This window comes from Canis lupus, chromosome 10, assembly GCF_003254725.2.
Source record: "Canis lupus dingo isolate Sandy chromosome 10, ASM325472v2, whole genome shotgun sequence".
Lineage (NCBI taxonomy): Eukaryota > Metazoa > Chordata > Mammalia > Carnivora > Canidae > Canis > Canis lupus.
In genome coordinates this window covers 39,615,876-39,687,964 of record NC_064252.1, presented here as the reverse complement: position 1 = coordinate 39,687,964, position 72,089 = coordinate 39,615,876, and the positions used below count along the sequence as shown (strand labels likewise).

At 39.9% G+C, this 72,089-nt stretch overlaps 1 long non-coding RNA gene across 1 annotated transcript; it reads right to left on the bottom strand.

Annotated features, from left to right (window-relative positions):
* Positions 1–34,164: 34,164 nt before the first annotated feature.
* On the bottom strand, positions 34,165–61,556 carry LOC112669834 (uncharacterized). The gene is made up of 3 exons (XR_003142594.3): positions 61,461–61,556; positions 52,986–53,264; positions 34,165–36,696 (listed from the first exon to the last, which is right to left on the bottom strand). It is a non-coding gene; the product is annotated as an uncharacterized LOC112669834 (long non-coding RNA).
* Positions 61,557–72,089: the final 10,533 nt, after the last annotated feature.

Sequence of the window (72,089 nt, the reverse complement as noted above, 5' to 3'; positions counted from 1 at the left end):
AATTCCCTGAAAACTTACTATTTTAGTGTTTTAGAGATAGTAATTGAGCAAACAGAGATATTAAATAACCTCTACCCTCCAAATGTTTCACCCATAATCTCTCCATCTTAGGTGAAGGAAATTCAACTCTTTCCATTGTTCAGGAAAAAAATGTACAATTCTTACTTGCTCTATTTATTTTCCAGTGCAGGAATTATCTTATTATATTATTATTATATTATTATTATATTATTATATTATTTACATATTTGTCATTTATTGTCTGTGTCCCCCCAGTAGAATGTCATCACTACAAAGGCTAAGTTTGGGTCCCTTTCTTCACTGAGCTATCTTGAAAACTATTGCTGGAATATAGGAAGTGCCTACTATTTGTTAAATCTAAATAACTTACTGTCATCTTACTACCTCTATTCCCTTTCCCTCAATTTCCTCTAGAACCCACACCAATCATGGCACAACCTTCTCTGGGTTCTCCTAGCTTGTTAGTTACAACTTCTTGGACATCTTTGCCAATTCGTTTTCTTCCTTCCACTTAGAAGCAGCTCATGGGATCATTTCTTATGCCTCCTCCCTCTTTTCTTCTCATTCCCTGAGTGACATCATCCAGTCTAAAGGTTGAAAACACTAACTCTATGCCGTAAACCTTCAAATTTATACCTTCAGGTCAGACCCTACTCTTCATACTCAGAATTGTATCAAATACTCATTTTCACTTGGTTCTCTGATAGACATCTCAATTTTAATATGCTCCAAGTTGAAGTCTACCTGTTTCCTAAGATAAGCATATCCTGTACTCCCCATCTTAGTTAATGGCAACTCATACTTCCAATTGCCCAATGTCTCTCCTTTTCTCACAATACCCGTCTGTTGGTTATGTCTTCAAAATATGCTTTCTATCTGATCATCTCCAGCACCACCACCTTGAACCAAGCCTCCTTTCTCTGTAGCCTGAATTATCGCTTTTTCAACTGGCTTCAAATTATTTTCCAACCTGCAACAAGGTGATCCTTGTAAAGCATAAAGTCATACTTAATATCTCCACTTTAGATCCCTCCAATGTCTTCCAGTCCTGATCAATGTTACATGCAATGTTGCTACCACCATCCATGAGGCTTCAAGTGCACACCAGTACCCACAGTTCTCCGTGCCTATCACTCCCCTCCTCTTTCTAGTTATACCATCCTCCTAGCTGTTCCTTAGGTATGCTCCCACCTCAGGGCCCTGGTATATGCTGTTCTATTTGAGATGCCTTTCTACCACATATATTCAGGTCTTACTTCCCCACTTTTTTCAAGTCTCTACTCAAAAATTGCCCTCCGTGAGACATCTTCCCTGATAACTCAATATAAAAACAGCATCCAGCCCTCTCCATCCCCTTTTATTATTTGATAGTTTTCATATTTTTACATGACATAATTCTGTCATATTTATTCATTTACATCTGTCAATGTACAATATAACCCCTTGAAAGCTAGAGATTTTTCCATATGATGCTCAGAAAAGTGCCTACATATGCGCAAAGAGCTTTTAATAAGTTAACGCTATTTTTCTGAAACCACTTTTATCAAAACAAAGTTTATTCCTTCCTGGAAAATAATAGCTCTATCAAAAATAGCATGTTATCCCTACCTCACACCATATTTGTAAATTTACTCAAAAGGAATCAAAGACTAAAAAGGAAGAGCTAAACCTATAAAACTTATAAAAGAAAACATAGTAGTAAATCTCTGTGACCTTGCATTTGGCAATGGTTTCTAATATATCACACCAAAAATTACAAGGAACCAAATAAAAAACAGATAACTTGGACTTCATGAAAATTAAAAACTTTTGTGTTTCAAAGGATATCATCAAGATGGTAAAAAGACAACACACTGAAAGGGAGAAAATATTTGCCAACCATTTATTCAACAAGAGCCATATCTAGAATATATATATAAATAACAAATAATACTTTTATGTAGATGACAAAAAGACAAAAACCTTAATTTAAAAATAGGCAATGATCTGAGTAGACACTTGTCAAAAAATATATGTAAATGACCACTAAGCACATGAAAAGATGCTCAACATCATTAGTCATCAAGGGAATTCAAGTCAAAACTACAACCAGATACCACTTCACGCTCATTAGCATAACTAAAATGAAAAACAACAACAGATAATAACATATATTGGAACAAATGTGGAGAAACTGAAACCTTCATACACCATGGATGAGAATAAAATATGATGCAAGAATTTTGAACAACACTCCAGCAGCTCTTCAAAAGACTAAACAAATAATTACCATTTACTGGTAACTCCAATCCAAGGTATATACCCAATAGAAATGGGAACTTATGTCCACACAAAATCTTGTGCCTGAATATTCATAGCAGCTTTATTCATAATCACCAAGAAGTGGAAACCACACAGTGCCCATCAACTAATGAATGGATAAATAAAAATCTATTTAAAAGAATATCATTCACCAACAAAAAGTATCAATACACACTACAACAGGAATAAACCGTAAAAACATTATGTTAAGTTAAAAAAGCCAGTCACAAATTATTACATACTGCATAATTTAATTTTATGAAATATCTAGGATGGATAATTCTACCCATAGAGACAGAAGTGGATTACTGGTTGTCTAGGCCTGGGGTTGGGGGAGATGAGAGAATTGGGGGTGATAGCTATAGGATAGAGTTTCTTTTTGGGTTGATGAAAATTGATTTTGATGATGGTTGCACAACATTATGACTATCTAAATATCTGTATTATGTATCAGTTTTCTTGCCTGTCTTCCTCAGAGTGTGAGCTTCATGAGAATAGTTATTTTGTCCACTTCACTACTGTTTCCATAGAGCCTAGAATGGTGTCAAACATACACTAGATACTCAACAAATACCTGTGGAATATACTCTAGTGATAGCATCATTAAAAAAGATGAGCAAGTGAAGATTGTTAGCAGGGCACATAACAGGTGCCTGACATATGTAACATGGCAGGAGCAGAATTTGGCTTTTTCTTGAACAGCACAAATATTTTAGATTGAATAATCACATTTATTGGAAAAGATAATTTTAAGAGATTTCTTTGATAACCAAGAGTTTACTGCATTATTAAAATGTTTTAATGAAGTGTCCTCTCATAGAAATTGTTTCATCTAAACACACTGGAGTCTCATCTTAATTTTAACTTTGCTAATTAAGTTATACAAAAAGGATATGCGGAAAGGATTTCAATGAAGACCAACAGCAGCTTCTGCTGGGTATACAATATACATTTGATTCTTCTGACACTTTTTAATGACTTTGTAGATAACCAGCCAAATCAGACTGATTATATAATCCAGTGTTAATAATTATCTTCCTGAATTTATAGTCAATTTTCTAAGGAATCTAACTATCAGAGAAACATCTGTTTGTCCCTCTTCTGTGATTTGTGTCTTGCTTTTAATTTCACTACTAAAACTAAAATGCCATTTAAACTACTTTTTAATTCAAAATTCAAAATTCCACAATGCTCATGCAATAGAGTATTGGACTCTCTCTTACCTAATGTAATGCTAAGGCTATTTATAGATGCTGCAGTATCTGAAAGCTATAAAAAGGGTTATTCCCAGGCAGCAGCTGCCTAAAAAAAAAAAAAAAAACTAAAATAGCTGGTAAAGTTTAGGAATTGATCACAAGGTCAAAATGCAAATATATATTTACCATCTAAAGTATCCTACAGGGCAGCCCCAGTGGCCCAGCGGTTTAGCGCCGCCTGCAGCCCAGGGCGTGATCCCGGAGATCCTGGATCGAGTCCCACGTCGGGCTCTCTGCATGGAGCCTGCTTCTCCCTCTGCCTGTGTCTCTGCCTCTCTCTCTCTCTCTCTCTGTGACTATCATGAATAAATAAAAATTAAAAAAAAAAAAGGAATTTCTCAGTAATCTCCAAACTCAAGTCACTTGAATTCCATTTACTTAATTTATAGCAAATATTTGCACTGTCCCATTTTGTCCCAGACAAGAGTAAATTTCTTCCTATTCCTTCAAGAAAGGTACTTTAAAATATATATATGGGTGCCTGGGTGTCTCAGTTGGTTAAACTTCTGACTCGATTTCAGCTCAGGTCATGATCTCAGGATCATGGGATCAAGCCCCAAGTAAGGCTCCCTGCTCAGTATGGAGTCAGCTTAAGATTCTCTCTCTCTCCCTCTCCCTCTGCATCTCCCCCAACTCATGTACTCTCTCTTTCTCTCTCACAAATAAACAAATAAAATCTTTGAAAAAAATACATGTCTAATTATCACACAAAAGAGAAGCTATATTAAACTATATCTAATTGTCACTAACAAATAGGTCATTAATTGTTGGAAGACATAGAGACTTTTATTAAAAAATACTTCACATATGTGACATGGCGTTTTCAAAAGCACACATTTTTCTTTATTAAATGTACAGTAATGGAGAGTGACACAGAAACACTCTCATGGCTAAGCAGTAATATAAAACTGACTATTTCAAATGAAATGGCTCTATGGAAAGCAAGCTGTGTTTTGGGTTTCTCCTCTCCCTCTAGGGCTGTATAGTAAAGGAAATATTTTTACCTGGGCTTCGGGAAATGGTGGTCTGACCAGTGGCCTCTGGGGTGCCTGCAGATGCATGAATCGTATTTACATGTTGGTGATGGCATCTCCACTATATCCAGTGGACAAACTCTCCTCCAACTCACACTCTCCAAAGATGCCTGGGATTCTTCTGGAAGTATCTGGACAGAAACTCAAGGAAGAAGGAAGAAGCATAAAATAGACTTAAAGGAGAACTCTAATTCCAATCACTGAGTGTTTATAAATTCCAGGAATGGAAGAAATAGGATGCAAAGAGGCCATGGAGTTATTCCCCAACTTGACCAAAAATCCACACAAGGCCGAACAAGAACTACCTTCTATTTTTTAAACTTTTGCAAGCAAGTATGTCTTTCAAATATTAATAATCATTCCCTGTCTGGTGCACATCTGCTGTGATGCTTCAGATTGAATTTGATGCTTCTTTAAATTTGAAAGGACTTACAAAGTCACCCCCATGTATCTTTCCATTTGGGTTTAATACTATTTGACAACCAAACCCTGTTCCTTTTGGTTGAAGCCCAGAACCTCCTGAGGTCCCATGAAGGGCTTCAGTTCACATCCTTTTTACAACACTGGAAAAATTTCTCTAACCTTCTTCTAAAAGATTTACACCCACATTCCAGATTTTAAAATGAAGCCTTTTTTTTTTTTTTTTTTTTTGTGAGAGAGAGAAGACTCCCCGTGAGGTTGAGGAGGGACAGAGGGAGAGAGAGACAGAATCTGACGCAGTCTCAGCACCACTCCATACAGGATCTCACCATCCTAAGACCCTGACCCCAAACCAAGAGTCCAATGCCCATCTGACTGAGCCACCCAGGTGCCCCAAAATGAAGCCATTTTTTAACCAGGTCTTGGTTTCCTTTTCCATCCTGGGCAAGATAAAAGCATTGAGTCTGGTCTCTGTCTCAGTGTTTCTGCAAGGAGGATGGTAACTTTGGTGGGGCAACCTCCATACCACAAGGCTTCCTGGCCTTCCAGTGGAGGCCCCTCTCCCAAGCCAAGACCCTTACTCCTGAGCAGCCTCACTCCTTGCATCTCTGCGGCCATGCACCTTGCAGTTAATTGCCTTGTCTTCTCACATAATGACTTGCCTCTTCCACCTCAGCGAGTACTTTTATGTATTTTGTTCATTTTTCATTTCCCTTGTACATGCTTTTCATCACTTTCTCTACTGTGCCTACAACTAGGCGAGAAAAAACTGCAGCAAGAATAAAAAATAAAATTGGAAACAGAATCACTTCTTCTTTCAACTCATAGAAATTAAACATGAAAATAGCAGGGATTTCAGAAGGAAAAAAAAAAAAAAACTCTCATAAAATGCCCTGACGTTAGGGGTGTGCTCTAGGGAGGGTGGGATGTGATGTTATTCCAAATTCTAAAAATACATGTATGCTGACCTGGGCAGAGTGCTTCCTTATTCATCAAAATCATGCATTATCATTCCTTAACCAGAACAATGAATTTGGCCATGAACTTTTTTTTTTTTTTTGCTTGGTATTAATGTTGCTATACCAACATTTAAAGTTATGAGATCTACTTCCATTCCTTATTTTTGATACTTCAGTGTGATTTTGTTTCATTTAAACAGAATACAGCTATACTTTTTTAAAAATTTCACTATGCTAGTGCCAATCTTGTAATAAAGGTGTTTAATCTACAAACATTTCCTACAATTATGGATATATTTGGGACTGGCTTCACTGCAATTTTTTTTCATTATACCTTTTTTCCCTTTATTTCCAATCCTGATTTCTGATTGTTTGATGAACTTTTCTATACTTCTTTTCTCCATTTACCTTGGGAAATTAACTAAAAATGTTTATCACAAGATCTTATGGTTACCCGGTGCCTCTGCTCTGCTTCTGAAAAGCACAAGGGCTCACATTATGCCCTGAGCAATACCCTTCACTCCTCAATCCTCTCTGTCCATCTTTCTGTTTCACTTTCTCTCTGTATCACCACCCTCTCTGTCTTATTGTTGGTGTTGAACAGTTCTTGTTTTATTCTTAAGAACAAAAGAAAAAGAGTGTGTGTATTTTGTTACATTCAAATGTGGTATCAGTTTGGGTTTTTTTTAAGATTTTATTTATTTATTCATGAAAGACACAGAGAGAGAGACAGAGACATAGGCAGAGGGAGAAGCAGGCTCCCTGTGGAGAGCCCGATGCAGAACTCAATCTCAGGACCCTGGATCACAACCTGAGCCAAAGGCAGATGCTCAACCACTGAGTCACCCAGGTGCCCCATGTTATCAGTTTTACTATTCCTTTTCTATTCCACTCTATATTTCTTTTTCTCCTCACTGAAATACTTCATCAGGAATTCTTTCAGTGTGGCCTGGAAGTAGCAAACTCTGTCTTCATATTTCTGAAATTTTTTAAAAGAAAAAATATTATTTAATGAATAATAAGTTAGTTGGGTATAGAAGTTAAGGTGGATGGCCCTAAATATATTTATCCATTGTCTTCCGGTATGATTTACTACACGTGAGATGTCTGCCATCAAAGACTTTTGTATAACCTATCTTTTCTTTCTGGTGGGCTCTTTTATATTATGCTGTCACACTATGAAATATCTAAATGTGGATTTCTTTTTACTCTTTTTTCTGTTTTTGATTCTTTATTTGAAAGGAATTTTTAATATAAGAACCTATATCTTGAATCGATGTTGGGAAATTTTCAGCAATTACTTCATCCACTATTACTTCTCCATTATTTCTTTCTATTAGAGTCTTATTAGACCTATGTCATGGCTCTTTGACTTACCTGCTTTAAGTGTTTAAGTTTACAATTTTATACAGTATTTCTTCATGAAATATTTTATGCAGATACAGTTGACATAAACATTGTATTAGGTTTAGGTGTACAATATAATGACTTTGTATATGTGTGTATTGTGAAATGATCACCACGATAAGTCTAGTTGCCATCTGTCTCCTCACATAGTTATAAACTTTTTTCTTATGATGAGGACTTTTAAGATCTACTCCCTTAGCCATTTTCACATATGCAATACAGTATGATTAACTATAGTCATTGTGCTGTACTTTCACCTCCAGCACTAACTTCTCATAACTAGAACTTTGTAACTTTGGGTATATAGCTTTGTATCTTTTAAAAATATATATATAGAAAGAATATCTATTTATCCATATACAAATATAAAGATAGATAAGAAAGAGACAGACAGGCATATTCTAGGTGAAGTCTTCAGTACTCTCTCTGATTTTTCTAATTCCAGTGTGATTGTATCCAGTCTAGAATTCACCTGGTCATTTTTGTATTTTATATGAATTACTATTTTTTTTATTTCCAAGATTTCCCACTTGTTATTTTATGCTCCAGTCTTTTGTCATTTGTTATTCTTGTTACAGGTGCTGTTCCTTCATTTATCTCACTGATGATTCCTAAGCATATTTAAAGTCATTTTCCAAATTTTCTATTATTTTGATTTTGTCTATAGTGCATTCTTGACATTTTGGCTCTCTTTCTCAGCATTGGAAGTCTTCAACACCCTTTGAAATTTTGCTCTGCAGGCTCATTTGTGAAACGTTTCATTTTGTTGGGCACATTTATCTCTCTTTCTGTGCTTTTCCCTGTGTGGACCCCTTTGTAGTCACTCTTCCACATCCCAAGAGTCTTGACTCCAGAACCAGTGGTGACGGGGTCACAGCAGTTTCTTGCTTTGCAGGGATGCCGACAACACACATTCAAGGAACAATTTGCTCAATTCCTGATGACAAAACGGTATCTATGTCATCCTCCTTTCTGTACACACAGGTTCACACAGGTTCACACAGGATATAGTCCCTGATCATACCGGTGGCAGGGACAGGTTTCTCCCATCTTTCACCAACCTGGGAGCTCTGCTCTAGACCTGTTTTAAAACAATAATCCCAATGTCCTGCCTCTGAATTCTTTGAAGTATCTTTGGGCCCTATTACTCCCAGTAGCAAAATTCTGTCCAACCCCACATACTTTCAGACCTGAAGCCCAACAGGTATCCCCATTGGCTCAACACTTTGCATTTACTTTTCTTTGCTGGCCTACTGAGAGAACATGATCTTGTTATTGAGCAGTTTTCTCTTTTAGTAGCTTTTCCTCTTGCTCTGGAGTTGGTCTTCTTGGGACCACATCTCAGCCTGACCACATGCCACCTGCACACATTTGAGCATATCACTCAATCTGTCTCATTTTCCTCATCTATACAATGGAAATATTTATCACTGGGAAGAATAATGATATGACATACACAAAGCACTAAGACTCAATGTGTAGTCATTGTATGTTAGTCATGATGTTGAGAAAACAATTAGGCCATAATTTTGATAAAGTATAATATTGCGTATTTTTAAAGAACATTTTGTGAAAAGAAAGCACAAAAGAAGACACTTTCTAGTGAAAATACTATCAATTACCTGATATTTATTCTTTCATAATTTTTCTAATGCATTATAAATATGTAATTTTTATAGAATTGTATCATTCTATGCATACTTTTTATATAATCTGATTGTGTTGCTTAGCAATATATTATATGAGCTTATTCCTGCGTGAATAATATTCTATAATAAAACTAAAATAATATTCTATAATAAGACTAACATATCAATAACACTGTACTGGATATTTTTGGTCATACAAATCAGAACATTTCAGGCAATATTTTTTTGAAAAGTGGCATAACAGGATCTGTTCCAAGACTTATGAAACATACTGACAAATTATCTTGCAAAAAACTTTTCACTTTATATCTCAATCCAAATGTAGGAGTATCATATATATTTTTAATGTAGACAGATTTAATTGGCACTAGCTACTTATAACATTTTAGAGCAATATCAAGCCTACTTTTCTGTCCAGTGAATCTATGTTGAGCTATCTTGTTCTACTGACAACTTACTTTTCAGTTTCAGCACTAAGTCTGATGTGTTCCTCTGCTTCTAAAATTTCTATGTTGAAATCCTAACTTCAAATCATCATAATTTTATTTATAGAAGTATTAAAATGCGTTAGTGAATTCTGTCTGAATATTATAATCTTCGCTCTGTAAAAATGTGAAACTGATTTTCAGAAGAAGTTGAACCATGTATTTTAATTTAATTCCCCCCTTTTTTTCTTCAGAGAACATATTTTTTTTTAAGATGTCACACTTTTGAAATTTGAGATTTGTTTTATGGTCTAACAGATGACCAACCTTGTTGAACATTCTACACATGCCTGAAAAGACTGTGTATTCTGCAGTTGTTGAGAGCTGTGTTCTATAAATGTCAATTAGATCAAGGTTGTTGATGGCATTATTCCTATCTTTTATATATACCTTTACTGATTTTTCTAGTTCTAGAAAATGACTGATTGCAGTAGAAGGGAGTATTACATCTGCCAATATGATTGTAATGATTTATATTTCCTTTTAGTTCTGAGAGCTTTTATTCTGAGGCTCTATTTTTGCGACATCATGATTATTATGTGTACATTATTAAGTGTATTAATAATCATGTACATAGTAATAATTCAGGACATAATATAATTATGTCATCCAGATGTACTGACCCTTTCATTGTGGTTCAAATGTCTCTTTACCTCTGCAAACATTCCTTTTCTTAAAGTCGAGTTTGGTTTTAACGTACACATGCCAGATTCTTACAATTAACATTTGCACAATATGCCTTTTTCTATTCTTTTAGCTTTAAATTCATTTGTGTCTTTGCATTTTAAGTGTGTCTCTTGTAGACAACATACAGTAGGGTATTGCTTTTTTATTTTAGCAAACCCTACAATCTCTCCCTTTTAATTGTAGTATTTTATTCATTTATACTTAATGTAGTCATAGATATGGTTGTTTTTAGGTTTGTGATTTTGCTCTTTGTTGATATTTATCTCATTTGGTTTCTCTCTCCTTTCCTGTCTTCTTTTAAAATAACTGAATATTTCTAGTATTTCATTTTAATCCTTCTCCTGGATTTTTAATCTATGTTCCTTTGCATTTTTAGTGGATAATCTAGGAATTTCAATGTGTCTCTTTAAGTTAAAAAGTTCACCCTGAGTTAATACTGTACTATTTTGAATAAAATATAAGAACCTTGCAAAAGTATCATGTCATTTACCTCCCTTTGCTATTGCTATCATATCAATTATTTCAACAACCACTATAAAGCCCTCCGCCAAGTTAGGACTATTGCTTTGAATAGACCTATATCTCACATAAAATTAAGAGAAGAAAATAAATCTACATATATAATCTCCTATGTTTCCCACCTACTTGTGGTTTTTAGTGGTCCTCCTTCCTTCTGGTTTTCCCCTTTGGCCTGAGGAATGTCCTGGAGCTTTCCTTGCAATGTACTTCTGCTGGTAATAAATTCTCTCAACTTCTTTAACTCAAAACGTTTTATTTCATCTTCCATTTTGAAGGATAAGTTCACTGATCATAGAATTTTGACTGACATGTTTTTTTTTCTTTCATCATTTTAAAGATATGGTTCATTTGTATTGAGTTTGCTTTGTTTGAGTTTTGGCCTTCATTTTTTCTGATGAGAAGTCAGTAATTATTTTTATCATTTCTTCCTTTATGTTATATGTTGTTCTTCTCCATCTGATTCCATCATTTTCTCTTGATCTTTGTTTTTTACCTTCTTTGCCTCCAATATGTCTGGGTTTGACTTTCTTTCTATCTTTGGGATTCACTGAGATTCTTTGGTGTTGCACCAAATTTGGGAAGATTTTGGCCATTATTTTTTAAAATATATTTTCTGTTCATTCTGTTTGCCCTTTCCTCTGAGACTCCAATGACACCTGTTAGAATACTTAATATGGTCCCACAGACCTCTCAGGCTGTGATCATTTTCTTTCAGTCATGTTTTTCTCTATTTTTTGGTTGGATAATTTCTATTGATGGATCTTCAAGGTCACCAACTTTTCCTTTACTCTTATTCAACCAGCCCTTAAACCCATCCTGTGATTTATTTTCTCTGTAACTATACTTTACAATTCCACGATTTCCATTTAGTTACTCTGCAAAGTTTCTATTTCTCTATCAGTATTCCATACATCTTAATTTATTATGTGTGTATTTGCCTTTATGCCCTCAGTTACTTATAATAGCTATTTTAAAGCCTTTGTCTGCTAATTATAACATTGAATTACTTCAAGGTGACTTTCCATTGACTGACTTTGTTTTTCCTGATGTGGGTCATATCTTCTTGTCTCATTGCACATATAGTGATTTTTAAAATTTTGATACTGGACGTTAAAAATAGTATGTTATTGAGGCTCTGGATTCCGTAATGATCCTCTAAAGAATGACTTTTGCAATAGCAGGCTGTTAATCTAGCTGGACTCAGGCTGTAAACTATCTCCCATGTGGTACTCAGCAGCTAAAATCTCTGCTTAATTATTTCAGTTTCCACTGATGCTTTACTGTTGTATTCACAAGGCTTCCCACTATATGTTGTTTGCTAGGAATCTAAGGATCTAGAAAAAGTTTTTATACAAATTTGGAATTCACCTCCTTTGTAGCTCTCACCCACAAGGATTTATCCTCTAACTTTTTGGCTGCTTGACCAGCCGCCAAACCGTCTCCTGAAATCTCAAGCCAACAAGGCAATCAGAACCATATTCCAATAAGGGAATGTCCTCAAAAAGATCACAAACTTCCAATCTCACCTGTTGTAATCCACCTTTCAAAGTCAGACCCCTCTCCACTAGTCTCTGCCTGCTTTGTGTCTCTCAAAGAGAACTGCAAATTGTTTGGATTTTCCGTATGTGTTTACTTTTTGTCCTGATCTTACATTGTTATGCCTAGAAGGGTTAAACCTACCGAACCATTTCATGATTCCAAAAAGCTGTAAATTACACCATGTATTTTAAATAGTTTATTTCTACAAACAAGGGATATGTCTGTATAATTTAAGTAATCCACAATTTTAAAATTCTACCATTTCTGAATATCAGAAACATCAATAAATCTTGAGATCAATGAAAATAAAAGAAAAAGCAAAAAGCAAAAATAAACTCTGAGGAGTTAACACTAGGAAAAATCAAGAATGTGTTTCCTCTTGCTGCCTAGAGGTATAGGAATATAGCAATGCCTAAGTAGTAATAAATAGCAAAAAAAAATTTATTTTCATTCTGAAGGGAAAGAATTACTTCATAATTTAAGTAGGATGTGAAATTTCTCCAATCTTTAAATTAAAAATCTAGGAATGCCTGAGTGGCTCAGTTTAGCTCCTGCCTTTGGCCCAAGGTGTGGTCCTGGAGTCCTGGGATCGAGTCCCACATCAGGCTCCCTACATGGAACCTGCTTTCCCCGCCCCCCTCTCTCTTCAATGAATAAATAAATAAAATCTGAAAGAAGAAATTAAAACTCTAGTGCAGCTTTGGCCAATAGAACCATGGAAATGTTTTATCTATGTCTTGTATGATAGCCAAAAGACAAAGGTAGCTGTTGGGCACTTAAATGCTACTAAAAAATGGAATTTTATATTATACTCAATTTTAAATAACCGAAATTCAAATACTCACATGTGGCCCACGTCTGCTGCGCTGAGCTGGATAGGTAAGAGTGCAAATGAAACAGACAGGAGATTATAATCAAGAGTGGGTAAAAGCCATTTTCGATAAGAAAATAGAAATGATTTTAATGTGGCTTAATAAATCAAAGAAATAAAGAATCCAGCAATTTTATAGTATAAAAATATGTGATCATTCCTCACTATACTATTTTCTCCTAAGACATTACATAGCATTTATACTGCTGCTGTTTCTAAACTATATGTTTAGGACCAAGGAGCAAATGACCAAAAAGAAAAATGAGAAAACGAATTTATTAATAAATCTAACATTTTATCATGTACATTATGTAATAATTATGGCGCCCAAGCCAAGTTGAAACTCACCTGTAGTACTTCTTTATAATAAATATGTATGTAAAATAGAGTCACAGCTTACATGGAGGTGAGGGTTTCAGCTACAGTAAAAAGCACCCTTGGGAAAAAAAATTCTTTTATGTCCACCATAAAATGAAGCATAGTACTGACTTACAGAAAATTCAATCCAGACTATTTTTTCTCCCAGACTGGAATAGATCATTGTTCCCGAGACTGAACAATGGACGGTACGATGGTCTAGTATTTAGATACAATGCTGTGTGGATAGCATTTCCTATTTCTGGGTTCCCAGAACCCCACTCAGAGAGGAGAGGTATCTTGCTCCGAGATACAGGGACTGTGGCCATTTAAACAGCTGACACGCCTCTCATTGTACTGTTACCCCGTGGCAATACTCAAGTGAAACAGGAGACCAGGGACATTGCCCCAAATTATTACAATTCTCTCTCCTGCTCTCTCTCTCTCTCTCTCTCTTTCTCTCTCTCTCCTTCCCTATGTTCATCGTGATACTGCTCAGAAATTTATGTACTTGAATTTGAGCAAGGTAAGTATGCTGACGTGAAACTCTATTGCAATGTATTTGGGGAAATTATCAGTAAAACTTGATAGAAACCAAAGTTTTTTTACCCTAAATGTTTATGTTTCAGTTACCCAGAAAATTAAAATTGCCTCCCCCTCTAACCATACTAGATAATTAAGGCTTTAGACTATTCTTGGACTCACAGGGAAAACAGAGTAAAAATGTTAGATCATCTCTGAGCACAAACGATTACCATCCAGAAGGACTGACCAATTGAAGGCACATCGTAATTAAACTATCAACACAAATTGTCTGCCGTGCTTCTGGTCTTAGAGCACAATTAATCTGACATGTTCCCCCTCTGTGTACATGTCCATTCTAGTGCCTATTGGAATTATCAGAGTTATGCAGTTACTTCCATGCTGCAGCAGAAATAAATAGAAGGCTTGATTACCATTACTCATCTGTTTAGGGAAGTCTTTATATTTAATAAAATAGTTCCAAATATGTTAGGAGGATAGAATGCAAACTTTATCTATAATTTCATTATGTTTAACCCATTCTAAATAGCAGCGTGTGGTATTTATTTCTAAAAGGCTATCGCATGAATGCTTCCCTCTCCTTGACCGACTTTTTCAATTTTTCCTTACGGAACTAACAGTGATAACACTAACAGCACCAAATGTACCAAGTACTGTACACGACATATAAAGTCATGACCTTGGCCTTCAGCAAAACACCGTTACTCTTCATGCATGAGTCCTTTTGCATCTTAAATTGAACCCTCTACCAAAAGTACTTCCTTACATTGACTAGAATGGGTTGGTTGACTATATTATTTGATAAGAAGAGTTGCGTTTTTATTTGAGGATGGGATGATTTTTCACTTTGAATTATTGCTTGGTTTTCTTCCCATACAATTCCATTTTGAGCCACTTGTGCATGCAAATTGCCTTATTTATTACCCAAAGACCAGAGTCCTATCGTTTGTGTGTTTTCTCTTTTCCTTCAATGTTATGTGACTTATCCCCATAAACTGATTTTCTGACTTTCGACTCTCCTTTGTTTCTGCCTATTAGTCATTTTGCTTTTCTATCTCTCTAGCATTAGATTGCCATCGCACCACATTTGAAACATGTTGCTTTCATTTCTCCTGTTATCTTCCATAGTCTGAGATCCTATGCATTTAGAAAATTGCTTTCTATTGTTGACCTGCCTTTTTTCCACAAGTCATCTGTGATAGGACTGATTCACCCCTGCAGTCAGGATAAACTGAGTAACTGGAGAAGTTTTTTCTGGAATCAGAACTGTTCCTCACCCATCCTCTCCAGAGAGTTTTCCTGCTCTGGAGAAATGTCTGGTTTCCTTCCCAGTTTGTTCAGACCATCAGGTGGCCCCCACTCTTTGCATGCAGACTGAGCCTGTAGACGGGGATGCAGAAGTTCCATGTTAGTAAGGACCATGCAGTGGTTTTTAAATAACACTGGATGTTTTTGCAACATCAAGTGTATCTTGATTTTAAAGTCTTTTTTTTTAAGAATTCAAAAGATGTGTTGATGTATTATTTTACATATCTCCCACTTCTCTCTTTAAGGAGAGAACAAGGGTGATATGTACATGTAAATAACGTAAATAATGTCCCATTGCAACTGAAAAATTCACCATCATTTCCCTTCCACGTTCTTTCTCTGATGAAGTCATCTTGCAAGATAGCTTTTGCTAAAATGAGCCACCAAAATTTGTTAATTGATCCCATGGATATACTTTTGAACACCCACCAGAAGCCAGGCCATGGAGGTAAAACAGCACATGAACACTGCATAAGTTATTCACAGGCATGCCATGGACAGAAGGGCACAAGGAAAGCACTGGAGTCAAACACCCTCCATCAGTGCCTCACAGTAAGCATCAAAAGGCCAGACTGCAAGCCTGGGGTGGGGTCCAGATAATATATCTTAGAGGAGTCCAGTGACCTACACTCGCTTCCTAAGCAGTCAAATCGATGAAGATTCTGGCACCTTTATAAGAAAATCAGAAGAGAATCCCTCATCCTCCAAACTCACAAAGAGCAATGTTTAAGGATCTTTTGTCTGTACCACCAAAATGCAATGAAAACTCATACTTACATTATCCGAGTTGGTTTTTCTGAGAATTATAGCTCAACTAAATGACTTACTATCTCTCTAGTTCCTGATAATTTACTTAGCCTCCCAGAATTGGTTTCCCCATAGAATTGCTGTAAAGATTAAATGAGATAGTGCTTATGACATATGCAGGCTAAGGACCTGATAAATGAGTACTGTTCCTGCAAATGGTACTGGGAATAAAAATAACAGGCTCACTTGTACTGCATCAGCAAAAGGATCATGTACCGGGGACCCAGAAGTTGAAAAGTGCAAAATGACAATGGGCTTCTTATACCTTGTCACAAACAAGCCAGGAGCACTTGGTGCTTTGCCTGGCAGGGCAGAGAGTTAAATTATGAAACTGGGATGGGATCCAGAAGGTGAGGCTAGAGATGGAGGAGGAGGAGCAGAAGGCAGATTTTGGCAAAGAAAGCACAATGCAAAGCTGGGGTGAGCAGCAGCCAGAGCTCCTTAGAGGGGAGAACATCCTGACCGGCCAACGATCTCTCTGCTTCTATCCTGTTCCCCAAGAGCTTGTCACCAATGCATGAGTTCCAGGCCAACACACGGCCAGTGGAGCTCAGGCCCTCTTCCTTTGTTGTTTGGGCCAACTGAAGAGCACTGGACTTTTACTGCGGGGAGACTCCTTATGGTAGAGGCTAGGAGGACTGGTGGAGTCTCCTATCCAGGTACCAAGACTATAGCAAAGACATTGTTTAAAGGTGAGTAAATGATTGTAGCTGTTTCCATAGTTCCCATGTTGAGGTCCTCTCAGAATCCCCATGGCTGTCAGGTTACTCGGGTAACAGTACTCAGGAAGGACCCCATAGGATTATGCACACTGAGCAAGCAGGGACCATGCAGGAGAGCTGCATTAAACCAGTCCCCTCTGGTCCTGCCATCCGTCCGTTCTCCGCAGGGCTGGGTCTGGCCAAGATCATGTGGGTTCATCTGCATTTTCCCATCATAACCCTATGTTTCTATTAAAGCTCGAAGTCACTTTTACTAAGGTAACAATAGGAAAAGCAATTGTTCAGAGCCAAGAAAACAAGTCAAGAGGAGAGCAAATGTAAGTAAGACTTAAATGTAAGTCATATTTAGATATGTTAAGTCAAGTCATGTGCCAGCAAGACATTTCTTATTGTTCCTTAATTAAGCAAATACGCAGGGAGGCCATAAGATAGGCTATCTTGTGCTCTACTTTTACTTAGATGAAGAAAAAGCTCTTAGGCGCCAAGTTTCCCTAGTCAAGAAGTGTCATGTCAATGAAGTTAACTGTGAAGAACAAAGTATTTTAACTTCAAATTGTCATTCAAGAAAGAATTTTGAGTACTCCTTTAAAAAAATTGGCAGTTGTCATTTAATATATGATGTGATCTAAAAGCATATTATTTTTTAATGTTACCTAGGAGATTTCATCAGCTTCATGACATTCTTAATCTTTGGTATAATTGTCTAAATTGATAGAACATCTTTTATTAAACTGATAGAGGCACATCCTGCCCTTTTATAAGTCAAGTAAACAGGTGTGATTATTCAGGGCTCTGACTTCTCACTTCTTTTGTTTCCCCCCCCCCTTTTTCCCAACCCTTCTAAAACTTTCTAATAATGATAAAAGTGACACTGTGTTATAAGATAAGAAGCACCTAAATTATCTTCTCCCTGACCTTTACAGTTTCCAGAACAAGTACTTTCTGTTAGCAACATGGTTCAAGCTTTTTCTTACAAAGGATGCCTGGCATTGCGCCGTAAGAGAAACATTTATTGTTCCTGATAAGGAAAGTTATTAAGCTCTCATCTTTGCTCAGAAAAGCATTTCACCAAAATAAAGTTGGGGTGTATTTTCGAACTCCCGAGGAAAAATCTGAAAGAGATGGGGAAAAAAATCCCCTAAGTTACATTTCTTCAGATACTCAATGAGTTTCAGAACTTTGCGTTGTCGCAACAAGTGAGATAAGCTTCAAGGATAGCTCTTGGCAGCCCTTCCACATGAGCAGCACATAGACACCACTGAGGTTTAATGCTTTAAAAGTTAAGTTTGGTAAAAGGGATGTTTGGGAAAATGTGATCAGAAAACCGACACAGTTAAAAGTCATATAATATGTTAACCGGACTTCAACCTCTAAAGCCGGCTGCCTCTGAGATTGAGCAGTTCAGGTTCTGCTGTCATCTTCTGAACTGGAATCTGCGTGTTTTCATTAAAAGCCTTTTCTGGAACAGTGTTTGTTCAGAAAGGCAGGGCGCGTTCAAAGAGTCCTCCGCTAGTGGTCAGCTGCCTTCATCCTTTTTTTTTCCTGGGGCTTCAAAACAAACAAGCGTGATCTATGGATCCTTGCAGGTTGCACGGTCTGGGACAATACAACCCTGTGGTCGTTAATTCTTAGGGACTGACTGGCCGTGAAGGCAAAGTCATAATAATAATAAAAAAAAAAAACCTCCTCCCTCTTACCAAAAAAGTGGGGGGGTCGCTTCTGGCCTGTTCGGGACTAGCTGGGGGTCCAGTGGAGAGCCAGGGAAAAGGCACCAAGTGTGTCGGAGCCCTATAAAAGGAAGCGTACATTGACAAATAATAAGATTCATTAAAGAAAATAATAGAAGAGGCAGTAACAGTCATTAAGTCTAGAATTCATAACTTCAGAGTCCCCGTTCACAATCAGCTTTGTGGTATGCCACCGTCTTTAATAGCCTCGCAGCTTTTTAAAATTCTTTTCTTCAAAGATGATTGGCTTTGAATGCTAGAATCTGCAAGTACACAGAAAAGACCGGCTTTACTGACCATTTCTTTGTGTTTGGGGTATATATTTCTGTATGGCATAATATTTCCACTTGCACTGGTTTCCTGGCATGAAAATGTTTATTGCGCTCATTAGCTAAGAGGGTATCGGCACTGGTCCAATGAACACAGATCTGCCTTCTGATTTCAGCCATTAAATTGCAATGGGATTCACAGGCTTAACATTGTGGGTGTGAGGATAATAAAATGGAACTCCATCTTTAGCCCAGTTACCATGGATGCAGTTAAAGGTCACGGTGCCAGCTGCTAACTAGTTGCCTTTTGAGCTGTGCTTCTCCCCTCCTTGCTCTGTGTTTTCTGAGCACTTCCGCTCCTGCAGGTCTGCCATGGAATACCTTCACCTGCTTTGGTGACACACTAACCTCTTCTTTAAAAAAAAGACAGGCTCCCTCTTTTCAAGACAATGGTTGCCATGGATCTCCTCTATTTATGTATTATAGATACGATATGGAATCAGAAGGTAAAGGCCTTAATAAAAATACAAATTGCTGTTGCTCCGGCATCCTGAATTACTTTCTCATTTTCTGCACAGCGCTCTACATTCCCAACCCCACCCCGCCCCTCCCCAGCCCCAAAAAGTAGAGAAAATTCCCATCTTCGTTCAAACTGGTAATGGGTTCAGGCACTGATGCATTCACAACGTGAAACATCAACTTCTTCTTCATTCGGCCCAAAGTCCTAGGACTTAATTCCCTGTACTGCATGAGGTGTCAGGGTAATTACCGCTGATCAGCCCTGTTTCCCCGCGCGCTGCCCAGCCTCGCGGGCCCCCTGTTTATTGATGCACCACCACAGCATCGCAGCGCTTTCATTCAGCCAAGCTTCTTAATCGAAAGGGTTTGGACAATGTCGGATTTTCAAAGAGAAGAAGTGGGGGAAAAAAATTAAAAGTAGCCAAGCAAAATAAAGTGCATGGTAAGAAACCTGAATGCTCTACAAAATATTTCCTGATGTCAACACTTCATTTCAATAGATTTTAAGACTCCCATTCATTCCCCAAAGAAGGTACTCTGAGCCTTTCCTTGGGCAACCTAACTCTACAATCACATTTTGAAATATTTGGGGAACGTGTCGCTTAAAACACACACACACACACACACACACACACACACACACTTTGGGAAAGTTTATTGTTTTTTGTTCCATATAGATATGTCTCAACTATGTGGAGCTATATAAGCCAGAATACAAAGAAACTTACCCCCTCCCCCAAAAATGTTGTGCCCCTCTGTTTTAAACATACATTTATATAACTTGTCATTTCATAAAAATAAATTAAGTATTATATGAGCCAAATGTTTCAATTCCACACAAGAGTGGTTTCTGGGACTCTTGGCAGAAAGCCACTATATTCATTTTTATTTCAAACACAATGTGAAGTCTTTAATTTTAATATACTTTGTAACTATAATGGTTATAAGGCATATACTGTATTAATTCATCCTCATCTTCTTCTGGTCCTAGTCGGATTTCACCGAGGAACAGAAAGATTTCATTGATTCCATGGATCTTCCTTAGTTTGAAGTATGGTGGAAGGAGGCGGGGCGCGGGGTGCAGGGGGGTGGGGGGGAGAAGTCAGCGCTGGGCACTCAGTGCCCTAAATGTTGCCCCTGGCTTCGGCTTATCATCCCCGGTCCCCGAGTTCAGGTGATGGCCGGGTAGAGAGGCCAGATGAGCAGTGGGAGGGGAGTGAGTGGAAGGCCCATCTGCGGCCTGGGCCTCTTCCCAGCTCCGAAGTCAGGGCACGTCCCCCAGGGTCACCTCTCAGCACCCCCCTCCCCAGGGCGGAAAGGGGAGGAGTATCCTCGATAAGTCCAGCCGATGGGAGCGGTTCTGTAAGTGCCCCATGTGGGGGCAGCGCGGTCGGGGCCAGAGTCCCCACAGCCCCCTTACCCTCTGGGGGGGCCACTAGCCAGCAGTCAGAGGACCAGCCCTGGCAGGAGCACTGGGCCATCCCGGCCCCTTTTAATCCGAGGTTGGCTGCCAGGAAAAAAAAGGAGAGGCTGATGCCCGCCCGGGAAGAGGCACCAGAGTGGCCAGGGGGACAGGAACACGTATGCAAATCTATTAATCCCCGGGGACGGTCCAGGTTTCCGAGCGACCTCAGCCGCAGAGTGGTATTTCTTCATTAAAGGGCCGGTGGAGGGGGCGGCAGCGACAAGTCCCTTTCCTCCCCGCCGGTGACCGGTGACCGTCTTCCCAGGGACACCAGGACAGCGCGTCTGCAGCGCTCGGGGAGACTCGAGCTCTCCTCTTCCTCCGCCACACTTCTCTAATCAGAGAATTTCTTCCTGTGCCTTGTTTACTGTTGATATTTTCTGGCTGATTGGAGAGGAATGACATTTTGACAATTTACTGTAGCAGTAAGCACTGTACAAACAAAAGGTGCTGATGAAAACTGGAACCCATTATTATGTAAATGACGGCTGAGTAACACAGAATCTGTCTCCAGTCACCATCATTGAGACCAGTTTTACTCAATGATAATAATTTTCATGATTGCAGACTTCAGAGTGATCAGAAATATGCTTTAGCTGTTGCATTTATCTACTGCTGGTACTTGACCCTTAATTAAATTCTGAAACTTTTTTATATAATAAAGTAAAATACAGCTGACACTTCCGTTCAAACAAAGAGCCTCAAACACAGAGCTACCAAATAAGATAAAGGTATTTCAGGCTTACCTCGCCGTATTTATAGTAAACATGGATTGCACAGGGTATTTTGAAAGCGAGCTTAAAGTTTAAAATGCAGATGTGTGTTTTCAACTAATTTCAATTCTGTACTTGGGCGCTGCTCTTCTTAAACGAAGCTAAATCTCTGCAAGCTCATCTTGGACACGTCATAATAAAAAAATCTGTTTGAAAGACATGTAAATGCGCTCTGAAAATAAGTTCCGTGGATTCTTTAAATCATCCGTCTTAATATCTAGACTATTCAAAGCGAGTCTTCAAAACTATGCCACTTATTAAGATCCACACAGCTTGGGGAGCCGGCATTGCGTTTTGTAAAGGAGTATTTTCTTCATAAATTTGTTCTTGTCTTAAAAGGAGAAAGCCAAGGCAAATTTTAAAGCAGCATTTTGGCTTCAATGAAAAATTGATTGGCTAAAACAGATGTCAAAGTGAAAATACAAAGAGCCAGGCATTATGCAGGTATCAGCTGTTTTTTTTTTTTTTTTTTTTTTCTTTTTTTTTTTGAATGGCTGACAGGAGAAGACACTTTGGCTAATGTGTTCTTATTCTCTTGAAATCCTGCTAATGCTCCAGAGCATTTATTTACCTTGGAGTTCCCTTACTCTTTCAGGGTTGTTGGGAGGGTGGGGGAGGATCTTCATTTTCTGAATATGTTAATAAGTAAAAGTCAGCTTCAAGGGGGCAATTGTATGAGCCTGTTTTTAATATTTCCTTAGATAGAACCCTTTCTAGCCAGGCGGCTCCCAGAGCCAATGAGCTAAGAAGGTAATTACTTAAGTGGATTTCACGAAGAGTAGAAAGATGATTGTGCCACATTAAATAACAATTGTGTTCTTAATGATGTGTTGGGCCATAATGCAAACATCCCTCCACCATCTCTGGCCCGGGCTCCAGTGTACCTTTCTAATGATTCCCGGGGCTTCTGTCCCCTTGCCACGACTCCGGGCTTTCAGAGCCTATGTAAACACCGAGTGAGCTGGTATATTTTTTTAGACTGCAGTGCCTGCAGCTGCGTGGTCATTGATAAATTGGCTATGAATTGCTGAAATACTTCATATGAATATAAACATTGTTGTAGCTTTGTAGCTTGGAAAAAGGAAGAAAGAAATGAACTTGACAGGGGAGACTGCGTGTCCAGAGCACAACCTTCCAGAGGGTTCGCTCTCTGTAAAGGCCCCGTTTACAGGAAAACCAGCATGATAGTCCCCAAAAAGTGTGAGGGGGACGGGAATGCAGTTTAAGAAACTGAAGAAAGTGTGGTTTTGAGTTTAGGCATTTCTGTGCTATAGCAGCAGGAAATAATATTGCAGCATATTAGGTTTGCTTCCTTTGGAATACAGAGTGTTCTGAGCATCTGTATCCACCCCACTTTGTGTAGAGACACCAAAGAAAGGCCACCTTAATAAATATATCCAATAGCTGAATTAGGATTCACACGAGATGCTACCTAGCCCTAGAGGAAAAATTTTCACAGTGATGCAAACTTGAGAAAGAGAGAGAGAGAGAGAGAGAGAGAAACATGAAAAGGATAATTAGCCCATGGCTATAAATTTTCTTGACTGCTCTTGGATGCTATTATAATGACTATTTCCCCTATAGCCCATAATAGTATCTCTTTGCAGATATGCACATTGAATCTTTACAAGATCATTTATTTCCTGATGTTAAAATTAATAAATCTGATTTCAAATGATATGATTCAAACAAAAGGCACAAAATGCAATAAACAATTCAAGCGTGGAGAAAGTACTTTGCACTAAATCCTCTTTGACTGGCAATGTACCCATTTCGTAGACCGAAGAAATAAGATCCTCAAGGCCAGGAAATCTGAAACTCCGAATATATTGTGAGGGTTGAAGTGAGCAAATCTCTTCCCTCTTACCATTTGTGTTTGTTGTTCGTTTTATTCAAGGAACGAAGACATGTGAATGAGAACAGATTATTGAAATGGATACAGGAAAACTTTGATCTATAGCTCATGTTGAAGGACCCTTTAATTGTTCCTAGAGCAGACTTTAGAAGTAACTAGCACAAATTCAAATTCTGTGGTCATGAATGAAACACCTGTGATGTGCCAAGCATCTCACTTTGCAGATATAAGATCACTGCCCCTGAGCATGAGAAGAGAGAAGGCCACCGTTACAGGGTCCTGTGTAGGGATCCACCAGGCATTGCCTGCCTGTGCCCAGCTGTCTGTGACAAAGAATATCAGACCCCACAAGAAGCTGCATAAGTCCCTCACTTTCTCAGAGCCTGGATCTACCCAGGTCAGACTGACTCCAAAGCAAGACTTGTTTACAGCATGATATGATCCAATGAGTGAGACAGACCAGTCAATGCTGAAGTCCAGTTACAATAATAGAGCCTTGACCAAGCTCTGCAGGCAGCTGGAGAAGAAAACAATTCAACAAGATGAATGGTAACAGAGCCCACCATGCATCTCCAACATCCTTTCCCAAACCAAATATGAAGCGTTCTATAAGCTTAGGTGAGCTGTATAAGCTGCTTATCAAGCTGTTCACACTGGGCACCTAGGAGTCTAGTTATCCAGCAAGTGTTTCTGGCTGAACTCTAAACAGTTCAGTATTTTATGCCCATTTTACAGACAAGAGAAATAAAATGCATAAAATTATTTGCCTGAAGCTGTAAGTGGTCTATATAGCTGGAAATGGGAGAAAGGCCATAGATAATCCCATTGGTGGTTGTGGGTATCCTACCTTCCTATCCCGCCTTCCCTCATCACCACATTGGATTCTGAAGTAGACTTCCTGTGGTTTGTCTGCTGCAATCATTTCAGAGACATTCTCAGCAGGGAGGAGCTAAGTGTGATACATAATACACAAATTGCCCTGGAATACCTCAGATCCCCTTTTTCTTAAAGGGGAACTCCATCCAAATAATAGTAACTAATTATTTAAAGCTTTTTATGGGCCACACTCTTCCAAGGGTTTGATATATATTAACTTCTCAAAATGACCTTACAAGTTAGGTATTATTATATTCATACCCGTTTTACAGATGAGGAAACAAGCCATCAGGATGAGTGTGTAGCATGAGGCCATGTAGCTGGAGAGAAGAGGGTCAAGAGCCGACCCAGGATGGCTTTCCTGAGCCTAGACCACTAAATCACACTGCTTCCAGCAAAAGCAATGAAGGCCGGTCAGAGTGAACCATTTCAGACCATGGGCAGCATGGAGGTTACAAACGTCGATTAGAAAAACTCTATTCTGAATGGGCAGAAGTATATACTCCTTGTAATACATCCTATCTGGGTACTTTTATTTTCTTATGATGTGTATATAGAATTCAAGCTAATGTCCACAAAATTTACCTCCTACCCTCAGACTGAAATACAATAAAATACAGACCTGATTCCAGTGACATCTACACTTGTACATATTTATAATGTGTTTCTGTATAATAGCTAAATTCATCATCTAACATTTTGATGCCAATGAGCCAATTCATATGAAAGGCCTTTGCAAAAAAATTCATTCTCAAAGCACTTCAGGAAGAGATATGAAAGTAATGATAAAATATCAGAGGAAGATATAAAATGATTTGGGGTGAAGTTATAAATGATAGTGTTCGCTCAAAATATTTGAGATTAGCAAACTTTTCCATCCTGAGGTGATTTCTTAATTTCTCCTAAAGTGCTACCCAGTTTTCTTAGTCAGTGTTGGGGGCTGGCCCAGTGTCCCTTGCAGTTTCCAGGGCAAGCGACCATGTTCTTTCTCCTTCTCCGCCAAAGAGGAAGCATGGCCTTTTTCCTCTTTCCCACAAAGCCCCTCAGACCAAGAGATACTGTGAAGATCATCCCTTGCCGTCAGGAGCTGGCTGGTCACTAGCTCCTCTGTGCCCTCGGTCCCTTACAGTGGTATACAGAACTTTCCTGATAAAAGCACAGCATCCAAATGATGCTGTCTGTTCACATATGACTGAGGGTTGTTATATACACATATATATTTTAATACATATTTAATGAGGTGCCACTATGTACCCAACATTGTGCACTCATTGGCTCTCCCTGGAACATGCATGGAGATTGCAGTGCAGCCCTCTTTCTGAATACAGAGTGAGAGACCCTCACTGGCCTGAGGCTCCCTTAAGGCTTATATGACGATGCACCTGCTCAAGATGCAAACAGGGGCCCTGAACTACATCTAAGCCATTTTCCTTTCTTACACAATGGTGTTCTCTATTTGGGTTCCCAGAAGCAGGCCCATAGATGGAGCTTATGGGGTGTGTGTGTGTGTGTGTGTGTGTGTGTGTGTGTGTGTTGGGGTGGGAGGGTCTAAAGGGACCAGCAGGTGGGAAGGAAGGGAATATAGCTGGACTAGGCAAATGGAGAGGCTGGGCTGCCTTGAAGTGTCCACAAACTCCCAGCTGACCTTGGGGAGCTCCGAAGCTAGAATGGTCCTTCAGAGTTGTCCCCAAGGTGGAGCACAGGGGTCGGGCTTTTTAAATCCTCCATCAACTGACCATAGATATGGGATGTCCCAGAAAGAGGTGTGACCTTGGGCAAAACAGCTCTCTCCAGCCAAGGAGATTTCAAGAAAGGCTGACAGTTGAGTGCCATCTGCTGCTACCATGCCCAGCTGGCCGAATGAGGGCTACAGAATGCACACGATAATGTCACTAGACTCTCCATATCTTAAGCCTGGAATCCTGTGCTAGCTATATCATTTAATGGGAAGCAAATGGTGTCCAGACAATTAGTAATTCTCAGAGGCATCAAGTCCGTTTCTGCTCACTATAGGGATCACTCCTACAATGCCCCAGACGGCAGGTCATCTAGCTTCTATTTGGACACCTCTACTCTAGGGACAGGAGCTCATTGTTGGGAAGCTTTAGTTATTACACAGTTTTCCCCAATACTGAGCCAAATCTTCCAGGTAGAAATTGCTCTTTAATAACAGCAATCATACTGACAATTATTGGCAGAGTAGTGAAACTAGGAGAAGAGTGTTTGTGCAAATCCTTTTGGACCAAAGACTGAAATAATGGAGTAGGTATTCATTTTTTTTAACTTATTCTACAGCCTCTTCTCCACGGAATAGTCAGAGTGATCTCTGTTAAATAAAGATCAGATTAGTGCTATTCTATGCTCAAACTCCTCTCCTTGGGCCTTCCCCTGGCCTTGCCTTGGCCTACAAGTCCTCACTTCCAGAACCTGACCATGGCTCAGTCCTCACCTCCTCCCTAACACCCTCCCCCCAGCCACTGCTCTTTCTACTGTTCTGCAGACACTCCCACCTCATTCTGCTTCAGGCCTTTGTACTTGCTGGGACGTCTGCCCTGAATGCGCATCCCTCAGACTTTTGCAAGGCTTCATTCAAATGCCAACTTCTCAGAAAGGCTTCCTGACACACCCCTTCTCAGAAGAGCTCCTCACCCTCACGACCCTCTCATTCTGCTTGCTTTCTCTTCATAGCCCTTACTAATTCCTAGTGTGTGTTGAAGTTTTGTTCACCACTATATCTCTAAGCTCCTCGAGCAGTTCCTGGCATAGAGGAGCATTAAGTAAATATTTGTTGAGTGTGAACATAAATGGATAAAATCAATGAACAAATAGAACCTTGCCCAAAAGTTATGGATAATGCAGTTGGTCCATTACTGACATTTTCAAGGAAAGGCTAAGAATAAATCTCAACTAAAGGAAAGCCATTCAATAAACAAGGATACAAATGTTTACTCTACTGAATTACAGCCAAAGAGAAGAGAATTGCTATCACACTTCATATATAGGTACCATATTGTGAATTCCTTCAAGCCAGGGACCAGGCTTCGTTCCTGTTTTTCCCCTAAAGCTCCTAGCATGGTACCTTGAATGTAATAGGCACCTACTAAATGTTTGTTGAATTTCATTAACTTAGCATATCAATAAACCTTGTCATTAACACCAAGGCTTTGGTCACCTGATGCTGTCATGAACTAACGGAGAAGGTTAGCCTGTTTCAAGAATCATTATATTTTTTCTTCATCATCTTTAATAGCATTAGACCAGTGCACTAATTTTCTTCAATATGTTTGTAGATGTAGAGTTAGGAAAAAACATTAAATATTGCATTGCTATTTAAGAGAATTTGCTAACTTTCAGAGGAATGAAAGGCCCATTCAGTGGAACTCAGAAGGACTAGCCCATAAACAACATTTACGGAGTGGGCCATGCACTCAGCCCCGCAGTGGGCAGAGGTGCTGTCTTAATGATCCAGAGGAATGCTCAGGACACACTTCGCTGTTGGAGGGAGGTTGTGTGGAGAGTTTGGCTGGGGTCCTTTATTTTAGTTTGGTAAACCACCCATTCTGCCTCCTTATGAGAAATTGGTACCGTGTCTTGAAGCAAATAAATGACTGACCTTGATTCTTCTCCTTTAGGATACATGCTTCCCCAGGAATGCCAGGAGAAGCGAGTCCTTTAGCCTTTCCTGGCATCCCGCCCACCACAACTTTGGGATATGCTGGCAGGGAGGGTGGCTGGTCGATAATGGTGGGAGTCTCACTTAGCAGAGAGGTACTAACGTGGACAATCTTACTGATATTGTAAGCACTCCACCTCCACTCAAACACAAACCAAATGTCACCATGTCTGGGCCAAATCTCCCATCACCAACAGTTTGGAAGGAAATGAAAAGAGGAGGGAAACAGAAGAGACAGGAAGAGCAGAACAGAGCAGGAGCGACACAAGTGACAGCATCAGGACACCTGGGTGTCCTGTTCCTTTGTACAGCTATGATCCATGTTAAGGAGACATTTTTTTAATGATCTCTTTTTTATGGTAATAAAAGTAACCCATTCCTTTTTTTTTTTTTTTTTTTTTTAGTTTAGGCAGTATGTTTATGCACATAAAGTTTGGATAAAACCACTTACAATCCTACCACATGCAGATCTGTGCTTGTTAATCTTTTTACAAGCATAAATATATTTTCTCTATAGAACATAGTTAACGTCTATTAACTAATAATTTACTGTTAACCATTTAAGAATTCTGCAGTTCTACAGTATTCCAGAAAGGAAGCAATCACTTTACCATGGCGTTGCTATATATAGTCTTTGGTCCATTCATTCAACAAATACTTTTTACGTACCTACTACGTTCCAAGAAATAGTCTACAAGCTCGTGGTACAGAATGAAAGACATTGTCCTTGTCCTCAGGCAGGTCAAAGTGAGACAAGAAAGTAATTACAGTTCAGTGAATTATAATTCAGTGTGTAGGTGCATCTTGCCTTAGCCAGAGACTGAGATTTTCAAAAGACATGATAAATGAATTCGGTATTGATGAGTAGGAGGCAGTTAATAGGAAAAGAAGTTAGGGGGAGAGGACCTGGATGTGCAAAGACATGGATTTGAGAGTAAACATCGTACATTTGAGGAATAGCCAGGAGATCAGAGGAGCAGGAGGAGAGGAGGCAGAAAACAAGTAGGGGACGTAAGGAATGGATCATGCTAAAGAATCTGGAGCTTGTCAGGCATGTGACTCAGGAGGATTCTTACAAGCCCAGATTGGCATTTACTAAGATGACTCTGAGTGCAGTGAGAAGCATGCACTGGGAATACTGGACACATGGCCAGCAGTGAAGGGCTTCCCTGACCTGAGCCCAGGGGGTAAGAAGCTGCTGGAGAACCCAGGAAAGAGGGCAGCATGCTGGGATCCATGAGGAAAAGGTGGGTGAGACAGGGGTTAGTGCCAGGTGACAAGGCAGCAGGTGAGACATAGTAGCTGGGAGTCAGCCTTCTGGGGGTAAGGACTGTCAAAGGTTGGGGTGCCCAAGCACCAGGCTCAGTAGAGAACCATCCAGCCAAGCAAGGAAAAGGAATTGAGACTTAGTCAAGTGAACTATACTCTATGACAGGAATTAGAGAAAAAGTTGGGGCTGGGTGGTTATGCAGGTGTTTGAGGCACAATTCAAGACAAACGGAACACCAGGCTTATTATGGTAATGAGACCATTTTCCACCTTCTTGATTCCCTTCGCAAAATGTCCACCTTTGGAAAAAAAACTACTGCTCAAATGCTGTGGCCTCAGGTTTTCTGAGTATCACTACTCACATCTTGCCTAAATCTAGCAAAGGAACCCTAATTCTCTCTTTCCCTCTGTATGTATATAAGTGTGTGCACATGCTGTGTGGGTGTCTCTCTCTCATACACACACCCCCTCAAAGCTGCTTTCTCTTTTCCCCTATGCTGCCAATTCTTATCTAGATTTCATAGGAAATTATCTCTTTCTATTCTCTTTCATTCTTTGTTTCTCTTCTACTCCATACAGGAGTCTTAGCCCTTTTTTCCTGGAAAAAGACCTGCCATGATATGTCTGAAGGGAAGGCTAAGGTGGGAGAGGATGTAAGTTTGGAATAGTATTTAGAAATATTGTAATTGAAACTTTGCTTCAGAATACACACACACACACACACACACACACACTCCTCCATCTGCAACCTCATCTTTTAAATTAAATCTACATTTCCGCAAGCATTAGCATTCTAAACCAAACCTTTGAAAAGATTTTCTTAGTTAATGTTATCACCCTCTCTCATTTTTCTATTTGGTTTAATTTACTGGCATGGCAACAATGCTGATATTTGGCTTATTATTTAAAGTATGTAGCTTTTTAGCCAGTTGCAGTTATAAGTTAGATCTAGAGTACAATAACTATCTGTACTACATTCTTGGGATGAAGTGTATGCTGGGACCCCAAGCAACAGACTTCAAAGTAGCATGTAGCAGTTACCTGCTCATAACTTGAAACTTTCTAAATAGAGGCAGATAGTAAATATATCTAGATAGAACTTTTGATGTACAATGTAATTGTGTTGTAGCTAAAGATAATGTCCCAAAGCAGGGTGAATGAGCACATTTCTGAATTATCCATATGCTTAACATCAATTGCAAAAATCTAATTATTGGTTGGAAAAAACCTTATATCTCAGTCAGAAAAATTTCTATATGGACCTCATTTGATAAATTTGGATTCCTCCAATGAATGGCAAGATCTACCAAAGTCAAGTAAACTTCTGATTTCCAAACATAATTTTTTCCCAAACATAATTTTATTTGCTAATCGCCACTTGTCAACGGTGGAGTATCTTTAAGCCAAACCAAATCGTACAAACAAAAATCAGAAGAAAGCATAATTAATCAAATTGCGAACTTGTTCTTTCCTGCCATAAGCTAATCTTGAGGCATAAATATTATAAGCAGTAATTTAGAAAAACATGTCCCAAAATATATTCAAGAAAAGATTAATGCCCCCATAAGATGTTGACAGTCATTCTATTTTTTTAAAAAAAATGTCAGTTGGGCATGCAGAGTTAATCACAGTCAAACAGGCTGCTTTGCTGTAGAGCTTCTCAGAGGCTTTACTATGCTGACACGCGCTCTGAACTTCTAAGGAGGGGCATTATTTCGAAAACTTATTTGTGACTCAGCAACTGGTAGTAGAGCTTTATAACTCACCTGGCAGGGAGCTAAGGCCCAGCATGAGAAGACCTTTCAAAATGAGTGAGAATCCTGGTTGTTTCCAACTGAACTTCCCACCTGAAATTGGCCTCAGGATATCCAGGGACCCAAGAGGGACTTGGTACAACTTTGTCACTAATGCAAATCTGAGAAATAAGGGACAGAACAGTCACTATATCCATGCCTTTTAAATCAATTTAAGGGAAAGGAGAGAAAAATTAAGAAAAGTTTCCCAGAGCTGCCATTAAAAAAAAAAAAAAAAAAAAATGTGTTCCAGGAGGGTGAGGGCAAGCAGGGGGGTCTCTACAGCATCACAGGTAAGCTGAAGAGCCTTACCTCACTACCCACTGGCAAACATTAATACCCACGTGTTCGTGGACATCCTGGAAGGATGGGTCAATTGAATCACAATGGTGGAAATCTCCGTGAACATTCAGTGCAAACTGTCACCGGGAGTGGCCTTTCCCTCTGAAAGCTAAGCCCTTATCACTCCACAATGAGGGCACTTTACATTTGGAATCAATATTTAATTCACTGATGCTAACCCTGAAAGCTGAAAGTACTGTCAGAGATGGCAAGGGGACTCTAAATTTATGTTTTAATTAGTTGGCCATTTCATCAAAAGGTAGACACGGTGTCTGTGGTTTAGAACTTTGAAATAAGCCCTATATGAGGAAAAAAAAAATGCCAGGCACATAGAGCCCATTCATGCATATGTTTATGGTTTCTCTACCTGTGAAAGGGAAAGATTTTGTGAAGGTGTATTATGGAGGAAATTTACACAGATTTCTTGTTCATCAAATTCAACTAGTGCACATTTTACTCAGCAGAACATGAACTTGGGGTGTGGCCACTTAAATTTGGTGGTGGGGGGGTGGAGCAGGGATGTTTTTGGCATGCAGATTTTTCTGAATTGTTAAATGAAAATACCACATACCTGGGGGAGAAAGTTTGCAGAGCAAATTTCTTGGCATCATTTTTTTTAAGTATGTCAACTCAAGCACTGTGAATTAAACTTTAAAAGACAGCACTTGTTGGAAAGGAAGTCAGAAGCTGTCGCTAATGATGACACACGCACTAAATGGTTTTCTGGTGCTTTATAACCATGATTCAGTGAAATCAGGGAGCTTCTTCGTATCACCAAAACCTTGACTTCTCAATGCCAAAGCTGGGGAAGAGAAGTGAACCATGGCCTCGGTCCTCCTCAGTGGAACCCTTGGATTGGCCAATGGGCAAGGAACACAGCCCCGGCTAACCTGGTCACGCACCCAGTCTACAATATAACCAGCCTCAGGACAGATGTTCCAGGGAAAGTGGAAGGTCATTAACAGTTTCATCCCCATTATCGTAGGCGCAAAGCCCATCCTTACGATGCACTCTGCTCTAAGAGGGCTAGGAAGCCAGTATCTTTCATAGTAATGACTTCCAGTTTACAGCGTTCATTTGTTATATTTCCTCAATAGCTGTTGTGTTGAGATTAACTGCATAAATGGTCTGCAGCTGTCTGTTATGAATTAAGGGAGTTTAATCAAAGTATTTCTAATGTACAGCATAATGATAATACATGGGGGAAGTACTATTTAAGAGATAATGATGGCTTCAGAAGATCACTGTTGTAATGTTTAGTGCATATGCCTTCAGCATTGAATTTGTTGTTGTTCTGAATATGCTTTAATGGATCACTGAAAAGCTGCCTAATGCGGGATTGTTTGATGGGGCTGACAGAGCTGGAATTAGCCCATTGCTGTTTACTGCATACAGCCATTAAGATTAATTGCTGCCAGATAATTTTGACTGTTTTTATCTTCTGGAAAAAGTGTCACTAATGGGTTTATAAATTGGTTCACTATTACTAATAGTAAGGCCAGTGTAACAGGATAGAATGTCAGCTAATTCTAAAGATAAAGGTAAAAAAGTATAAAGTACTATATGGCTTGCTAGTTTTAAGGGATACTGTTATCTAATAACAGACACGCTGATATATGATGCTCATTAATGCTATTTCCTGAGCTTTGGGTTGAACCTAATAGATGCTAATAAAGTCTTATTTGATGTCCCATTAAAAAGCTCAATCTGTTTTCTACATTAATGCCCAGTGTTGTTTATCACATCTTTGATGACTAAAACCCAAATTCCAATCTGTTCCCAAACCATGCTTTTTCTGAAACCGAAAGTCTTTACACCTATTTTTGTTTTTATATATGTGAAATTTATACAAACAAGCCACAGAAGAATGAAGAAAGTTTATGTATTTGCAATCATTATAAACAGTGTGGAGGTTAGCTATGAAAGTTCACAATCTGGACATTTTTATATAATGTCTAGGCAAGCCTCTAGAGACAGTGTGTTGCCATTCTGGCTATTGTTTAGGGATTTTTTTTGCAACTGAGTACAACTTTGAAAGTATAGGTAATTGTACTTAGTGGTGATTAAAAAAAAGTCACATACCTAACATGATAGTATTGAAAAGTTCTAAGCACATTTTTCTAAGGAAACTTAAATGGATATAATTATTTTTAACTACAATTATCTCTAGAAGATTATCCACAAAATGGTCATCACCATGAACTAACCAACCTAGCTTCCCACATTGGTTTGTAGAGGTTAACACATTAAGTCTGCGTTTTACCAGTTTGCCACAATTTATAATAAAATCCCCTAAGCACAGAGTTTGAAATGCATTCCTTATTTCTAAGAGTGTTGAAAATCGATGGAAAAAAATATGAACCAGATAGACAGACAGTGAATATTTAACTATGATGAAGAAACCAATAATTCATGAGAGGTGAAGTTGTTCTTCCCTCAAGAATGAATAGTGTAAATTATGAAATATTTCTTTTGTGAAGCCAAAAGCATATTTATATCTTTCAACTACTTGTTTTACACTGCACTTAAAAGTTTTACATTTAAAACTACTTGAACTCCTCAGGTATATATAACATATGACAGATTACTTTTCTTCCCTTTTCCTAGTGATGTTGGTGGAAGAGAAAGGAACAAAAACTACATATTCTTTTTTTAAAGATATTATTTATTCATTTGAGAGAGCGCATACACCAAGCATGAGGAGCAGCAGAGGGAGAAGGAGAAGCTGGCTCCCTGAGGCGGGACTCGATCCCAGGACCCTGGGATCATGACCTGAGCCGAAGGCAGATGCTTAACCGACTGAACCACCAGACCCCGCAAAACTACATATTCTAAGCGATATTCTTAGAATAATTCTTAAAGAATTATTCTTAGAATAAGAAGTGAAGGCTCACGTAAATTTAAGAAAGCCATCCTCCTGGTTTTTCCAACCTGGCTCTAAAGTAAGGGATGGTCAGATACTGAATTTGGGCAATATTTTGTTTCTCTTTCATATTTTCAGTATTTAACTTATGTTGAATATTTAACATAAAATAATATGTGCACTGCCTGGATAAAAAAAGTAGTGTGGGTGTGTTTGCAATTCTTTAGGAGGAAGGTCTTTCTGTTGAGCTGCTCAAGTCACATGATGCTGGGTCACCAGGCAGCTGGTGAGTGAGAAGTAGAACCTGAGTCCCCCAGGCTGTAGCAAAGCCCTGGCTCTGGGGGCCGCAGTGAAATAGGACAGTACCCAGGTTTTATCAGTAGTGTTTTAGAACAGAGAGCTCCCTTGTAAACTTGTTGTATCTGGTCATAGATCCTACCTAAGTATAAAGACAACACCCCCCGCCCCCCTGGAGAAAACTAGTAGTTTCATTGTATCTGTTTCCACCTCTGGATGGTCTCCCTCACCCCCTCCTGAAGTAGGAAATATTGTTGGAGCATCTTTACCAACATAGGCTGCAGTCCTCAGAATAGGGGAAATGTTGCAAGGCATCGTTGTGGTTACAGATTTGGGGGGGGGGGAGGAAAGTGTATTTAAGTTTCCCCCCAGTTGTAGTCTCCTCGGGGACAGAAGTGTCTTGGCTTGAGCCACCTTTGCAAAAACAATCACAGCCACCCTCCCCCTTCATTCAAGCATAAAGCTGTGTTATTTCCTCACCTCCTAGATGCTTTACATCTAGGTGGTTTAAAAAAATCCAAAACAACCCTGATTGTACTCAGTCGAGAAACCAGGAAACCAAATATTACAAGAGGGTTTCCCTTCCCCGTGCAGTGTCACCGGAGGAGGCTGAGCGGTTGAAACGGGAGGAGCGGGGCGGGGAGGAAGGGAATCGCGCTCTGAACCCATGTGCGCACCGGAGCAGAGGGGCACCGGGGCTCTAACGATCGGAAAATGATGCAGCTCCAGGCAAATCCCAGAGCTTAAAACTCCATTCGTACATTCGCGCGACTTGGCGACAGAGAGGACAGTGGCACCAGCAGGTGCTTTAGGACTAGTCACAATGCGGAGATTTAACAAGGATCCTGGAACCGTTAGGCGCACCGTGTCTGCTGCAGGGAAGTAGCTGCATGTGCGGCATCCCCTTGACATCTGCCTCATTTCAATAATTTCCAGCCATTGAACCTCTGTCTGGATGAGCATTAGGAAACAGAGGCATGTTAGGATACTAATTTGAGTCTCTCTCCAGTTCGAGTTTCATGCTGGTGCTTATGGCTCAGTTGACGATTTTGAGGTCTGCGGCTTTCCATCCCTAAGACTAGACACGTCCCCACAGTATGTATCTCCCCGTATCTCAAGATGACAGGAGAGCCGTGGTGTCTTCCTCTTCCCGCTGTCAACTGTTAGCATTTACTGAGGGATGCAGACACCTCTCGGTGAAGAGGCCAGCTGAGACTGAGAGCCTCATTCATCGGAGGCTGTGTAGAGGTGGCCTGAAGTCTCTCCCAGGTGAGGAAATGCCCCTCAGTTATTACTTACCTGGATTTGAAACTGTGACCTTCTGGTCTGCTCCAGGCAAAGAACGAGAGTGCTCTGCAATTGATTTGCCAAAAGATACCACGAGCTGCTCCGAGTGGTCTGGAAGGAGTGGAACGTCTCACCTGCAGCTGAGACTAACCTTGGCATCTATCAGCTTGGCCAGTGCTTGGGTAGGAAACGTGTAGGGAGAAGAGCTGGTAGGAGTGAGTCAGATGAAGAGGCCAGACCAGGACCCTTAACACCTGCTTCAGTGTGGCCTCTCATTGCCCCCAAATCCATTCTTTGCCTCAGTGTGATCGATCCATTCGGAAGAATCTTGAATACTCACAGTCATCCTGCTTACCAATCTGTATTCACTAATGTCAGAGATCGGTCCATGTGATTCCCGAGCTTATTACATGGACAAGTTTCCCCAATGCTACTGGGCCTCTTCCTCAGGTCTCCTTTTCCTGACTACTGACTACTAACTCAATTTAAGATTACATTCTCTGATCCTTTACTTTCATTGCATTCACCCTGCAAAACTCATCCCCTTCACATTCTAGGATGTCTGGAGTCATGGAGGGCATTCCAAGACTGGGCATAAGATATGTTTGATGCTGTCTCTTTAATATGACTTGGTCCTTATTTGATCTGTGAAACTCCCTAGCATCCTCTCATGGTTATTGGGACCCAGGCATGGAGGGTTGGAACCTGCGTACATATTAATTGTCTGGCATTGCAGGGCTTTTCTCTCACCTGCATTCAGGCTGCCAACTCTGCGGTATGGTATTCAGTGCTTCACTGCATCACTGAGAAAAGAAATGGTAAATTAAGTAGATTTAAAAATTGCCCATTGAACTCACATCATTAAATAATTCTATAAGAAATTCATAAGCAGAGACACGTAGAAAGATTAAAATGCTATAAATTATGTGGGGGGAGTAGAGGGATATACACTTATTTTGCCCTTTGTTCTGGCCACAAAGCACCCACAGCTAGGCATCATTCTGCCCATGGTTTAACAATAAGTACCTGAAAGGAAGCATGACCCCTGAGTGCCCCCAAAAGGGGGATTACTGTAACAGCATTTAACCCATCTCTAGGAACTGATTTAACACCTCTGCGTCACTCGAGTTACACTTGTCCCAATCAGGCGATAAAGTTTCTTTTTTCCCTCTCACATTGTCTTTCTTGGTGCTTTGTCCTCCTCAATCCTCTCCTATCCAGCAGCAAGACAGTGGGAAAGAAATCATACTTATCTTGCATATAAGGCACTTTCTCCTCATTCACCCAGAAGGCTTCAGAAAGTTCTGTCCACACGTGGTCATTGGTATTTTTTTCTTCCATTATTGTAGGTCATTCCATCCTATCCCTTGGACAAGTGTTCATCCTAATTATGCTCACTTATTCTGTTTCTACTTGGTCTGTAAACTTCATGCAGGCAAGGACAGTTCTATTTTCAGACCATTGTACCTCAGTTCCTCAAACAGTGCTTGGTCCCAAAGCAGGGCCCTAGTTCTCCACAGCTGTGTCAAAGCTCTCCAAAATGTAGTTGCTTAAAGCAACAACAATTATCTTATTATCTTTCACTGGCTCTATGGGTCAGGAATTAACACCCCTGCCTAATTCCTAACCATGGTTCTCCATGGTTCTGCCCACGGTTCTGCCTCAAGCTCTCCTCTCCTATGCAGGTGCAGGAGGTCTAACAGCCAAGGAGGGGCTTTCTGAGCATCTTTTTCATTTACATTGAGAGGTCTCAGGGCCTCTCGATGTGGTCTCTCTTTGGCTAGTTGGGCTTCCTTATAGCATGGCTGTCTCAGGACAGGAGGATGACTAAATGACAATTGAAGACCCAGTATTCTGTGGGGCGCCTGGGTGGCTCAGTTGCTTAAGTATCTGATTCTTGATTGTGCTCAGGTCATGATCTCAGGGTCACAGGCTGGAGCTTGACATCAGGCTTCACATTCAGCTCAGAGTCTGCTCCAGATCTCCCTCCTCCCTCCTCTGTCGCTCCGCCTGCCTGCTCTCTCTCTAAAATAGACAAATGAAAAAAATTTTACTGACTTAGTGCTTTTTATTTTTTCTTAAATTTTATTTATTTTTTATTGATGATGGTATTTTTTAAATTTAAATTCAATTAATTAAAAATAAACACACATATTGTGATTTTTTAAAAGATTTTATTTATTTATTTGAGAGAGAGAACAGAAGCAGTGGGGGAGAGGCAGAGGGAGAAGTCAACTCCCCGCTAAGCAGGGAGCCCAAAGTGAGGTTCAATCTTGGACCTTGGGATCCAGACCTGAGCCAAAGGCAAACACCTAACCAACTGAGCCACCAAGGCACCCTCAATAAAATCTTGAAACAAAAAAAGACTGAGTCTTCCAACAGAAAGGCAGAAGCTATGAAGACCCTTCTGATCTAGGCACAGTAGTCACACAGTATCATTTCCACTGCATTTTCTTAGGTACAAGGGAGTCCCAAGCTTATCCAGATTCTAGGAGAGGGGAATTAGACTACTTCCATTGAAAGTGTGGTAAGGTTCTAGAAGAGTATTGGGAAATGTTGTGGCCATACTTGGAAAGTATAATCTGCTACAGAGAGTGCCCAAGTATTGTTTGCGAAACAAGTAAATAAATATTTTCTGAATGACTTCTCAGTCTCTCCTACTAGAGATTTCCTCTGACAGCAATTTTCAAAGGACTATATTTTCATTCCAATATTTCAAGATCTCCACTAGAAACTGCATCCTATTTGCAAATGACCCTTTGTATTTTTCTAATTTAGCTCTTCTATAGATTATCTTCATTAAACATTGGTTCTCAATCTTCTCTTCAGTCTAGGTGCTTTCTCCATCCAATTTCTCTATATTTTGTGGAGTTTCTATCATTTATCTTAAGGAAGAGTCTAGAAAATCCAATACATCCCCCTCACCTCAGCAGTATATCTCACTCTACTCACACTTTAATGAAAATCACTTAAGAAACGCCTGGGTGGCTCAGGGGTTGAGTGTCTGTTTTTGGCTCAGGGCATGATCCTGGGGTCCTGGGATCAAGTCCTGCATCGGGCTCCCTGCATGGAGCCTGCTTCTCCCTCTGCCTGTGTCTCTGTCTCTGTCTCTCTCTGTCTCTCATGAATAAATAAATAAATCTTTAAAAAAAGAAAAGAAAATCACTTAAATGTTTTATAAATTTCCTCTTGGTTCATAATTCTCAGGCTTCTCTTTTCATGCTTGACCTCTCCCAGGACATCCAATTGGTATCTCTGTTTATGTTTCCATAAGCTAACTAAACACAATTAATTAATTAATTCAAATTTAGCATAGCTGCACTAACTGATATTCTATATGTTTCTCTTCTTTATCCACTTCTCAAAGAAGACTGCTATGAGTAAGGATTGTTTGAGTTCTTGTACACCCAAGTTTGTAGCACTATTATACACAACAGCCAAAAACTAAAAGCAACCGAAATGTCCATCGATGAATGAATAAACAAAATGTGGTGTGTACATACAATGGAATTTTATGTGGCCTTAGAAAGAAAGGGAATTCCAACCTTTAGGATATGGATGAAGCTTGAGGACATTACGCTAAGCCAGTCACAAAAGGGCAAAGACTGTATGATTTCACTTATAAAAGGTTCCTAAAATAGTCAAATTCATTGAGCCAGAAAGTAGAATGGTGAGTTAGTGTTTAATGGGGATGGAGTTTCAGTTTTGCAAGATGAAACAGTTCAAGAGATAGATGGTGGTGAGAGTTGCATGACAATGTAAAAGTGCTTAATACCACTGAACTGTACACTCAAAAGTAGGATAGAAAATGTCATGTTATGTGTAATTGAACATACCTTAAAAATATATTTCTAAAGAATTGTTCAATTTCTTTACATTTTCCTGATCAAGATTTCATAAACCATATGCTTCTCTCAGCTTTTGTTTCTGGGAAAAAATACACAGGAAGTCCCCTCGGCTCTCTGTTTCAGGTCCATTTTGTTAAAAACCACCTATTCTAAAAGAGGAACCTGTCAATTTAATAAAAGTGTTTTCTGAAAGTATGATGGGTAATCTTCAGCACCTTTAGATAAGGACGTGGATACAAGTGATCTACCCAGGAGTAATGGCAGAAGAAGTGGTAGCATTGTGGGAAGTGAAGAAAGGTAATTCAGGGGGTACTCATGAGCAGGAGAATGCTGTAGGCATCTGAACTCAGATTTGCTGGAGTTCTCTGGTAATCTATGTAGAATATGCCTCAGAGCTATCCCTTGTCATCCCTCTGGTCCTTCATGCTGTTTCCAACACTTAGAGGGTTTCAATCTCCTATTTGGGTCTCTGCCCTCCCAACATCTGAGTAGACACTTTCTTTATTAAATAATCTCTGTTTGAAATACTCAGGATGAGACCAACTCAGTTAGTGCCAGCTCCTTCTCCACAGACATGCTGACCCTGATATCATCAACCCACTGAACCGATGACAGCATCCATCTCTCTGCAGACATCCTATAACATGAGAAAATTATTTACTTACTCTGCTTTATTTGTTCAATCTGCTGTGACTGGAGTTTTATTTTACCCCTAAAGAGTTCAAAAGACCATCTAAACAAGTTAGTCTAAAATGTTTACTGTACTTCACTTAATCATTTCTCTCCATCTATTTATTTATCTGTTTATTTTTAGCAGCACAGTAATAGACTATTCATTCTTTGGACAAGTATTTGCTTCCCAGTATGTCATATACTGTCCATCATGGAGTCAAGACTAAAAGAGAGATAGACATCCAAAGAGTTTATTTCTATTTCCAGTTCTTTTTGAAACAAACTGAGCTATTCTGTTCCATGTAAATTCACACTGTCTTGGAGCTAAGGCATGTTCTTCTTGTGGTCAATTACTGGAGCACAAGGGCCAACCCAAAGCCACACAAGCACATTTAAGGCTTATATCACATTTACTAACATTCCATTGACCAATGCAAGTCATGTGGCCACACCCAACACGAATGGGGCTGGAAAGGGGTTCTGTCTGCAGTAAAAGGGGGAAAAGAGTGCTGAAAAATAATTGTCAAACTATAACATACATCAGAATTCCCTGGATGGTTTGTTAAACTGGATTGCAGGGCCCCATCACCAGGGTTTCTGATTTGGTAGATCTAGAGTGGCCCCTGATAGTTTGCATTTCTAACAAATTCCTTAGTGATGCTGATGCTGCTTGTCCAGAACCTACACTTTGAGAATCACTGATCTAAGCTATCACAGTAGCCCTGTAATATGCCATGCCATGTCTAAAGGAAAGGGGTGATGGGAGGGTGTGACATGCAAAGGGATGAAAACAAAAATGGTTAAATAGGTCTTAGGAATAGTGTCTGTGAGAAAATGCAAAAAGAATCTTGGTTTCATTAACCTAAAGAAGGGCAACTAGAAGAGAACTTTATAACACTGTTCAGGTATGCTCTGGGATATGAGCAGCTGTTTTTCTGAGGACAGGAAAAGAATTACAGTGCACCGGGGTGATTCAAGGTAGCCACGAGCAAAAATGGCCCATCTGCAAGGCTGTAGGCATGCACACTAAGGACTCTTCGAAAATCAGAATTAGATCACTTAAAACATGAATCTCTCCTATAATTATTTGACTTTTGTCCCAAATGGGAGCAAAATTAGAACTGTCTCCCAGGGTCACTTTGGCCCTGTAATTTGGATCTCAGGATGAGAGAAAGAACAATAAGGAAGGAGATAGAGGTTGCTCTCCGGAGGAAAGAATGCCTTCCTCATTTGTAAGCACAATTAGAGAGGCCACCAATAGGTTTTTCATAACAGCAAACATTTTGTAATTTTGCCATCACCCCCAACATGTGATGACCCTCATTCTGTGAAGGTGACCTTTGGAGGAGACTGAGAAAAGCATAGATACAAAAGTCAGAAGACTTGTCTCTGAATCTGGGTTTGCCATATTTTTGTTGACTGGTTAATTACCTTCATCTTTCTGAGTTTCAGGTCTCTTGTCTGTAAAATGAGGATAATAACACCAATAGCAATAGGGTGTTGCAAGGATCCAAAGAGCTAATAAAGAAAAAATTACTTTGCAAACCATAAAGTGCTATTGGGATACTGGTTTGGGGTGATCTGAGAAACAGCAAGGGACACAAGGGCTACCTGCCCATCACAGGTGGCTGTGTTTCTGCATTTGGAATTGCTAGTGTGTTAGTAGGGGCATGGTCTGTACTCTGGACCTCAGGAGACGAAAGTACAGTCAATGGGATTGTTAAGGCACATTATGAACATCAGTCGGTACAAGACCCTTCTCTTGTTTTATTATTTTCCCTCTAACTCTATTCTCAACCATCTCCCTCTACTCAACCCCCCCACATTTGGTAAATATCCCTGATATACCTAAGTCTTTGAAATGCAGTATTTTTATTTGTATGTGTATCACATTGTGCTTTAGATCTCACCCTGTGGGGCACCTCGGTAGCTCAGTGGTTGAGCATCTGCCTATGGCTCAGGTCATGATCCCAGGTCCTGGGATCAAGTCCCACACGAGCACCCCACAGGGAACCTGCTTCTCCCTCTGCCTATGTCTCTGCCTCTCTCTGTGTGTTTCTCATGAATAAATAAATAAAATCTAAAAAAACCCTCACCCAGTGTTTTACTCAACACCATGTTTTTTTCAATCTATCCATTTAACATTATGTATCTCAAGTGACTCCTATACCAGTAATTGTTTTTTAATTAGATTCTTGACATAGCTAATAAACTTTTTATTTTCCCAATTAAAGATATAGGACAAACAAATATCTACCATCTACTCTTCCTATCATTTCATCAAAAAAAAAGGCATTTTAGCATCAAAAGTTTCTCAAGGATAGACTCTCAAGCTAAACGAGAGCTTTTATGCTGAGTGCATTTAGATCACCTAGATGTGCTCTTGCCTGTGGACCAGTGAAGCTTTATCATGGGCTGGGAACAGGACAGCATTGGAGCTCAGCGAAAATTAGCTATAACTTTTAATTGTATGGTAATGCTGTAGACATTGCCAGCCCAGAGGTGGTTTCATGGGAAGCTCCAAAGGCCCCAGACTTAGAAATGTCCTGTGCTTTGTAGAATGCACTCCTATCACCACTTTTCAATTCTTAATAATTTATACACACAAGGCCCTGCATTTTCACTTTGCTCTGGGCCTCAGTTCTGGGTGGGTCAGTCTCTGTCACAAACCCTTACCACTGCCACTGGAGCACAAACACAGCTACAGATAACAGGGAAACAAATGGAGGTTGCCATGTTCCCATAAAACTTCATTTACAAAGAAGCAGGCTCGAACTGGCCCATGGCCACAGTTTGCGGACCCCTGGCTTAGAGCACAGACTACAGAGTAGACCAGTCTAGGTTCAAATCTTGATGCCAGGATCTGTGAATATTTGACCCTCGGTCACTTACTTAAATTTTTCTTAACATTACTTGCTGCCATTTGTAAAAGTGCGATAGTAACAGAGAGCTATCTCCTGGGGCTACTGCCAGAATTAAGTGAGATGATATACACAAGGTACAAACTTGCTGAAAGCAAAACTATTCTCATTTCCCTTCTTATTCTTATTTTCCTCTGGCAAGGGCTCTAGCCCTATTCTGATGCCAGGTTATTTACATATTCCAACACTTCCACCACTCTAAGAACTTTCCAGAATACGTAGCAGGGGAAAGTGGAAGACTGTATTTGTTCCCCTTTTCCTCCTTTTCAAAGTGGACTTTTTTAGCTAAAATGAGCAACTGTTTTCCATAAACCAGAACACAGCCCACAAGCCATTGCTGCTAACTCTACATGATCCTTCATACAGGGTTCCAGAATTTTAGTGTCATGATGTGAAGTCTCAGTAAATTACCCCTGTGCTTGCTGGTAAGATGTACAAAAGCACATATATTCTACAGGCGAATATAGTTGCTTCTGCAGGTACACCTCCAATCTCAGGCCATCTGATGTTTGCATATGTTTCCTGGGGCATCAACCTTCTCTTCTGTCCATCATTAAAAGTAAGATGACAATTGGCTTCTTATCTAGTGTCTGTTTTATAGACACTGGATGTATATAAATGTATAATAAATTCATTTTACCCCTTTAGTTTCTTTATTTGATTTAAGCCTTCAGGTCATAGGCTTTGCATCACAGATGCAAAGACCCACCTCTGAGGGTCTAAAGGAAACTATAAATATTCTATGAAGAAAAAAATACCCACTTGTGTATGTGCATACACACACATAGACACACACCCAACATTTCAGGAGCTTATAAATCTTCTAAGGGCTGAGGCATAACCACTAAACATCTATGAGAATAGATAAAGAATTCCTACCCGAGGACTTCCAAAAGCTTTACTATTTAAGGTATCAGAATCATAAACCCATCTACCCTGGCCAGAGAAAACTGGAAGAATAGGTATATTTTTAAAAGTATGAATTAGGTAATATGAATTCCTAGAATCTTTGAGTCCTGTTAGGCTATGGGATGATGAATGAACACCTCATAGAAAAGAAGCACTTCAGCCATCCATTAGGATAGCTTTTCTTTCCCTCAGTGATAAGACCTATATGGATGGTTCTTCCGGTTACTTTCAGGGTAGTGAATTTTGCTTCAGGAAATGTGATTGATGTGGCTCTGCCTCCATGCACACATCATTAGTCTGTGGCGGGTAAGCTCAGATGGTCGGAGCTTCGTGCTAATGAGGCGAAGGTTAGGGGTTCAGTGCCCATGTGGGCCACTTAGCTTTTGTCTCATTCATGTCCCCAGACTACTCCCAACACAGGCCACCTGTCTTGAAAATGTATGTCTATGGTCAGAAAGAGGAGCCATGTAAAAGGGTCTGGATAGATGGCTGCAAATCTATCATGACTCTAGGAAATCAACCCCTTTATGAGTTCCTGGTGGTTTATGAGGAAACTTACTTTTATTTTAAAAGGACAGCAAGCATAATACTCAAGATGTGCATGGCCCGTGGATTTTGTGAATAACTGGTTAAATTTCCACTGAATTTTATATACTTGGAAAATATGTAATTGAATGACAATATATTAGACAAAATGGTGGTGAGGTGCCCTTCACTTTAAGTAAACTAAATGTAAATATTTACTCACATATAAAAGGGTAAGCACTCACTTTGCAGAAAATTCATTTCACAAAAAGCAAGCACAGATGTTCCTGAGTTATTTAATTGGCAGACCCTCAATTAACTGTTATTGAAATAATAGTTAAATTGAACCGAACTTCTCAGTCTCATATTTCTTTTCTAGAACAAAGCATATGTTTGTGTCCAAACTGTTCTCACTCACTGTGAGTAAAGTCACTAAGATCCAACACAAGCCAAAGGTCAGGAAAAGAGACTCAGGTACTCCCTGAACCCAGACTTTTCTTCTCCTGGGTCCACATGGAGTCAAATGGTATTATTTTAGCTCAGCTCAAATCCTGGTCCTTTCCTTACTGCATGGCTAGAGCACACAGCAAACCAGTCTTTCACTCTTCCCCAACACTGAGGATGAGTTTTTGGAGTTAGCTCCAGAGTACAAATGCCTGATTCAAAGCCCAAATCTACCATTTACAAGCTATGTGACTTTTAACTTCTGCCTCGGTCTTTTGGGGTTTGTTTGTTTTACCTATAAACTGAGAATAATAACTGGCTCATGGAATTGTTATGATGATATAAATCAGTGCATTTATAAAATGTTCTTCAACAGAGGCACCTGGCTGGCTCAGTCAATAGAGCATGCATCTCTTGATTTTGGGGTTGTGAGTTTGAGCTCCACATTGAATGAATTTAAAATAAATAAACAGAATGTTTAAAAAAAGCTTTTCAACAATTTTCTGGAATATAGCTGGACTTACTAAGTGTCAACTGCCATTATTATTATTATCATTATTATTATTTCTAGCATACAACTACTATTAATCATTATCATCATTTCTATACCTATACCATGGACTCTATAGGCAGACTATTAAGGTTTAAGTACTACAGCAAAACTTCCCAATCAAGTTACTTTGGACAAGTTAATCTATCCTCTAATTGGGTTTCCTAATCAGCAGAAAAGGTTTACTCACATGGAGTTAATGATAGTATCCACATAATAGGATTGGTGAGGATAAATTGCAACAAAGTGCTTAGAATAATGCCTGGCACATTGAATCGTTGATAAAAAGCAACTCCTATGTCATTCCTGTACTTAAAGTCATGTAATAGTTCTTCATCAAATGCAGCCATTTGTCCCAACTTTTTTGGAAACTAAAAAAATTTAACATAAAAAAACAAAATCATTGACCATCACAGAGCAGCTTTAAATACTCTAAATATTTGTGTGAGACTTCAGCAATATGGCACACCCAGCTGATGGGGAGAGATCTCTTCCTGATATTAACATATGAAAAAGATATAAAACGTTCTAATGCACAAGCAAATTCAAAAGAACAAAAGGAACTTTCTATGAGGAACTGGGCACTCAATGCAAAGCTAGAACAGACCCCATCATTGCTCACTGGAGTATATTTCCTAAAACAGACCTTAGGGTTTGGGACTGGGATTATGACACCCAAGTGGGACAGGTGGGGAAACCTTTCACCTGTACAAGGTCAAGAACTGGAATAAGCCATTTTGGGAAAGCCTGGGGTTGTGAAGAGTCATGTAGGCCATGAAAAGAAGAATTAAAACTCCATTAACCTGAAGAAATAGCAATGTAACTTTTCATCTGCCTTTAGGTATAGGAGAGAAAAAATTTTCCTGTACAAAATAAGACTTCAGGTTTATGTCATGAGTGTGTGTGGGGTCCAAATTTATATCTTTATCCTTGTACTATGGGAAAACCAAACTAAGAAACTAACATGAAAATTTCATCTATAATATGAGATACCAAGAAACCTGAAAAAAAAAAAAGAAAACTTCTTTGTAGGAACAGTTACACAACCCAGAAGGCATATGGACTCCCCCTCAGCAGAGATACTCTCAAAAAAAGATCCCATCAAAACACAAGAGAAAAAAGGTACTACATAAAATGGCTAAATGGATACAGAAACAATTCAACAATATGCTGCCTCCAGGAGACTCACTTTAGCCTTAAACTAGAGTGAAACTGAGTAAAAGGATGGGAAAAGACTTTCCAAATAACGGTCACTGAAAAAAGCAAGATAGCTATACTTATATCAGACAAAACAGACTTTAAACTAAAGATAGTAAAGAGAGACAAAGAAGGTTATTACATAATGAGAAAGGAGTAAATATATCAAGGAGATATAATGATTATAAATATTTATTCACCCAACATTGGAGCCCTAAATATACAAAACAAAAACTAACAGAGTTAAAAGTAGAAATAAACAGTAATACAATAAAAGTTTGAGATTTTCATACTGCACTCTCAACAATGGCTAGATCATCCAGACAGAGAATCAATAAAGCCATAGCAGATTTAAACAACACAACACTATACACCAAACGGACCCAACAGCCATATATAGAACATCTTATTCAACAAGAGCAAAATACATATTCTTCTCAAGTGCACATGCAACATTTTCTAGAATAGACCATATGTTAGGCTACAAGATAAGTTTTAGGAAATGCAAGAAGACTGAAATCATAGAGTATCTTCTCTGACACAATGGCACGAAACTAGAAATCAATAACGAAGAAAACTGAAAGATTCACAATATGTGAAAATTCAATGACATTGTCTTGACCCATCAATGAATCAAAGAAGAAATTACAGGGAAATTAAAAATTTTCTTGAGGTAAATGAAGATGGAAACCCAACAGAGCAGAATTTGTGGGACACAGCAAAAGCTGTTCTAAGAGGGAAGTTCATAGCAATAAACACCTACATTATGAAGCAAGAAAGATTCCAAATAAGCAACTTAACTCAACACCTTAGGAACTAGAAGAAGAACAACAGGGACCAAAGTTAGCAGAAGAAAGGAAATAATAAAGAATATAGCAAAACTAAATAAAATAGAGAACAGGGGAATGATAAACAAGATCGAGAAATCTAAGAGTTGGTTCTTTGAAAAGTTAAACAAAACTGACAAACATTTACCTAGACTAACCAAAGTAAAAAGAGAATAGAATTAATTCTATTAGTTAATATAATGAAAGAAAAGAAATAACTATAGATATAGAGAAAGCATTCAACAAAATCAAAATTCATTCATGATAAAAAAAAAACTCAACAAATTAGAACATGTCTCAACATAATAAAGGCTATATATGACAAGTCTATAGCTAACTTCATAATTAATGGTGAAAGAATTAAAATCTTTTTCTCTATCTATTATCAGGAGCAAGACAAGAGCACCCACTCTTACCACTACTATTCAACATAGTGCTAAAAGTCCTATCCAAAGCAATGAGGCAAGAAAAAAACAAAAAATATCAGAATTGGAAAGGAAGAAGTAAAATTTTCTCTATTTGCAGATGATATGATTTTATATATAGAAAATCCTAAAGACTCAACGAAAGGTGTTAGATTTAATCATTGAATTCAGTAGTTATAGGATACAAAATTAACATACAAAACTCAGTAGCATTCTTATATAATAATAAAATTTCTGAAAAAATAAATTGATCTCATTTACAAAAGATCAAAAACAATAAAATAATTAGGAATTAATTTAACTAAAGAGATGAAAGAACTCAATTCTAAAAACTGTTAGGCTTTGATGAAAGAAATTGAAGAAGACCAAATAAATGGAAGAATATTTCATTCTTACAGTTGGAATAATTAATATTGTTAAAATGTCACTATGACTGAAAGCCACCTACAGATTCAATGCAATCCCAAGATTCTAATAGCATTTTTTTAAGATTTATTTATTTTAGAAAGAGAATGTGTACGTGAGCTGGGGGAGGGGCAGAGAGAGAGAGAGAATCTCAAGCAGAAAACCTGCAGGGCACAGAGCCTGATGTAGAGCTTGATTCCAGGACCCTGAGATCATAACCTGAGCTGAAATCAAGAATCAGCCACTTAACTGACTGAGCCACCCAGGAGCCCTTCTAATGGCATTTTTTACAGAAGCAGAAAGTATAATTCTAAAATTCATGTGAAACTACAAAAGATCCCAAATAGCCAAGAAAATCCTGAGAAAGCAAAACTAAGCAGGAAATGTCACACTCCCTGACTGCACACCATTTTATAAAGCTACAGTCATCAAAAAAAGTATAGCACCAGCATGAAGACTGACAAACTTGACCAATGGAACACAGACAAGAACCCAGAAACAAGCCCAAACATATACAGTCAGCTAATTTTGGTAAGATAACCAAGAATATTTGACGGAGAATAGATAGTTTCTAATAGTAATAATTGGACATTCACAAGTAAAACAATGTAACCAGACCAGATCTTGGACCCAGATCTTGCACCACTCAAAAACTGAACTCAAAATGTATTAAAGAGGGGATCCCTGGGTGGCTCAGTGGTTTTGCACCTGCCTTTGGCCCAGGGCGTGATCCTGGAGTCCCGGGATCGGGTCCCGCGTTGGGCTCCCGGCATGGAGCCTGCTTCTCTCTCTGCCTGTGTCTCTGCCTCTCTCTCTCTCTCTCTCTCTCTCTGTCTATCATAAATAAATAAAAATAAATCTTGTTAAAAAATGTATTAAAGACTTAAATGTAAGCCGAAACCAAAAGCTCCTAGAACAAAATTCCCTAATAGAGGTTTGGATAATGATTTGGGGATATGATACCTAAAACACAAGTAATAAAACCAATAAACAAGTGGGACCACATTAAATTGCAAACTCCTTCACAGCACAGGAAACCATCCACAAAGTAAACAGACAACCTATGGAATGGACAAAGATATTTGGAAACCGTATATCCGGTAACTGGTTAAAATCCAAAACATATCAAGAACTCCTACAACTCAAAAAAAAAAAAAAAAAAAAAAAACCAAAAAAAACAACTCTATTAACAAAACGGGCAAAGGACCTGAATAGACATTTCTCCAAAGAACATATACACAGATGGTCAACAGGCACATGAAAAGATGCTCCACATCACTATCATCAGGGAAATGCCAATTAAAACCACAATGAGGTACTGCGCCACGCCTGTTAGAATGGCCATCATCAAAAAGGTAAGAGATAACAAATGCTGGTAAGGATGTAGAGAAAGGGAAACCCTTGTGCATTGCTGGTGTGATTGCAAATCGGTGCGGCCGCTGTGGAAAGCGTTCTGGAGAATCCTCAGAAAATTAAAAACAGAACTCTATGATCCAGCAATTCCACATCTGAGAATATATGCAAAGGCAATTAAAACACTAATTCAAAAAGATATCTGCACCTTCATGTTCATAGCAGCATGATTTAAAAAAAAAATTCTTAAAAACTCCTTAAGTATCTGCTGATGGATGAATGGGTAAAGGAGTTGTGGGATATATATATATGTATATATATAGCAATATTTTCCGGCCATAATGCAACAAGGCAATCTCACCATTTGCAAGCATATGGGTGGATTTTGAGGATATATTACTAATTGAAATAAGTCAGAGACAAATACTATAAGATCTCACTTATATGTGAAATCTGGGGGGAAAAAAAGCAAAACAAAAAAACTGACTCACAGAAAAAGAGAGCAGACTGATGGTTATCAGAAGTGAGGAGTGGGAGGAAGGGGAATTGCAGGAAAAGGTATGAACCTCCAGCTGTACGACAAGCAAGTACCAGGGATGTGCATGATGTCTAAAATTAACACTGCTGCTGTATGATATATAAGAAAGTTGTTAAGAGAGTAAATCCTGGACATTCTCATCATAAAGAGAAAATATTTTTTTCTTCTTTCTTTTCTTTTCATTGTATCTCTGTAAGAAGCTGGAGGTTGGCTGAACCTATTGTGATTATCACTTCACAGTGCATGTAAATCAAACAATCATGCCTTCACACTTACATAGGGATGCGTGTCCATTATTTTTCAATAAAACTGGAAAAGAATTTAAAAACAGAAAAACAACAACAAAAGAAAATTCTCCAAAATGCAAACCACAAAATATTGTTTATCATCAGAGGGAAAAAAAAAGTGAAGAAAGAGATGAGGGAAAACCAACCTTCCTCCCCTTAGCCTCAGAATGTCAGCAGAAACTGGGAAGGAGCCTTTTATAACACAGATAATTCAGAGCAAAAAATCTCCTGTCAGGATGGGGACAGCCTCTGGGCTGAACAGAGCAACAAGTTGACCTCACCTCCGTGGCCTTACTGCTCCACAGGTGAATGGGGCCTGAAATAAAGGTATAAATTATCAGCACAGCACATGGGGGCTTAGCCCGCCAGTGCCCTCCATTAACCTTAGACCCTCCTCTGCCTACAATCACCATGCGGAAAAAAAGGTCCCCTGTGTGGCCCAGCTGAAGGTAAAGCAAATGTTTCACCGACTTTTGAATTAAGAAAGAAAAAAAAATCTTAACTGTGGCATAGAAAAGACATAGCAATTTAGGGTTGGGTTGTTTCCTATGGAAGGTGCATGGTGTGTGTGCGTATGTGTGTGTGTGTGTGTGTGTGTGTATTTATCCCTCCTCTATTTTTCCCCTTTAAAAAAAAATAATTGTTAAGTTTTTCAACATTGTGGCCTTAGGAGGTAATTTGCTAAATAGGACAAAATTAGCTGATTTTTGGACCATTTAAAAGAACATTTCTTTTGAAAGCATATAAAATGTATTAAAGCAATCTTCGAAGTCTTTACCCCTGCTTGAGATTTTAATTTACTCCAAGCTAATAAATTATCCCCCTTCTCAGGAGCTATTGAAAAATTTCAGTTAAATCCTTTTTAAATTTTAATGTGTTCAATTGAATCCCGAGCAATTTAGACACACACACTCACAGCTTGGGGTGGTCAGCTCACCAAGGCAAGACTGAAAAGGGGTCAGATTAACTCGAACCCCTCCGCCCCCTGGGATTACCAAGGTGGTATTAACGAAGGCGATTTCTCCCCCCACATACAGGTCTGATTGTTGGATAATTACTTTTCCACAACAGCATTTAACAAATGCCCCATTTGAAGGCCAAGACCATTTTCTCTCCAGCTGGAGGAAGCTGCAGTAAAGGCAGGAGGAGGTGGAGGGAGGTGGGGGAGCAAGGACCGAAGGATCAGGAAGCCCGGGAGCTCTGATCAGAGACCCAAGCGGTGCCTTGGATCCGGGTGCCTTTGGTTGCAGAGTTTGCCAAGAACACAAAGGCTCACTTCATCTCAGGCAGGGCTCTGCATTACTTCTGCACACTTACCAGAAATATTTTTTCAGACTATCAATTATTATATTTGAACGTTGCATCCTGGCTCTGGGGAGCCCTTAGCAAGCTGTAGCAAAAATCAATCCGGTTTTACAACTTTTACCTTGGCAGAGCTCCAGGCCTTTATCTACGTTACCCGGTAATTTAAAGATGCCATATCTCTTTCAGTGGCACGGAAGCATTCCTAAGTATGACATGTCCTTGATAACAACAATAATGTTTTAAAGTTTGCACTGTTTCACCCTGGTAGGGTTAACTCGGGTGGAAGTTGCGAGGATCACCTCGGTGATTCCCACTTGTCCATAATAATCATTACAGCAGCGGTTAGCAAGACTAATAGTTTTGTTTCTCGTTGCTTCCCCTTTGCATCCTGTCTGTTATCTACGGAAGCAGCCACGAGCGCTAATTTTATTTGATCAGGTAGGAGAACCTAGTGCGCCTTGTAAATCACAAATTGGGAATCAAGTCTGAGCCCCGGTTTAGAACAAACTCGAAGTCTGAGCTAGGATGTGAACATATGACCTTCTACAGCTTGCCTCTCTCATTTGCACAGTTGGGGGGCAGGTACCGGGCATAGAGCATCACCTGCCCGTTAGCTAGGTGCACGTTTGTGGGGATGGAAGGAAGGACACTGTGGCTGGCACCATGAGAGAAGCCTGTGTCCCAAGAGCCAGGGTGGCCTGGATTTAAGAGGACACGGTGGTGTTGCTCAGAGAAACGTTTACTACTACGTCTCAAAAGCCAGGACATTTGGGCTGCAGCTGCTGCTCTTGGATACGCCAGAGTTGGTGTAAATGACAGAAGTGATTGGCAAATCCTAAGCTGTAGAGCATCTGTGATGGAACAGAAATAAAGGAGGAAGCCTTACCTTACAGCTGCATTCTGAAGAGACTGGAATGTGGAGGTGTTTGAGAAGCACCCAGCGCCTCACGTCTCTAGTGAATCAGCGTGGAGAGATAAACCAGTGAGCAGATACTGCTGGTTTTCAGATTTCTTATTCTGTACGTGTAGTTCCAAATGTGCTTGATCTGGTTTCTGCACATCGCATTTCCGCAAGTTCCTTCAGAGCATTTGACCAGAGAGGCTGCCAGGACCTTCTGCCTCAACATGAGCAGGTCTCCATACAATGATTCGGTAGCCACGGTTGCTGTGGAATCAAATTTAAACAGACATTAAATGAAAGATAAATACTCAGAGCCTAAAATAAAAAAAAAAAAATCCAGCAAACTATGAAGCGGATAATTCTCCCATCTACCATTCCTTCCTTCCTTCTTCCATCTACCCATTCTGGTTCTCAGTTATAATTGGTGATACCAGGTGAAAAAAATAAAGTTCATCTGAAAGATTTCTCCTTTCATTTCAAAGAGATTTAACATTTTGTGGTTGTTTTGTTTTGCTTTTGGCCTTTTATGGGTTTTTCTGCCCACTTTTATTTTGCAATAACTATAGGTTCACAGGAAATTGCAGAGATAGCATGGCAATCTGGTGTACCCTTCATCCAGTTTCCCCCAGTGGTTACCCCTTATCACAATATTTATATTATAATTATACCATAATATCAAAACTAGGAAGTTGATATTGGTGAGACATATATAAATGTGTATATATATGAGATATATATATGCCGTTTTATGTTCTTTTATCACATTGTAATTCCATATTCATATAATCACCTGCTTCTCCTTTGCTATCATATATATCTGCCCCTTTCTCCCACCAGCCATAAATCCTGACTGACGACGTCTCATTTACTTTTCTCTATCATGTTGTCATAGCAAGAATATTATATAATGAGATCATGCAATAGATGACGATATTGCGACCTTGGATTTTTTTCACTCAGCATAATGCTCTGGAAATCCACCCAAGTTGTTGCATATATCAATAGTCTGCTCTTTTCCATGTAGTAGTATCCCATGAAATGGATTTACCACAGTTTATTTAAACATTCGGTTACTGAGGGATGTCTTGGATGTTTTTAGTTCTGCAATATTACAAATAAAGCTGTTATGAACAACATGTACAGTTTTGTATGGACATAAATTCAAATTCTTATTTCTCTGGAATAAATGCCTAGGACTGCCATTGCTGGGTCATATGGTAAGCATATTTTCACTTTTAAATATACTGCCAATTTTCACAGTGGCTCTATCATTTCACATTTTACATTACAGCATCAGGGTGTGAGGACTCTAGTTTCTCTGCATCCTCGTGAGCATTTGATATTTTCGTGCTTTTTATTCTAGCTGTTGTAATAAGTGTCTAGTGATATCTCATCAGGGTATTTACTTACATTTCCCTAATGTCTAAAGATACTGAACAGCTTTGCATGGGCTTATTTGCCATCCGTTTATCCTCTTTGGTGAAATGACTCTTCATGAATTCATCCCATTTTATAATTGGATTGTTTGTTTGTTTGTTTAATATTTCATTTTAAGAGGAGACACCATGACCAAGTGCAATTCATTCCATGAATATGAGACCTGTTCAGTATTCAAAAGTCAATTAATGTAATCCACCCTATCAACAGGCTAACGAGGAAAAAGCCACAAGATTGTATCAATGTTTGCAGAAAAATTATTTAACAATTCCAGCACTGTGTGTCATATAAACTTTCAGGAAAAAAAAAAGAGAAATAAAGGACGTCCTTATCTTGGCAAACATATTTTTAAAACCTACAGCTAATGTAACACTTAGTGGTGAAAGACTGAATGCTTTCCCCTATGATTGCTAACAAGTCAAGAATGTCTGATCCGTCATCATGCTGGGAGTCCAGCCAGCACAAAAAAAAAGCAGGAAAGAGAAATCAAATGCATGTAGATCAGAAAGGAAGAAATAAAACTGCTCCTATTTGCAGATGACTTAATGGCCTACATATTCCATATTCTCATGGGATATACAAAATCACTTTGAGAACCATTTAGAATAAATGGGTTCAGCAAGGCCATGTGTTGTATACGTATCTTGTCTTTTGTATTGATCTTTTTAAAGACCTGACATTCTTCTGCTTTCAGTTTCATTTATTTCTGTTATCTTTAGCATCTCCATTCATTCTCCTGCTTCCCTGGAGCTTATGCTGTTCTTTTCTTTTAGATTCTTGAAGTAGAAGCTTGATTTCTTAGATTGAGATATTTTTCTCTTATCTAATGTCATTATTTAATGCTATAAATTTCCCTCTTGGCACTGTTTTAGCTGTTCCCACAAATTTTGTTGTGTTGTATTTTAATTTTCACTCAATTCAATGCATTTGTTTTCAGTTTTCTTGGAGATATCCTCTTCGATCCATGACTTATGTGACATGTGTAGTTCCCAGCTATTAAGAGATTTGTGCATTATCTTTCTCTTATTAATTTCTAGTTTGACTTCCTTGTGAGCAGAGAACACCCTCCTTATGATTTCAGTTCTTTGAAACTTTTGAGATTTGCTTTCTAGCCAGGATATGGTTTTCCTTCTATACGTGCCATGGACACTTAAAAAATACATGTATTCTGCTATTGTTGTATGAAGTGTTCTATAAATGCCAATTGGATCCCTTTGATTGATGGTTTTGTTCAGTTATTCCACATTGTTTCTAATTTTCTGTATAGTTATATAAATTACTGAGAGCAGGTTTTGAAGTCTCCAACCATAATCATGAATATATGTTATGCAGTTCTGTTTTCTGATACTGATGCATTTAATGCTACTACCATGTCTTCTTGGTGGATTGATATTTAATCATTTTAATCATTATGTGTCCCTCTCCCTGGTCAATGTTTTTTAAGATTTTATTAATTTATTCATGAGAGAGAGAGACAGGCAGAGAGACAGAGACACAGGCAGAGGGAGAAGCAGGCTCCATGCAGGGAGCCCGACATAGGACTCAATCCCGGGTCTTCAGGATCACACCCTGGGCTGAAGACGGTGCTACACTGCTGAGCCACCTGGGCTGCCCCTTGGTCAATTTTCTTACTCTTAAATCTACTTATCTGACGATTGGTATATCCACTTATACATCTTTTTTTTATTTAAGTTTGCATGGCATACCTTTTCCATACTTTTAATTCAGCTTCTATATGTCATTATATTTGATGTGTTTCCCATGAGAGGCATACAGTTGGGTTATGTTTTTATAAATATGCCAACTTTTATGTTTAATTTGTGTAGTTAGATTGTACACATTTAACATATTTACTGATCCAGTTAGGTTTCAGTCTGCCATTTTATGTTTCATTTTCTGTTTGTTCTCTGTGTCTTATTTTTGTTTTCTTCTTCCTGCCTTTTGATGGATTACCTGAACTTTTTTTTTTTTTTTTTTGAGAATTCCATTCTGGTCCATCTGAAGCAATTTTAGGTATATAGTATTACATCATTTTTTTTAGTGGGTGCTTTGCATTTTACTGTATATATAACTTATCAAAGCCTTTCTGCGACTTCAATAATACAAATGTTAAATATTTTATTATGGTTGCACACATCCCCAAGACTCTGGGGTTTTGAGGGTTTTCTTTTTCATACCTATTTTTTTCTGTTTTTCAGCTTGAGTAATACCTATGTATCTATTTTTAAGAACAATAAATGTCTCTGTCCATCTGCTGTTGAGTTTAACCCTACTCACTGAATTTTTTATTAAAGTTATTATGTTTTTCAATTCTAAAATATCCATTTGGTTCTTCTCTAGATCTTCCCTTCCCCACCACCCTCCATGCTGAGATTTTCTACTTTCATTTACTTCAGTCATGCTTGTAATTCTTCGTTGAAGTATTTTTATGCCGTCTGCTTTACAAATAATTCTGATCAAATAATTCTGACAACCATGTCATCCCTGCACTGGGAAATTTTCATTCTCTTTTGTCTTTCATTTTGTAATCTTTCTGGTATTTATTATAATAAGTGATCTCCATTTGAAACCTGGGAATTGTGGATATTAGAAGACTTTTCTTATTTAAATCTCATAATTTCGAGGTACTTGGGTGGCTCAGTGATTGAGTGTCTGCCTTCAGTTCAGGTGATGATCCCATGGTCCTGGGATCAAGTTCCGCATCAGGCTTCCCGCAGGGAGCCTGCTTCTCCTATGCCTATGTCTCTGACTCTATGTGTCTCTCATGAATAAACAAATAAAATCTTTTTAAAAAATCTCATGATTTCAAAGGCCTTTTCTAACACCACTCTGGTGCAGGAAAGGGAAGCACACCTCATTTCTGTAGGTGGTGTGGAAGTCCAGGTTCCCTACTTAGCCCCCTTTACCACAGGAGGGAGGAAGGGCTCATTTTTACTGCTGCAAAGGAGGGAGTTCAGGCTTTTCACCAGGCTTCTGCTGTCACCACCCTGTTTACAGAGGCCCTATCCCCACATGTTCTCCATGGACACTAAATAAGTCTGGGGGAATAACCTTGTTTCTGCTGAGTGGTGGCACAAGTCCCAATGCTCCACCAGGCCTCCTAATACCATCCAGAGAGCAGAGGAAGGGGACCTCCTTACTGCCAGGTGCAGTCAAGGTGCTGCAAGCTGTCTCCACTGACAATGCATGGGGTAGGGGTCATCACATAGGAAAGGGAGTGTGCGTGAGAGGAGCATATGCATTACCACCCAATGGATGAGAATGCTAGCTCCCCTTGTCCTTGTCCGATGCAACCAGAGGCAGAGTGGGCTTGAGATATCTTGCTACACCTCATAAGAGTGAAAGGAGGGATGGCACCACAGATTTTCTATGATGTTTGTCAAGAGCAGAACTTTTATTGTATAAAAGATTTCTGTTGCACTAAGCTGGGTGGCCCCTTTTTCCCTGTCCTTTGGACTGTGTCCACTGGCATTTCCAGATTGCTGGCCTTCCCTGTATCCTGTCCAGGATACATAAGACAGAAAAAAACCCAGGAAACCCAGTGACATGTCATTTCTCAGTTGCCATCGCCCCCAGCCCACCTGCCTTCTCTCCATGTAGCAAGAGGAACCGTGAAAAGTTTATCTACTCCATCTTCCAGGAAGCAGAAGTCTTTTGATGTCCTCTCAAATTATTATTTAGTTTCAAGATAACTTTTTCCCATGACAGTTCTATGACTGGATTCATTAATGGACAAATGAGTTATTTTTTCAGGTATTGAACTTTACCACATAAGTAGCATTTGTGTTCATTAAAATTTGAAAGCAAATATAAACAACAAATAGTCCTGATGATAACTGCCTCATTTTAATATTTATGTAGAAGCTGCTGCATCATAAATATTGAGTTATGCTATTATCCCTGTCTATCCTGGCTTTTAATAAATGTAAAATCTGGCAAATATTACTACATCTATTCCTTAGTTAGCTTTGAACTTAAGAATAGAAAATATATTCCCTTATTAAAATTTGAAAAATGTCTATTTCTACAGATCCTATTTACCTATCTCTTTACCACTACCAAAATATTCTCCCAGACTTGCCCTATCTTCATCATTTTTGTAAATGCAGATAAATATAAAATTATTCACATACCTTTTAGCTATGAAAAAGCAATGAAATAAGTTGTTTTCTCATCTGCTCAGGGGTTCTTTTTTAACTATGTGGAAAAGAGAAGAAGCTGAAACTTAAAAGATAGGGAAAAATACAGGGGTAAGTCTAGGCCAAAGGAGGGTGATAGCAAGGGGAAGGAGGGAGAGAAGCAGGAGTGGAGGAAGAGAAGAACTGGACAGAGAGGAGTGAATATTAGAGAATCAGGAAGGATGATCTGGCATCATCTGAGGCCAGATTAAAACCTGTCTTGATGTTGGGACCCAGAATTTAAATGTCCATCAGCGGATGAATGGATAAAGAATATGTGGAATATATACACCACTGCATATTACTCAGCCCTGAGAAAGAAGGAAATCCGGTCATTTGAACCAACATGGAAAGACTTTGAGGACATTATGCTAAAGTAAGATAAGTCAAAGGAAGACAAATCACTTATATGTGGAATCTAAGAAAACTGAACTTGTAAAAACAAAGAGTACAATGATGAGTACCAAGGACTGGGGAGATGCTCAAGGGTGCAAATATGTAACTAGTAGATAAATACATTCTAGGGGAATAATGCAAAATATAGTAACCGTAGTCAACAATACTGAATTTGAAATTTCAAAATTGTGAATAGACAAAATTGTAACTGTTCTCAACAGGAAAAAGAAATGATAATCACATGAAGCCATGAAGGTGCTAGCCAACACTGCTGTAGTAATCACATTGCAATATAGAAATGTATCAAACGAACTTCCTGTACACCTTAAACCTACACAATGTTATATGTCAATTATAACTCAATCTTCAAAAATTAAGCAAAAATAAGTAAAAAAGGAACCTTCCAAATCTAAAGTTCTAAATGATTAATTCTTTCCCACTGATAGCTCCAGGTTAGACCCAAAACAAAGTTTGAATCAACCTACGTGCTGCTATATGGGAAACCTGCATATCAATAGCTCTGAATGATGACCTCCCCAGGGACAGAGGGACGATGCCATCAGTAGGAAGCTGGCACAATATCTGACTCATATCAAACCACAATACATGCTGACTGGATAAAGTCCATTGGAGGGACTGTGCCCTTAATGGGCCCTCGGAGCCAATACCTCCTAAAGGGCGTAGCCCTTTGGAGGCTCCAGGAGAAAATACAGATCATTTAAACACAAACACATGAGAAGCATGAATGCCAACATATACAGTCAAATGTAGTTATTCTAATCAGCAAATTCAGGAATAATATTTCAAACTTCTCTCCAATAAGAGCTTGGTGATGGTGATTGCTGAGAATTGTAGAAATACGTTTCAGCTCAGGGAGAGCTGGAATCGTTTTATAAAGGCTACCAATGTGCTCTGTGGAGAAGGATCCTGTGACAGGAACAGGAAGCAGAGTCATAGGGAAAGTGAGGGGAAGGGGGGAGCAGAACACCGTAGCCTGTCATAAATGCAAGGTCTTTGCGATGAGGAGAGTTGTCACTTGCAGAATATACACATTAAGATCACACTCTGATTTGTCTGTTATGATTGGTGAAGGCAGTATAGTGTTGTGTTGAAGGCTCTGGAGCCAAACTACACAGATTCAAATCTGGATGCCACCATTAACCAGCCATGTGACCATGGGCAATACTTACACAATCTCGCCATGCATCAGTTCCTTTAAGACCTAGGGAGAATGGTGGAACCATTGTAAGTGCCTCAAAAATGTGTGAGAACTTAATGATTTCAGTTTAGAAAGCACAAACAGATAATAAGCACATATTTTTTCATTTGTTATTATTACGTCTGAGTAGTTCCCTAGAGTGTTCATCATGTCTTTGGGCAAAAGTATAACTCTAATTAGACTTGTTCAGAAAGGAGAGAGAATGGGCAACAAAATCGGGTGACAGATTTCTCCTCCAGCACACGGGCCTCACCCAACAGCCATGGATCCCTACTGCTCCCAAGACCATCTTCTTGTAAAGGAACAAACCAGAGAAGTTGCGGATCAGACAGGCAAACACCAGATGCCGTAGGCTGCTCATCGTGGGCCGTCTGGGGCTGTGTCTGGCCACATCCTCAGATAGTACGGGGACAGCTGTGCCACAGAGCCACCCTCACCCCATTCCCTGGGCGCTCTCAGTGGCAGGCCAGCCTGGCATCCCTGTACCTGCCAGGGGGAGTGTGAGAGGACCCCAACCTCCTCAGTGGCAGGCCATGGACAATCTTCTGCTTGTTTTTCTCCCTACATAAAACACTGAGCCCTGGCATCATAAATGAGAAAAAAGTCAATAGCATGGAGCATGGTGCTAACAAGGCCAAGGGCTTAAGTCTTAAGTTCACAAATGCTTTAATTAGCTTTGCTCAGAATCGGCAGACTGTTCGAAAGACCCTGCCAGCCTTGTTGCAAGTGCGTTTAGGGATAACCTATCACCATTGCCAGAAAGACCTTCAGCAGCTCAGACCAAGCACTGCCACCCTGAAGAGAAGCAGGTCAATGCCAGTGTGATGTGTGCCTTTATCATCCTGCAGTGTGTAATAGCGGCCTGTCCTGTTTGCTCACCATCAGCACACTTAGCCCTGGTTCTTGGGCTCTACATTTACTGAATACTTGTTACACAGAAGGCACAGTGCTACTATCTCTAGAGCTACAAAATCAAATAAGAAAGAGAAAAGGGAGGACGAGGAGGGGAAAAGAGGGGAAAAGAATGGGAATAGAGGAAGGAGGAAATGGGAAGAAGGAAAGAACGGCAAGGAGGAGGGAGAAAAGGAAAGTTTACCACCTCCCCGTATTCCAATGACTGTTTTTTTTTTTTTTTAATTATGTTATCTCACTTAATCCTTGCCGAGACCTAATGGGTAGAAGATGCCACATCCATTTTATACACGAGAGAGCAAGGCTCAGGTAACTCACAGTTTGGAAGAAGAGGAGAATGAGGAGGATACACCAAACTTTCAATGCTATTTTTCTCTGCCTGTTGGAGCTTGAAGTGGTGATAGAAGGAGTTCTGGGTTGGAATGGGAAGCCTCAGATTCCAGTGGTTCTCAGATTGTTGATCTAGGGTATCTTGGATACGTCACAGGGTAACCCTGGCCTCTATCCTTTGGCTTGTGAACGGCAGATTGGACTATCAAGCAAACAACCTGCAGAGCATTTATCTCAGCACTGCAACATGTTAAAACAAATCAAATCCAACTGCCATTGGTAGACCTATGATCTGCAGGCCCCCCATCACCACCCATCGCCATGATTTTGCACTCTGCCACTCCCCGGCTTGGTGCCCTCCCAAAGTCTCTGATGCTTGCCACCTCTGTAGAGATCCCACAGTCCAGTAGACTAATTCCAAATGACAGATTTTTTTTTCCAATATCAGTACCAAAAATTCATTTGCAGCTTTCAGATCTTGAAATACTTGCTTTAATCTAACTGGAGCACCTGAAACAATTTAATGCCAATGATCTGTCCCAAGATTTAACTCCCTACGCTAATGCATCAAATATTCCACTCCTTTCAAGGGACCTATACATTGGCCCAACTCTTTCAAACAGGCATCCAAGAAACTGGGTAAGATAAAAAAAAATCAGGGTTTAACAATCAGGGTTTAAAAAAGATAGTGATCTCTGGACCTTTATGAAACTGGGTCCAGAGCTACTCTTTGGTGTTGAGTAGGAGTCTGAGTTTTGTGGAGAAACTGAAGACAGTCTCGAAGTGGTAATAATGCTGCATTTAGCCAGGTGATTGGATCTGTGGCATTTGGAGGTGAACATAGAGGTTTCCATGTGGATCTTTTAGAATCTTTCTGCCAAGTGACTATGTAAACAGAAAAGGAATCAGTTCTCAGAACCTGCCTGCTCCCTGCATGTTTCCCTCTTCCCTTTGTGAAACGTGAGGAATTTTGTTCACTAATGAGGGAGAGTGGTCAGCAGAGCGCAGGTGCCATCTCTGAGGGGACCCCAGGCCACCACTTCACCCTCAGTGCCAGCCCTGCAGCCGGGCACTCCCCCACCTGCCAGGATTCCTGGCGACTGGGCTGACCTCCAGCTGGAAGGGGTGGCTGCAGGAAGCAGACGCCTTCCCTCCGGACGCCTGGAACCTGTCTGCCACACTTGGAACATTCTCAGCTGGGTGGCACTTCATGTTTGTGTTTTGACTACTGTTAGATGTGGCTGTGCGAGCAGGGAGATGCAGATGAGGGCACTTAGCACTTCAAAGAACTGAAGGCCTTCTTCTTAAACTTGAGAGTCAAGGAGAAAAACCAACAAAGGGGCCCAGGAGCTGGGATGCCTGGCGGCACAGCCCAGTGAGGCCATCGCCCAAGGAGAGGGCCGAGGCAGCCTGCCGGTGTCCTCATCAGGCAGGACGGGATGCAGGTTACAGCAGCTGTCACCCTAAGAAACCAAAAATTTTTTTATGAGTTATTTATTTATTTGAGAGAGAGAGAGAGAGAAAAGGAGACCAAGATAGAAGAGCACAAGCAGGGAGGAGAAGGAGAAGCTGATTCCTTGCTGAGCAGGGAACCCCACGCAGAACTTGATCCCAGGACCACAGCATCATGACCTGAGCCGAAGGCAGATGCTTAACCAGTGGAGCACCCCAGAAATCAGATGCTTTAAGAAGAGAAAAAGGAAGGGATGCCTGGGTGGCTCAGCAGTTGAACATCCGCCTGCAGCCCAGGGCATGATCCTGGAGTCCCGGATCGAGTCCCGCATCGGGCTCCCTCTGCCTGTGTCTCTGCCTCTCTCTCTCTCTCTCTCTCTGTGTGTGTGTCTCTCATGAATAAATAAATGAAATCTCTAAAAAAAAAAAAAAGCTGGGGGGAAGAGAAGATAAAGCACTGGCCGCTTTTGTTATGAGGTGGTGGCAAGCACAGTGCTGACGGGTAGAGGAGGCCCTGAGCCCAAGGAGGGGCGGAAGCGGCCCAGGTGGCTCCTCCGGCTCCTGAGGAGGCCTCGGGCCAGGAGTTGCCAACAGCTCCAGCTCTCTCTGGGTCCCACATAGCTCTCTCATCTCTCCCTTCAGCTTTCTCCTCCCGAGACAGGGGCTTGGCCTCTGTGAATCCTCCCACCAGGCAACTTGGTTCCTTAAAGAGAAGGCAGCACCGTGAGTGACTGATTTCAGGGGAGAACCAGCCTTTGAGGATGAAAATATTGAAACAATAACCAGGCTGGATTTGTGCTCCAATTAAAAGGTGAGGAATACTTCTCAACATCTTTCCAAAGAAATTCTGAGCATACAGCCACTGAACTTACACAACACCAAGCATGTACATGAAAGCAGAAGGAAGTGTGAAAATCTCCACGGTGGTGACTGATGTCCAACACCACCCAAACCATGGACTAAATTCCTTGATTGTTATCCGAGTATTTGATATCATGAAAATAAAGCATAAAACAAACTACAAGAAAATTATATGTTCAATGATTAAGTTAATTTTTTTTTGTCCATAATTGTTTGGTATGCATTAAAGCAGAGCAAGGATGTGTCCTTGTAGAGGTTCTGGAAGTTTTCGTTGTTTCTGCTTTCTGAAGAATGGAGTTCTGGGGGAAAATGTGAAATTTTCCTTCCCTGAGGACTAGGTTTCTATCTGAAACTCAAAATACTGACCTCAAATTCAAAAGGTGCATCTCTCGTGTCTCCAACAAAGTTTCCAGAAAAGAGAACACATAATTGATACTACCCCTTAGCAGGCTTTAAAATTATTACATGAGCTATTAGCAGTAAAAATGACTTCTTTGGCATTGCAAACCGTAGATTGAGAGCAAAATAAATGCAAAGTGGAAATCATTGTCGTTATGAAATAAAATTTTGTTTAATCTTGGTACCAAAACCTTTATAGCTAATCTATATTTCTAAAATAAATACGTTCTGGCATCAAAAGACCTTTAAAGGACTTTGATTACAAAAGATGATTCAAATCTTCCCAGAACCTAAGAGCATGGGGCATTTGTTAATGACAAGAGAACTATCTTTAACTGAATTTCCAAGCTGTTATTAGCACAATGTCACTATCAAAAGTTTAAGTAACTCAAAATCATTCAATGCACTGAAATTTCTGATCTAAGCCAGAGAATTACTTAAGAGTTTAGAGTCAATTAAATGGTAGGAAAAGCAAAGTTTCAATAATCAATTATACTATTGATCAAATTTTTCACCAAAGAAAATTTGTAATCAACAACTATGTATTTAAACAGATTTAAAAATCCATCTTGTTCTATTCCTCATCTCCAGAGTTACAATTATTTAATATACCTTTCTGTCCTGGAGGCACAGAGGGTGCCAGAAGTTTTCTTCAAGACTGATGGAATATTCTAGTCTGGATTTGCTTAATTTTTGACCAGCGGAGGTCAGAGAATAACTATGGGAATCCACTTCTGGTACCTGTAGACCTTTTTTTTTTTAAAAAAAAAAAAGGCGGGGGTGGGTGGTTTCTGCCCCCAGTCTGCAATCCTGAAGGATGAGAGACCTCTAGATGAGTGAAGGTAAAAATAGAAGAAATGGAGAAGCTGGTGCCTTGTGCCAATCGCTATGCACCTGCTAATGAGGCTGACATGTTTGGACTAAGCAACCCAATTTGCATTTGTCACTAGAGTAAGACATTAGCGGTGTGAATATTGAGAGGGACAGATGTGCCCCAGCAGGCCTGCCACCTCAGAAAGCCTGCTGTGCCACCAGCACCAGGGAGGCTGCCAGCCCAGGGGATGCCCCTCGCCTCTGAGGGGCCCATGGTACTGCCAGGAACAGCAGAAGAATAGAGAGACATATGTCCTTTCTCATGGCCCTGAGGTCCTGGCTAATGGACAGGGGACAAATTGGCTGGTGCCCCATTATGTGCTGAATTCAGTCCTTAGGGATTGTTTGCGGCCTTTTTAACATAAGGCCCCCATCTTTTCGATCTTCCCACCCACTTTCCAACACACCCTTCCTGTGTTCTTGAGGGATGCAAAGATTTTACTAGATTTGACTGTTCTGAGCTGGTATGTGCTGCTTCATTAGTGTCACCAAATTGTCATTCATCATCTTCTGTTTCTTCCAAATCTCTGAAAAAAATAACAACCCATTAAGTACATTTAGAGGAGCTGGTATTGTTCCCTGGTAGATGGAAATCACGTTGGTATTGTATCTGATTTTCTCCGTGGGCATATTTTCATTATACAATGAGAATTTCATATTAGGCAAAAATTGAAATTCCCAATCTGTAATATTTTTTATGCAACCTCGTGGTTTAAGGCAGAGGTCAGCAAACTTTCTCTGTAAAGGGCCAATAATGTGTTAGTCTCTCTCTTAGACAACAGCTCAACTCTGCTATTGATGGGTAAAAGCAGCCAGGGCCAGCACATAAATGAGTGGTTATGGCCATGTGCCAATAAAACTTTATTTTCAGAAACAGGTAGTAAGCTGGATTCGTCCCACAGGCTGGAGTTTGTCGATCTCTGGTTTAGGACAAGACCACTCAGAAGCTAAATGCACAGTTTTCAGAATCGTGTCCTTCTTTGGAGATGCAGAAGCCACACCAGGTCAAAAACAAAAAGGCAGGCACATAAAAGACAAATACCTTAGGATCTGACCTCAGCTCCTCCTCTCACAGCTCAATGACCTTAGCAAAGTCACACCACTGTTCTGAGCCTGGAAAATGAGGATATGGCCTTCTTCAGGCACCAGCTGGCCACTATTATTAAGTGACATGGTGTTTTACAAGCTTGGTACAGTGTAGCAAACAGTAAACACTGTATAAAGTTAGTCCCTCTAACCTCTGCAGGATGAGTGGCTGGTCCTACCCTTGTACCATGAAAGGCTCCGTTTCCCACACTCTCCTGAGTCCCCTCCTTCTCTGACCACTCCATCTCATTCATTCAAGTCTTTGCCTTTCTTCTCCTCTGGACAACTTTCTGAGTGTTCTCAAAGGTTCTGGCCTCATCCCTCTTCTCTCTTCTCAGGTGACAATACTGTCAGGAAGGAAACTTCCCTCTCCCCTCTTAGGTGTTATGATCAGGGGCCTGCTAATTAAAGTGACAAAAAAAGAAATTGATTAGCAAGAGAAAAGATAGATTTTTATGCACATACGTTATGTGGGAGTTCACAAAAAATATGACTCTATGAGGGGTTAGATCAGGGGTTAAATACTATCTTAAGAGGAGGGGAGGGGTAGAAGAATACTGATGGGAAAACATGCGAATTCTTAATAGGGGAAGAAGGGGGAAAGGGCATTATGGGAAAACAGATGACCTTTAGGAAAGATAAATAGGCTCTTCCGAGAAGAGAGGACTGAAATGATCGTCTTGTGATAATATGTGTAGGTGGGGTGCCAACTTCCCCTATTGATGGTGATAAGTCAACCCCACAACTGAGTTCTTTTGGGAGGCTCTGCTTTTAGGAAGATAGGGACTTCCCCCAAAAAATATAGAAGGAGGAAGAAGAGAAGAAAGAGAGGAGACAGAGAGGAAGAGGCAGAGGCAAAGGTAGGAGAAGGACAAGAAAAAAGGGAGGAAAGGAGAAAGCAAGAAGAAAAAAAGAAAGAAAAGAAAGAAAGAAAGAGAGAGAGAGAGAAAGAAAAAAGAAAGAAAGAAAGAAAGAAAGAAAGAAAGAAAGAAAGAAAGAAAGAAGGAAGGAAGGAAGGAAGGAAGGAAGGAAGGAAGGAAGGAAGGAAGGAAGGAAAAGAAAGGCAAGAGAGGAAGGAAGGAAGGGAGGGAGGGAGGGAGGGAGGGAGGGAGGGAGGGAGGGAGGGAGGAAGGAAAAGAGACAAGCCTATTCACAAGTGCCTTCAGCTCAAAATAGTTTTTATGCCACCATGGCTTTTTCTGGAACTCTTCAATACAGACACACTCTCATACTTTCAACCACTCTTTCTGAATCCAGGATTCCCACCCGGTTACTCTCAGCTCCAGTCACTCTTTGGGGAGCCTCACCCATCTGCTGCTGCCCTGGCCCCACTCTGTCCCCATAGACAACTGCAGGGTGCACAGCCATGCTGACAGCCCAGAAACTGACCCCTACAGGAACACTGCAGGCCCCCAGTGACCACATCGCCCTCCCTACATCCAGCCTGTTGCTAACTCCTGTAGAGTTGGCCTCAAAATCTCATCCTGCCCTTCTCTGCCTTACTTCAGATCTTCAATCTCAACTGGGCACTGAAGGTTCTTTTGGACCAATGTGAGTCCCCTTTTCCAGCTGTGTTACCTGCTTCTCTGATTTTTAAAAACCAATTCTGCTACCCAACAAGGCTGTTTTGTTTGAAAAAGACTGCCTTTCTGGCTCCTCCCTTTCTCCATGCTTTTCCCTCTGCCAAGAACACCATCACCAGGTCCACCTGTCAAACTCCCACCCATCATGCAGGGTTTCCCCCAAGGGCCCCCTTGTCAGACATTTGTAGCAGGGACACATCCCAGCATTGAGTCTCATTGCTCCCGGAGATAGCACTCTCCAGCCACATCATTACCAAGTCCTGCCCTGCATTCCGGCTATTTGGATCTTTTTCTCTCATCTGACCAAAGTTCCTTGAAGGTGAGAACTGACCCTCATGTAGTGTCCCCTGGTAGGCCCTGCAGATAACAGGCATTGGGAGGCCATATGTTTTGTTCATGGCTCCTGGTTCCATGTGAGACATGGGAGGAAACATGTGGAGAAATCTGAATGTGTCACTTCTCAGTGGCAAGCGGGGAAAAAAATCCCAGCTGTGTCCTGTGAAGCTGGTGATCCCTGCAAGCTCATCTTCTACTCTGCACTTCTCTTGACTCCCCTTAAAATAAGGGTAACAGCAGTGCTTACTCTTAAACGGAGGTGGTACTAGGGCCCCGCTCCCAGTAGCCTATCCTCTCTCCATGCACACTGCCCATCATCTGGAAGGAGTTGTAAAAACTGAAATAAGAGGTAATAAAGCACGAATTTTTGACTACCTTTGGGTGCCCAGACCTGTGGTGATATCTGTTTACTCAAGGTTGTATTAAATTTAAAGAAAAAAAAAGAAGTATTTATTCTGTTCTCTGAACTGGGCTTTGGGGAAGCTATGGGGTCTTGCATCTCTACTTGCATCCTGTCACTCATGGCCATTTCAGAGAGGGGACCACAAAAAGCAAACCATCCCCAGAGCTGCAGGCCCTCTTGGATTTGTGAGTGTGCACTCTGGAGGGCCTGGGCCCTTCTGCTTCTAGAGAGCTGGGGAAGCCATGGCCATGACCTGCATGTTGCAAACCCACGAGCACATGCAGAGAAGCCCCTGCCAGCTTCCTGAGATGAGCTCCACCAGGCGACCATTTGTATGTGCCATGTAGGGTGACACTCACACCTGACGATATCTGGAAAATCCAGAAAATTAGCTTTACTCACTTTCCCAGCAGCAAACCAGTAAAGTATCTGCACAGCGCCCAGTCCTAGGACCCACAGCCTTAGTTAAGATGCCATCTGGGAAAGAAAAAGAAGGTAGGCTTTCACTGGATGAAAATATTTCATGAGAAAAAGAAAAAAAGAATTCTCTTGAGAGGAACTTTCTGAAGAGGACAGAGCATTTTCCAGTCGTCTATGGCTTGAAACCCTGTCTTGAGCCCTAAGACCTGCCTTGCAGCTCTGGGCCGGTCTGTCTTGGATTTGCTCAATCTCTTTGGTGTATAAAAAGTGTTGAAACCTGCTCTGTAAAAACTGAAAGGGGAGGGGCAGGGAGGAGAAGCCTGGGTGATCTGAGTGAGCCTCTGACATTCTTTCTTCTGTTGGAATAAATTTTGCTTTCAAGTCTAGCAGGTTATAAATGAATGAACTACACTTTTAGAAGCAGGAAAAAAATATTTGTGAAGAGAATTAAAGAGAAAACATGAAATAATAGGGCGTCATTAAATTGCTCTCTGAATAACAAGCTACGGGGGGCTGATAAGCAATGATAATATAATAATTTAACATCTTACTGACCACTGAATCCGGCAGACTCTCTTTGAAGTACGGATAAAGTAAAATCTCAATCCTAAAAGAAAAATTGATTTAATCAGAGAATTGGGACTAATTGACACAAGAAAGACAGCATAAAACGAAAACACCTTAAATACTCTGCAAATAGTTGGAAGTGGATGAGCATCTTTGAGTGTCTATGCCGGGAATCCCCAAAGATGTGTAAGAAGAAAGTTGAGAAATATTAACCCAGACTCTTCTGAAGGCAGAAGAATAGACCAGATGTTTCTCAGCATCCCTCCCGGCTTTATGAGGCAGACTGCCCTGGGGCTCGAGCACCGAAGAAATCCGGAGGGTTCGGGACAGGTGGACTCTGCTTTCAAATCATGATGTGTGAAAATTCAGCTATCGAAAAAGATAAGCCAGTGACAATTCACTCAACAGCGAAATTTTAATGCAAAAAAGTCTGAAGTATAGCATCCCTTCAAAAACCCTCGAGTGCATTTTAAATATGATCTAATTTACAGAAATTTGAGTAGTTTTTAAACAAAGCCAACTATTCATGTGTATAAATTACAGATAGTGTTTCTGCGTGTATGCTATTTTTACAGACGTGACAATGCTACACTTTGACATTGACTTTCCTTCTTGTGTGCTTCAGCTTGTTTGCGTATGAGCAAATGACTGAGTACACTTACCTCTCGTAAATATGAATTTAAATATCAGGGATTCATATTTGACCCTATATTCAGTTATTATTACTGTTGTGGAAGGTCTGTTTCAACTCTTGGAGGGAAAGAGAGCTCTAAAAGAAAGTGTCTGTAAAAGAAAGTGTCTATTCGTTTCTGTGCTTTTTCCTCAAAACAACCAGGAAAGAAGCCAAGGGGTTTAAATGGTTTTCCTTCTACTTACTTCCTTTGCTTCTGAAAATAGTTGATGGAAAACTGTAAGCTAAAATAATTGTAAGCTGCAGGCTCACAGAGAAGCCATCATTCTCTCTCAGTGGCACAGGGAGTGAACCTGCTGAAGCTCCCAACAGCGATCTGGAGAATAGTTAAAACAGGGGAGGTGCTTAAGGAAATGCAACTATGGTTGCAATGGTTTTGTCCACAAATGAAGGGAAATGATGAGGTCAATGATCAGCTAACAAGCTTGATTCCTGCAAACAGGCCAGTTTATTCACATCTAGACTGTTGTCTTTGCTTATCAATGAAATTGCAAGACAAAAAAAAAAAAAAATTCAATCATGGCTTCTGTCCCTGGATATTCAGTGATACCTTCATCCATCACTTCATTCCAAGAACTTGAAGTTGGAACTAAGGAGAACCCATTGTTATTGGATGGTTTCAGCTCCCAAGTGAAATGAGTGCTTAGTTTCCCAGCGGTAGATTTCAGGAAGCCAAAAATTCTGCATAATGATGCCTCTCTGGTGGTAACACTGAGAGGTAAACCTGAAAAGAGGGAACCCAACTGTTTTGAAAGCTAGAGCATTGCTCAGAAATACAGTTTCCAACTGGGGGATCCAGTGCAAAATGCTAGGGAAGAAGGCTCTGGATGGGTGGCTACACCGAAAGAGAGGTGGAATTCCCAGCATTCCCCACACCTGGCATGCCCTTCATCTGGTGCCCACCACGTGACACATGACAACATATCCTGTACCTGATGCTGCCTGTGGTGTGTGTGTGTGTGTGTGTGTGTGTGTGTATCACATACACAAATTCTCCTGTTGTTTTATGTTCTCCACCTCAGATGATACGTTTTGGCAACCTTGGCTCCTTTTGGGGTGTGAAAACTGTGGCTCCAGTTGAAGTCACAGGTAGCATAATCTGCCATGCCAGTAAGACAGAAGCATCGGCCCTGAGGTGATCTCCTTCAAAAACGCCTGAGGGATGAAAACGTGGCATTTCTTTCACTGGGCATATGGCATTAGAACTCATGAGTAAAATTTGAAGATGTCAACGGATTTTGAGGCAATGTTTCTCTTTGGCAATTGCTTGCTTATAAAGTGATTCACTGAGAGTCAACAGCCTGCTAGGAAAACGCACTTGGCGTGAGAAACACATACATTAAGGATGAAAAATTAATTCTGCTTCTTTCTGATGCTATCCGACATTCATGTAGCATTGGATCTGACTAACACCCTTTGGGTTTCAATTCCATTTATTCTTACTAATTTTCTAATTTCTAAGGGGAAAAGCATGTTAAATAGGTACAGAGCATCCAGTGGAATTCATTGGTGATGCTTTGTTGAGTTCCATATAAATGGATTGGGGGCTCAGGGTCACATTTCCCTGTAAATCACTACACATAGTCAAAAAAATAGCTTAAAACTTTATGGGCAATGCAGCTGGAAAAATAATTGAAGACATCTAATATTTACATTTTCTTCTCGTGACCAATTAGTATTTAGGATCCAATAATGCTTAAGTCATATCCTTTTGCTAACTAAACACTGTGATTTATGACAAGATATTTTAAACATATAGAAGACTTTTTCGTGGTATTTTTTTGAATATTCTTTAGTTTATTTGTATGATGGTGTGTGTGTGTGTGTGTGTGTGTGTGTGTGTGTGTTGGTGTGTGTTGCTCCTGTGTTTAGAAAGAAAATGAAAGTCCAAGGATAACTTCCAGGTTATGTCTATGAAAGTAACCTTCTGTGTCATATTAATTCAG